Source organism: Protomyctophum parallelum, assembly GCF_964188405.1.
Source record: "Protomyctophum parallelum genome assembly, chromosome: 16".
NCBI classification, from domain to species: Eukaryota; Metazoa; Chordata; class Actinopteri; order Myctophiformes; family Myctophidae; genus Protomyctophum; species Protomyctophum parallelum.
Window position 1 is genome coordinate 46,666,884 of NC_139711.1, and position 72,089 is coordinate 46,738,972.

The 72,089-nt window shown below is 44.3% G+C and overlaps 2 protein-coding genes across 2 annotated transcripts in view; one reads left to right on the top strand and one right to left on the bottom strand.

Moving 5' to 3' along the window:
• Positions 1–11,646: 11,646 nt before the first annotated feature.
• On the bottom strand, positions 11,647–37,378 carry slc26a2 (solute carrier family 26 member 2; the record flags this gene model as incomplete). The annotated part of the gene is made up of 6 exons (XM_083786401.1): positions 11,647–12,329; positions 12,378–12,625; positions 28,411–28,616; positions 30,085–30,327; positions 34,721–35,011; positions 36,698–37,378. The coding sequence occupies 6 exons, from the start codon at positions 37,376–37,378 to the stop codon at positions 11,647–11,649; spliced, it is 2,352 nt and encodes a 783-aa protein (XP_083642527.1).
• An 8,298-nt stretch (positions 37,379–45,676) lies between these two features.
• LOC310873851 (rod cGMP-specific 3',5'-cyclic phosphodiesterase subunit alpha-like) overlaps positions 45,677–72,089 on the top strand; it is a gene marked incomplete at its 3' end in the record, with an annotated part of 36,421 nt that continues 10,008 nt past the window's right edge. Inside the window, exons 1-4 of the mRNA XM_083786402.1 lie at positions 45,677–45,720; positions 55,702–55,873; positions 60,371–60,529; positions 65,579–65,720. Coding sequence (XP_083642528.1) covers positions 55,704–55,873; positions 60,371–60,529; positions 65,579–65,720 — 471 coding nt within the window. The 5' untranslated portion in view covers positions 45,677–45,720; positions 55,702–55,703. The remainder of the gene's footprint in view (positions 45,721–55,701; positions 55,874–60,370; positions 60,530–65,578; positions 65,721–72,089) is intronic.

Genomic DNA, 72,089 nt, shown 5'->3' on the forward strand with positions numbered 1-72,089 from the left:
GTTTCTGTATCTTCAAAACTATGCCATAGAGACAGACTTCTAAACTGTGTTTCTGTATCTTCAGAACTATGCCATAGAGACAGACTTCTAAACTGTGTTTCTGTATCTTCAAAACTATGCCATAGAGACAGACTTCTAAACTGTGTTTCTGTATCTTTAAAACTATGCCTTAGAGACAGACTTCTAAACTGTTTCTGTATCTTCAAAACTATGCCATAGAGACAGACTTCTAAACTGTGTTTCTGTATCTTCAGAACTATGCCATAGAGACAGACTTCTAAACTGTGTTTCTGTATCTTCAAAACTATGCCATAGAGACAGACTTCTAAACTGTGTTTCTGTATCTACAGAACTATGCCATAGAGACAGACTTCTAAACTGTGTTTCTGTATCTTCAAAACTATGCCATAGAGACAGACTTCTAAACTGTGTTTCTGTATCTTCAAAACTATGCCATAGAGACAGACTTCTAAACTGTGTTTCTGTATCTTCAAAACTATGCCATAGAGACATACTTCTAAACTGTGTTTCTGTACCTTAAAAACTATGCCATAGAGACAGACTTCTAAACTGTGTTTCTGTACCTTCAAAACTATGCCATAGAGACAGACTTCTAAACTGTGTTTCTGTATCTTCAGAACTATGCCATAGAGACAGACTTCTAAACTGTGTTTCTGTACCTTCAAAACTATGCCATAGAGACAGACTTCTAAACTGTGTTTCTGTATCTTCAAAACTATGCCATAGAGACAGACTTCTAAACTGTGTTTCTGTATCTTCAGAACTATGCCATAGAGACAGACTTCTAAACTGTGTTTCTGTATCTTCAAAACTATGCCATAGAGACAGACTTCTAAACTGTGTTTCTGTATCTTCAAAACTATGCCATAGAGACAGACTTCTAAACTGTGTTTCTGTATCTTCAAAACTATGCCATAGAGACAGACTTCTAAACTGTGTTTCTGTATCTTCAAAACTATGCCATAGAGACATACTTCTAAACTGTGTTTCTGTACCTTAAAAACTATGCCATAGAGACAGACTTCTAAACTGTGTTTCTGTACCTTAAAAACTATGCCATAGAGACAGACTTCTAAACTGTGTTTCTGTACCTTCAAAACTATGCCATAGAGACAGACTTCTAAACTGTGTTTCTGTATCTTCAAAACTATGCCATAGAGACAGACTTCTAAACTGTGTTTCTGTACCTTCAAAACTATGCCATAGAGACAGACTTCTAAACTGTGTTTCTGTATCTTCAAAACTATGCCATAGAGACATACTTCTAAACTGTGTTTCTGTACCTTAAAAACTATGCCATAGAGACAGACTTCTAAACTGTGTTTCTGTATCTTCAGAACTATGCCATAGAGACAGACTTCTAAACTGTGTTTCTGTATCTTCAAAACTATGCCATAGAGACAGACTTCTAAACTGTGTTTCTGTATCTTCAAAACTATGCCATAGAGACAGACTTCTAAACTGTGTTTCTGTATCTTCAAAACTATGCCATAGAGACATACTTCTAAACTGTGTTTCTGTACCTTAAAAACTATGCCATAGAGACAGACTTCTAAACTGTGTTTCTGTACCTTCAAAACTATGCCATAGAGACAGACTTCTAAACTGTGTTTCTGTACCTTCAAAACTATGCCATAGAGACAGACTTCTAAACTGTGTTTCTGTATCTTCAGAACTATGCCATAGAGACAGACTTCTAAACTGTGTTTCTGTACCTTCAAAACTATGCCATAGAGACAGACTTCTAAACTGTGTTTCTGTATCTTCAAAACTATGCCATAGAGACAGACTTCTAAACTGTGTTTCTGTATCTTCAGAACTATGCCATAGAGACAGACTTCTAAACTGTGTTTCTGTATCTTCAAAACTATGCCATAGAGACAGACTTCTAAACTGTGTTTCTGTATCTTCAAAACTATGCCATAAAGACAGACTTCTAAACTGTGTTTCTGTATCTTCAGAACTATGCCATAGAGACAGACTTCTAAACTGTGTTTCTGTATCTTCAAAACTATGCCATAGAGACAGACTTCTAAACTGTGTTTCTGTATCTTCAAAACTATGCCATAGAGACAGACTTCTAAACTGTGTTTCTGTATCTTCAAAACTATGCCATAGAGACATACTTCTAAACTGTGTTTCTGTACCTTAAAAACTATGCCATAGAGACAGACTTCTAAACTGTGTTTCTGTACCTTCAAAACTATGCCATAGAGACAGACTTCTAAACTGTGTTTCTGTATCTTTAAAACTATGCCATAGAGACAGACTTCTAAACTGTGTTTCTGTATCTTTAAAACTATGCCATAGAGACAGACTTCTAAACTGTGTTTCTGTATCTTTAAAACTATGCCATAAAGACAGACTTCTAAACTGTGTTGGGTGCTCTGCTCAACTAGGCAATCTGAGCGGGGTGCATACTTAGTTTAGACTAGTCATTGGTTAGACATGGGTTAAGGTTAGGTTTGTGCTGCCCCGTGGGAGGTTAGGTTTAGACTAGTCATTGGTTAGACATGGGTTAAGGTTAGGTTTAGGTGTGCTGCCCCGTGGGAGGTTAGGTTTAGACTAGTCATTGGTTAGACATGGGTTAAGGTTAGGTTTAGGTGTGCTGCCCCGTGGGAGGTTAGGTTTAGACTAGTCATTGGTTAGACATGGGTTAAGGTTAGGTTTAGGTGTGCTGCCCCGTGGGAGGTTAGGTTTAGACTAGTCATTGGTTAGACATGGGTTAAGGTTAGGTTTAGGTGTGCTGCCCCGTGGGAGGTTAGGTTTAGACTAGTCATTGGTTAGACATGGGTTAAGGTTAGGTTTAGGTGTGCTGCCCCGTGGGAGGTTAGGTTTAGGGTGAGGGTTTGAGATAGGTTGTAGTTGTAGGACTAATGACTGGTCTAACCAATGACTAGTCTAAACCAAAAACTGTCTAAACTAAGTACTGCACCCGGAGCTTTAACAAAGCTGGTACTGTCATCCTCTTTCAATGATTTCTATTTGATTTTCGGTTATTGACATAGATCACATTGACATACACAAACCAAAAACAAAACGTAACAAAACAAAAGACAGAATCAACAACATGCCAGCAAATAGTACAAAAAAAAAAGAAGTATACTCCATCATACAGTTGAAGTCATACTTCATATATCTATATATATACAGTATGTCATCCTAGTTAAATAAATGTCCTGTGGGAGCAACACACAACAGTGTGCAGACTATATAATTCTCCTTCTATTCTGCGTAGTGTGCCTTTAACTCAGGGAGGGGTGGAAGAACACCTACAGTCCTACACCCACCCACCCACCCAGCAGTCCTACACCCACCCACCCAGCAGTCCTACACCCACCCACCCACCCAGCAGTCCTACACCCACCCACCCAGCAGTCCTACACCCACCCACCCACCCAGCAGTCCTACACCCACCCACCCAGCAGTCCTACACCCACCCACCCACCCACCCACCCACCCAGCAGTCCTACACCCACCCACCCAGCAGTCCTACACCCACCCACCCAGCAGGCTCCTGATTACGTCCCCTAGCTCCCTCCCGCGCCTTTATTTACATTTGTTTTACGAGCAACAGTCGGACAACACTAAAGTTGGATTGTGTACTGTAGTGTACTGTATGTCCCTGCCAAATATGTCTGTGTCCTGGAAATACTTCAAGTTAAGTCATCACTGAATTTAGTTAGAATTTAGTTAACTCTATTTTGGGGCGGGGACCCCTTTTGGTGTTTTAAGCATTATGTTATGCTTTAGCTGTTGAAAAATAGCAGATCTACAAGCTTGTAGGTCTGCTATTTTTGAAGAAAATGGTGAAAATGTGGCGCAAATCTTTATATTCTTTCAGAGCAAACGTTTTAAACTCGTACCTTTACGTCTGGGGTGTCCCTGGAACAACATATTTTCAGATGGGGGGGGGGGGGGACAGCGGCCAATCACATAACATTTCTGGGGTTCTTAATTGACATGAAGTCAAAGTTTGTAGAATTGTATTGAGAATTATAATTTGTAGTAGTTTGAAGACATTTTGTAGAACCGCCCTGCAGTTAAAGCTGGTTGTGACTGGGGCTGCAACTTCAACCACTCCCGCTCCAAATACCTCTTTAAGCCATTCTGACCTGAGATCAGATTCATACGAGGTTTTCCACTGGACACACACTGGTCTGATTAACCCATTCTGACCTGAGATCAGATTCTAAAAATGTCAGTCGTTCTTCGATTTTTCAAAGAATAGCAGACCTACAAGCTCGTATCGCGCCACTCGGTGGCGCGATATGAGCTTGTAGATCTGCTATTTTTCAATAGCTAAAGCATAACATGATGCTGACACCAAAATGGGTGCCCGGTCTTAAAGGACAACTTTAGTTTTTTTCAACCAAGGTTCATGTTCTAGGTTGTTATTAGAGAAACTAAAAGGTGAGTGTTAATTTTCTTTAATTTGCTGCTTTCTTTCGTTTTGGGGATTTTAGCTCTTTTTGACAGGGGGGCGGGGGCATTCGAGCATGGGGCTAAATATGTATTTTTTTACAAAATATTATGGCGATTTATTATTTTATTATTTACTATAGTCCTAATAAACCCCAGGAAATTACATCTGGCCACAAAAGATCACAGGATCTACTGAATGTGACAAACTGACATATTGAGCCTATACACACAGTATAAGCCTTCCCCCAGTAGGCTACCTTCACATTCAGTAGATCCTGTGATCTTCTGTGGCCAGATGTAATTTCCTGGGGTTTATTAGGACTATAGTAAATAATAAATAAATAAATCACCATCAAATTTGGTAAAAAAAAATACATATTTATCCCCATGCTAGAATGCCCCCGCCCCCCTGTCAAAACCAGCTAAAATCCCTAAAACAAAAGAAAGCAGCAAATTAAAAACAAATTTCACTCATCTTTTACTTTCTCTAATAACAACCTAGAACATGAACCTTGGTTGAAAAAAAAACTAAAGTTGTCCTTTAAGCTCTGCCCCTGATTTACCCCACGCTGGCCCTCGGGCGTTGTATCAAATGGAGTATGGTGCTGTGTACATGTAGTCTACAACACACCAGGCTTTATTTAAATGGAGTATGGTGCTGTGTACATGTAGTCTACAACACACCAGGCTTTATTTAAATGGAGTATGGTGCTGTGTACATGTAGTCTACAACACACCAGGCTTTATTTAAATGGAGTATGGTGCTGTGTACATGTAGTCTACAACACACCAGGCTTTATTTAAATGGAGTATGGTGCTGTGTACATGTAGTCTACAACACACCAGGCTTTATTTAAATGGAGTATCGTGCTGTGTACATGTAGTCTACAACACACCAGGCTTTATTTAAATGGAGTATGGTGCTGTGTACATGTAGTCTACAACACACCAGGCTTTATTTAAATGGAGTATGGTGCTGTGTACATGTAGTCTACAACACACCAGGCTTTATTTAAATGGAGTATGGTGCTGTGTACATGTAGTCTACAACACACCAGGCTTTATTTAAATGGAGTATGGTGCTGTGTACATGTAGTCTACAACACACCAGGCTTTATTTAAATGGAGTATGGTGCTGTGTACATGTAGTCTACAACACACCAGGCTTTATTTAAATGGAGTATGGTGCTGTGTACATGTAGTCTACAACACACCAGGCTTTATTTAAATGGAGTATGGTGCTGTGTACATGTAGTCTACAACACACCAGGCTTTATTTAAATGGAGTATCGTGCTGTGTACATGTAGTCTACAACACACCAGGCTTTATTTAAATGGAGTATGGTGCTGTGTACATGTAGTCTACAACACACCAGGCTTTATTTAAATGGAGTATGGTGCTGTGTACATGTAGTCTACAACACACCAGGCTTTATTTAAATGGAGTATCGTGCTGTGTACATGTAGTCTACAACACACCAGGCTTTATTTAAATGGAGCATGGTGCTGTGTACATGTAGTCTACAACACACCAGGCTTTATTTAAATGGAGTATGGTGCTGTGTACATGTAGTCTACAACACACCAGGCTTTATTTAAATGGAGTATGGTGCTGTGTACATGTAGTCTACAACACACCAGGCTTTATTTAAATGGAGTATGGTGCTGTGTACATGTAGTCTACAACACACCAGGCTTTATTTAAATGGAGTATGGTGCTGTGTACATGTAGTCTACAACACACCAGGCTTTATTTAAATGGAGTATGGTGCTGTGTACATGTAGTCTACAACACACCAGGCTTTATTTAAATGGAGTATGGTGCTGTGTACATGTAGTCTACAACACACCAGGCTTTATTTAAATGGAGCATGGTGCTGTGTACATGTAGTCTACAACACACCAGGCTTTATTTAAATGGAGTATGGTGCTGTGTACATGTAGTCTACAACACACCAGGCTTTATTTAAATGGAGTATGGTGCTGTGTACATGTAGTCTACAACACACCAGGCTTTATTTAAATGGAGTATGGTGCTGTGTACATGTAGTCTACAACACACCAGGCTTTATTTAAATGGAGCATGGTGCTGTGTACATGTAGTCTACAACACACCAGGCTTTATTTAAATGGAGTATGGTGCTGTGTACATGTAGTCTACAACACACCAGGCTTTATTTAAATGGAGTATGGTGCTGTGTACATGTAGTCTACAACACACCAGGCTTTATTTAAATGGAGTATGGTGCTGTGTACATGTAGTCTACAACACACCAGGCTTTATTTAAATGGAGTATCGTGCTGTGTACATGTAGTCTACAACACACCAGGCTTTATTTAAATGGAGTATGGTGCTGTGTACATGTAGTCTACAACACACCAGGCTTTATTTGTTCAAACCTCGCATGTCGTTAAGACCGAACATGAGGTTCAGATACCGTTCCAATAGAGGACGAGCACTCTAAAAAAGCACACACTGCAGAGGAGAAAGCATTACATACATTTATTTGGAGAGTATGTAGTCATTTACACACACGCACACACACACACACACACACACACACACACACACACACACACACACACACACACACACACACACAGATACGAGATATTATACAATCACTGGTACACTCTATTCCCAAAGCATTTAGTTCCAAAAGATGTCACATATTTTGGAACTATAACCTCACAGCATTACATTTTGTCCAGTCATGTGATCATGTTCGTCTGCCCTGAACATTAGCATCCGGAGAGACAGATATGGTATGTCATATTTTACTGCAATAAAACAAAAGTAAATAGTTTGGTTGTATAAACGGGAAAAAAAAGTAAAAAAAAAAACACTCACAAAAATGAAAAAAAAAAAACATTCACACATTCATTACCTTACAGAATATTTAAAAAAAATGTGTCTTATGGGTGGACGGTGGACGTCACAAACATATCATGCCCACCCACGTTCATTTACGTATGGGGTTTTTCTGGCTGCTAAGTGGCCTGTTAATGGCCCACCCACGTTCATTTAAGTATGGGGTTTTTCTGGCTGCTAAGTGGCCTGTTAATGGCCCACCCACGTTCATTTACGTATGGGGTTTTTCTGGCTGCTAAGTGGCCTGTTAATCGGGTACAACAGGTATCTGCCTATAGTAACCGGGTGGGGCTTTGCACTGTTCCTCCTGACATGCATGGCCCTCGTCCGAGGACTCGGAGTATAGGCCTCGTTGCAAACAAGTTCCACGACATTCAGGCCCCTTTTCCACCGGTTGGTTCCCAATGGGAACCGGTTCAGTTATTTTTAGTCCATGAGCCAGAGGTCCAAAATTGAAACGTTAATTATGAATTGAGTGGAGCTAAAACCATACCTATATTAGATTGTTATCACCATTAAAACTTCCCCAATTGAGTACTACAATGAAAAAGCTACTACTGTGGAAGGGTCATCATGTATTCATTTACTTGTATTGATCCTATAAACAATTTAACCCATTCTGAACGGGAACCCACCGAGTGGCGCGATACGAGCTTGTAGGTCTGCTATTTTTTGAAAAATCGAAGAGCGACTGACATTTCTAGAATCTGATCTCAGGTCAGAATGGGTTACAGAACGGGTGACTCTACTGTAAAGGCATCCCTGAGCAGCGGTCTAAGGAAGGCAGAACAAGGAGTGATTGTGGAGGCTTTTGATTTGTCGTACAGTGAGTTTTAAGTTGTGTAGATCCGATGTAGCACAGTAATACCAATACTGTACCACCTTTCACTCAGCCGGACGGATATGTTGCCTCTTTCAAATTAAATGTACAATCACAAGGGTGGAACATGTCATGCACTTGAACTAAACAAAGGAATTCATTCACAAATAAAAATGTAACAACAATAAATGTATAACGTTCACATGGATGATAATAAAAAGGGAGCAAAACTTTATACCGTTACCCAACATGAATAATATAATAATGAAGTTATGATTGTCTGGCTAGATTGTCTGGCTAGACTAGTCATTGGTTAGAGTTAGACCAGTCATTAGTCCTACAACTACAACCTATCTCAAACCCTCACCCTAACCCTAACCTCCCACGGGGCAGCACACCTAAACCTAACCTTAACCCATGTCTAACCAATGACTAGTCTAACCCTAACCTCCCACGGGGCAGCACACCTAAACCTAACCTTAACCCATGTCTAACCAATGACTAGTCTAACCCTAACCTCCCACGGGGCAGCACACCTAAACCTAACCTTAACCCATGTCTAACCAATGACTAGTCTAACCCTAACCTCCCACGGGGCAGCACACCTAAACCTAACCTTAACCCATGTCTAACCAATGACTAGTCTAAACCTATAACCTCCCACGGGGCAGCACACCTAAACCTAACCTTAACCCATGTCTAACCAATGACTAGTCTAACCCTAACATCCCACGGGGCAGCACACCTAAACCTAACCTTAACCCATGTCTAACCAATGACTAGTCTAAACCTAACCTCCCACGGGGCAGCACACCTAAACCTAACCTTAACCCATGTCTAACCAATGACTAGTCTAAACCTAACCTCCCACGGGGCAGCACACCTAAACCTAACCTTAACCCATGTCTAACCAATGACTAGTCTAAACCTAACCTTAACCCATGTCTAACCAATGACTAGTCTAAACCTAACCTTAACCCATGTCTAACCAATGACTAGTCTAAACCTAACCTTAACCCATGTCTAACCAATGACTAGTCTAACCCTAACCTTAACCCATGTCTAACCAATGACTAGTCTAAACCTAACCTTAACCCATGTCTAACCAATGACTAGTCTAAACCTAACCTTAACCCATGTCTAACCAATGACTAGTCTAAACCTAACCTTAACCCATGTCTAACCAATGACTAGTCTAAACCTAACCTTAACCCATGTCTAACCAATGACTAGTCTAAACCTATAACCTTAACCCATGTCTAACCAATGACTAGTCTAAACCTAACCTTAACCCATGTCTAACCAATGACTAGTCTAAACCTATAACCTTAACCCATGTCTAACCAATGACTAGTCTAAACCTAACCTTAACCCATGTCTAACCAATGACTAGTCTAAACCTAACCTTAACCCATGTCTAACCAATGACTAGTCTAAACCTAACCTTAACCCATGTCTAACCAATGACTAGTCTAACCCTAACCTTAACCCATGTCTAACCAATGACTAGTCTAAACCTAACCTTAACCCATGTCTAACCAATGACTAGTCTAACCCTAACCTTAACCCATGTCTAACCAATGACTAGTCTAACCCTAACCTTAACCCATGTCTAACCAATGACTAGTCTAAACCTATAACCTTAACCCATGTCTAACCAATGACTAGTCTAACCCTAACCTTAACCCATGTCTAACCAATGACTAGTCTAACCCTAACCTTAACCCATGTCTAACCAATGACTAGTCTAAACCTATAACCTTAACCCATGTCTAACCAATGACTAGTCTAACCCTAACCTTAACCCATGTCTAACCAATGACTAGTCTAACCCTAACCTTAACCCATGTCTAACCAATGACTAGTCTAAACTAAGTATGCACCCTGGCTTTTTGTGCATACTTTGGTTTCAGGAAAAGCTAAAAAAATAAGCTAACATAAGGTTAAATAAAATAGAAAATAGGATAAATATACATAAATATATATAAATATATCTATATCGAGCCCAGGATCACATTAGATGATTGACACAGGGGTGAAAAATGGGTTACAAAATCGTGGGATAAAAAATATTAAAAAAAAATATATATATATACATATCTAGACTGCTTTTGGAAAAAAGGCTACTGTCATTTCCCATGTAAGCCTCTCGAGTGCCGATAGCAAACAGACCTGAGAGCTACATATTGACAAAACAACAAATCCATGACCGGCATCCATCCACCATGGTCATCCATCCATCCGCCATGGTCCATCAGGTCCATCCATCCACCATGGTCAAATTAGCCTCAATTCATGTCAGCATCTCACTCAGCAAGTGGGACGGAACATCACATTTAACTTCACCATCTTATTGTAGAAAAGAGTCAACCTAGTTATCAACACCGCGTTTTTGGTTTAGACTAGTCATTGGTTAGACCAGTCATTAGTCCTACAACTACAACCTATCTCAAACCCTCACCCTAACCCTAACCTCCCACGGGGCAGCACACCTAAACCTAACCTTAACCCATGTCTAACCAATGACTAGTCTAACCCTAACCTTAACCCATGTCTAACCAATGACTAGTCTAAACTAAGTATGCACCCCATCAACACCAACCCTCCCCCTTGGCCTATTCCATGTGGACCCTAACCCACCTCGCTTGCTGTCACTCCCTCTCAATCAGTAATCTCACCTGTTCCCACTCACACCTCAATCAATGGCCAGCTATATAATACTGCCTGAGGGCCTGTCCATGCAGTCAGTGTTTGTCAGCAGCAGCAGCAGCAACAATTCCACCACCTGAGAGCCCTCTGTCCTGGAGCCTCAGGCCTTTGTTATGTCCTTTGTTTGGCTGCATGTATCCAACCTATAAGCTTCAAAAAGGCTTCTTCCTCCACACCAGGAATATAGACCCAGTTGTCAAAGAAATACATACAACTGTGCAACAGCTCCGTCTGATTCACACACTATTGCTGTCAACCCCATTAAGACCTGGAACACACCTGTGTCGCCTTAGCCTTTAACCACTTTTAACCATTATTTTAAAATGTAGCAGTTGGAAAAAATAGCAGATCTATAAGCACAATAGATCTGCTGGCATGCAGTCCCTAGAAATGGGACACATTCAAGCTAATCATAGCAGAATAATACAGTATTTCACCTTTGGCTGAAGGTTTGTCATGTTTAGAAATGCTGAATGCTCTTCTGATAGCTATAGGGCATTCAGAAATTGAGCAACATTAGCCCTTTTTAAGTAACATTCCATATATGGTGGAACCATTTCACACATACCTCCTCCAACTCAACCTCAGAAATAAAGCTGCTCCGAATATTCACGGTCACAACCCGACATAAAGCTAAACAATGACCGTAACAATTAGCCTTTATACAAAATACAACCGAAGAAAGAAAAATAAACGAATGGAGTCCATACTTCGTTTAAACGGGTGAAAAAATGTCCCACCTGGGTCATTATTACATTATAAGGCACTTTATAAACCATCTGTGAGATGCGTCTAAACATCAGCAGCCCGCGTCACAGTCTCCGTTGGCAGACGAAGAAGACGAGGAGGAGAGGCTTTGGGCATAGCGCACGGCGTCCGTGATGGTGAAGAAGAACGCCATTTTTCTTCCTCTACATTCTCCCTTTTCTCCCCCCTCCTCCCCCTCCTCCTCCTCCTCCTCGGCGGCGGGGGGGAAGTACCCGCCCCTCTCCAGCGAGTCCAGCACCGAGGCGTTGCAGCGGGCCAGCAGGACTCGGACCCCGACCTCCTGGTAGTCCTTGCGGACCTCCTTCAGGGCGTTGACACCCGCCGTGTCCAGGAAGAGCACGGGGCCGCAGTCCATCACCACGCTGTGGAAGCCTCCAGGGGTCTCCTTCTCCTTCTCCTCCTCCTCCATCACCACGCTGTGGAAGGAGGTCTCCTTCTCCTGCACCAGGTCTACGGTCCCCCCCGCGGCCTCCCCCCTCCCCTCCCTCCCCCCCGCGGCCTCTCCCAGTTTCTCCCTCTTCCTCCTCCTCTTCTCCTCCTTCCTCCTCCGGGCCTTCTCCTTGGCGGGGTCGAGCCCCAGCCGTCGGTAAAGCGCCGCTTTGAAGAGGCTCTGGTTGGCGTAGTAGATGGGCGCCTCGTAGCGGAAGACGGCCACCCCCGGCTGGCGGCGCAGTCCGCGGTACGCGGCGAGGTCCTCGTACACATCCCTGCCCCCCTCCTCCCCCTCCCCCTCCTCCCCCTCCTCCTCCTCCCCCTCCTCACCGCGGCGGGCGGCGCCGGCCCGGCCCAGCTCCACGGCGCGGGCTCGCTGCGTGCGGGCCAGGACGGCGAACGCCGACACCAAGACGCCCACCAGGAGGCCCAGCTCCGTGTTGACCAGCGCCGAGCACGCCATGGTGGCCAGCCAGACGGCGGCGTCCACGCGGTTGGCGCGCCACATGCGCGGCACGTCCGTGAAGCGCCGCAGGGCGCCGCGGAGGTTGACCACGATGATCACCGCCAGCACGCACCTGGACAGGGAAACACGAGAGAGGATGGTGAGATCCCATTGGTTTATTCAGAGGATGGTGAGATCCCATTGGTTTATTCAGAGGATGGTGAGATCCCATTGGTTTATTCAGAGGATGGTGAGATCCCATTGGTTTATTCAGAGGATGGTGAGATCCCATTGGTTTATTCAGAGGATGGTGAGATCCCATTGGTTTATTCAGAGGATGGTGAGATCCCATTGGTTTATTCAGAGGATGGTGAGATCCCATTGGTTTATTCGATGACATTTAGCCTCTCGCACACAAAACATAGAATATGTTGTTATCATTGGATAAGAGTTTGTCCACAATTCCAGGCTGTAGGCCTACTGATACCTACTGATATGGTACCATAGGAGAGAAAACAGGCAAATGTAATTTTTGCAAGATTTCTGACAACATTCATGCAACTGTGACTAAATTTGACTGAGGGACTGCCATTGGATTTTTTTGAATTTTCGTTTTGTCATGTCATATGAAAGCAGGGAATCATAGCTTCAAATTGACATATTGGTTGTTCAGTTTGACCCACCAGTTTTGGAGATATGGCTTATAGAGTAATGTCTTGCAGAGAAACAGCGAGTTGAGAAAACAGGCTTGAAAGGTTCACTTCTGTGGTCTCTAACATTACACCTAGCTACATGTTTAAGCATTTATTTCATATTTACATGTCGATTTCAGCTCTGACACTTGTTTCAGACATGCTCTAGTATGTGAAGAGTCTGCCTGTGCTATAAACTCATAAAAAAAAGAAAAGGGTTTTCTCCTCTGGTGAAAAGCTGGAATTTGCGCGATGGCAGTCTCTCAGTCAAATCTGGTCACAAACTAATTGTGCTGGACTGTGATGAGTGATCTAAAGTGACTTCCAGTGTTTAGAGGACGATTCTACAAATGTCTTCTGAATCCTGACAGTTTTCAGAAAAACCCCATGTTTCTATCTCAGTTGTTCTCAAACATGTTCGCCACCGAGTGGCGCGCTATGAGCTTGTAGGTCTGCTATTTTTGAAAAATCGAAGAACGACTGACATAGAAACACAGCTTTTTCAGAAAACTGTCAGGATGTAGAAGACATTTTTTTAGAATCTGATCTCAGGTCAGAATGGGTTAATACATCTTTCTATTGAAGGAATACCGTTCTAATGGGTCACATTCTAGAGCAGCTTGTAGTACTAAATATAGGTCACGCGACACACGCACAGGTGAAATGTACTGTGGTAAGAGGTTATATAATTGCGTGTGTTTGGATATGACGACAGAAACAAAGCATAGCAGCCTCTTTAACACTTAACCCATTCTGAACGGGCACCCATTTTGGTGTCGGCATCATGTTATGCTTTAGCTATTTAAAAATAGCAGATCTACAAGCTCGTATCGCGCCACCGAGTGGCGCGATACGAGCTTGTAGGTCTGCTATTTTTTGAAAAATCGAAGAACGACTGACATTTTTTAGAATCTGATCTCAGGTCAGAATGGGTTAATCAGACCCAGTGTGTGTCCGGCGGACACCTCGTATGAATCTGATCTCAGGTCAGAATGGGTTATAAACACTGGAGGGACGCATGACTGTGAAATGTAACCGTGAGCGCATCCTTCACGGTGGCGTGAATACCAGAGGTAGGTGTGTGAATAGTTAGGTATAATTATACCTAACTATAATTATGCACTTTGTGTACACTTCTGCTTGAAGTATTAACCCATTCTGACCTGAGATCAGATTCATACGAAGGTTTCCACTGGACACACACTGGTCTGATGAACCCATTCTGACCTGAGATCAGATTCTAAAAAAATGTCAGTCGCTCTTCGATTTTTCAAAAAATAGCAGACCTACAAGCTCGTATCGCGCCACTCGGTGGCGCGATATGAGCTTGTAGATCTGCTATTTTTCAATAGCTAAAGCATAACATGATGCTAACACCAAAATGGGTGCCCGGTCAGAATGGGTTAAGGGGACCTTAACGATGCCTGCACTTCTGTATGTAATGTTAACTTAGCTGAACCCATTTTGAGCCCCTTTTGGTGTTTTAAGTATTATACTTTAGCTATTGAAAAATAGCAGATCTACAAGCTCATAGCGAACTTGTAGGTCTGCTATTTTTGAAAAATCACGTGGTGCAAATCTTTGAATATATATTCTTTAACGTTTTTAACTCATATCTTTGCTTCACATGAAACATGACGCAAACATTTCTTCACATGAAAATATTTGCGAACGACTGACGTAGAAACATGAGGTTTTTTGTGAAAACTTGTCATGATAGAAGATATTTTGTAGAAGGACAACTTTAGTTTTTCTCTAGAGAAACTAAAAGATGAGTGTTAATTTTTTTCTTTCATTTGCTGCTTTCTTTCGTTTTAGGGATTTTGGCAGTTTTTGACAGGGGGGCGGGGGATTTCGAGCATAGGGCTAAATATGTATTTTCTTTACTAAATGTTATGGCGATTTTTTTAATTATTATTTACTATAGTCCTAATAAACTCCAAGAAATTACATCTGGCCACAAAAGATCACAGGATCTACTGAATGTGACAAACTGACATATTGAGCCTATACACACAGTATAAGCCTTCCCCCAGTAGGCTACCTTCACATTCAGTAGATCCTGTGATCTTCTGTGGCCAGATGTAATTTCCTGGGGTCTAGTAGGACTATAGTAAACCATAAAAAATGAATCACCATAAAATGGTGTAAAAAGATACATATTTAGCCCCATGCTCGAATGCCCCCGCCCCCCTGTCAAAAACTGCTAAAATCCCTAAAACGAAAGAAAGCAGCAAATGAGAACAAATTTACACTAATCTTTTACTTTCTCTAATAACAACCTAAAACATGAACCTTGGTTGAAAAAAACGAAAGTTGTCCTTTAAGTATATAGCATGTTGTACTGACTTCTGCAGTGAGTAGAACAGTATAAAGCATGTTGTACTGACTTCTGCAGTGAGTAGAACAGTATAAAGCATGTTGTACTGACTTCTACAGTGAGTAGAACAGTATAAAGCATGTTGTACTGACTTCTGCAGTGAGTAGAACAGTATAAAGCATGTTGTACTGACTTCTACAGTGAGTAGAACAGTATAAAGCATGTTGTACTGACTTCTGCAGTGAGTAGAACAGTATAAAGCATGTTGTAGTAACTTCTGCAGTGAGTAGAACAGTATAAAGCATGTTGTAGTAACTTCTGCAGTGAGTAGAACAGTATAAAGCATGTTGTAGTAACTTCTGCAGTGAGTAGAACAGTATAAAGCATGTTGTAGTAACTTCTGCAGTGAGTAGAACAGTATAAAGCATGTTGTACTGACTTCTGCAGTGAGTAGAACAGTATAAAGCATGTTGTAGTAACTTCTACAATGAGTAGAACAGTATAAAGCATGTTGTACTGACTTCTGCAGTGAGTAGAACAGTATAAAGCATGTTGTACTGACTTCTGCAGTGAGTAGAACAGTATAAAGCATGTTGTACTGACTTCTGCAATGAGTAGAACAGTATAAAGCATGTTGTAGTAACTTCTGCAGTGAGTAGAACAGTATAAAGCATGTTGTACTGACTTCTGCAATGAGTAGAACAGTATAAAGCATGTTGTAGTAACTTCTGCAGTGAGTAGAACAGTATATAGCATGTTGTACTGACTTCTGCAGTGAGTAGAACAGTATAAAGCATGTTGTACTGACTTCTGCAATGAGTAGAACAGTATAAAGCATGTTGTACTGACTTCTGCAGCGAGTAGAACAGTATAAAGCATGTTGTAGTAACTTCTGCAGTGAGTAGAACAGTATAAAGCATGTTGTAGTAACTTCTGCAGTGAGTAGAACAGTATAAAGCATGTTGTACTGACTTCTGCAGTGAGTAGAACAGTATAAAGCATGTTGTACTGACTTCTGCAGCGAGTAGAACAGTATAAAGCATGTTGTACTGACTTCTGCAGTGAGTAGAACAGTATAAAGCATGTTGTACTGACTTCTGCAATGAGTAGAACAGTATAAAGCATGTTGTAGTAACTTCTGCAGCGAGTAGAACAGTATAAAGCATGTTGTACTGACTTCTGCAGTGAGTAGAACAGTATAAAGCATGTTGTACTGACTTCTGCAGTGAGTAGAACAGTATAAAGCATGTTGTAGTAACTTCTGCAGTGAGTAGAACAGTATAAAGCATGTTGTACTGACTTCTGCAGTGAGTAGAACAGTATAAAGCATGTTGTACTGACTTCTGCAGTGAGTAGAACAGTATAAAGCATGTTGTACTGACTTCTGCAGTGAGTAGAACAGTATAAAGCATGTTGTACTGACTTCTGCAGTGAGTAGAACAGTATAAAGCATGTTGTACTGACTTCTGCAGTGAGTAGAACAGTATAAAGCATGTTGTACTGACTTCTGCAGTGAGTAGAACAGTATAAAGCATGTTGTACTGACTTCTGCAGTGAGTAGAACAGTATAAAGCATGTTGTACTGACTTCTGCAGCGAGTAGAACAGTATAAAGCATGTTGTACTGACTTCTGCAATGAGTAGAACAGTATAAAGCATGTTGTACTGACTTCTGCAGTGAGTAGAACAGTATAAAGCATGTTGTACTGACTTCTGCAGTGAGTAGAACAGTATAAAGCATGTTGTAGTAACTTCTGCAGTGAGTAGAACAGTATAAAGCATGTTGTAGTAACTTCTGCAGTGAGTAGAACAGTATAAAGCATGTTGTACTGACTTCTGCAATGAGTAGAACAGTATAAAGCATGTTGTACTGACTTCTGCAGTGAGTAGAACAGTATAAAGCATGTTGTAGTAACTTCTGCAGTGAGTAGAACAGTATAAAGCATGTTGTACTGACTTCTGCAGTGAGTAGAACAGTATAAAGCATGTTGTAGTAACTTCTGCAGTGAGTAGAACAGTATAAAGCATGTTGTAGTAACTTCTGCAGTGAGTAGAACAGTATAAAGCATGTTGTACTGACTTCTGCAGTGAGTAGAACAGTATAAAGCATGTTGTAGTAACTTCTGCAGTGAGTAGAACAGTATAAAGCATGTTGTAGTAACTTCTACAGTGAGTAGAACAGTATAAAGCATGTTGTAGTAACTTCTGCAGTGAGTAGAACAGTATAAAGCATGTTGTAGTAACTTCTACAGTGAGTAGAACAGTATAAAGCATGTTGTAGTAACTTCTACAGTGAGTAGAACAGTATAAAGCATGTTGTACTGACTTCTGCAGTGAGGTAGAACAGTATAAAGCATGTTGTAGTAACTTCTACAGTGAGTAGAACAGTATAAAGCATGTTGTAGTAACTTCTACAGTGAGTAGAACAGTATAAAGCATGTTGTACTGACTTCTGCAGCGAGTAGAACAGTATAAAGCATGTTGTAGTAACTTCTGCAGTGAGTAGAACAGTATAAAGCATGTTGTACTAACTTCTGCAGTGAGTAGAACAGTATAAAGCATGTTGTACTGACTTCTGCAGTGAGTAGAACAGTATAAAGCATGTTGTAGTAACTTCTGCAGTGAGTAGAACAGTATAAAGCATGTTGTACTGACTTCTGCAGTGAGTAGAACAGTATAAAGCATGTTGTAGTAACTTCTGCAGTGAGTAGAACAGTATAAAGCATGTTGTACTGACTTCTGCAGTGAGTAGAACAGTATAAAGCATGTTGTAGTAACTTCTGCAGTGAGTAGAACAGTATAAAGCATGTTGTACTGACTTCTGCAGTGAGTAGAACAGTATAAAGCATGTTGTACTGACTTCTGCAGTGAGTAGAACAGTATAAAGCATGTTGTACTGACTTCTGCAGTGAGTAGAACAGTATATAGCATGTTGTAGTAACTTCTGCAGTGAGTAGAACAGTATAAAGCATGTTGTACTGACTTCTGCAGTGAGTAGAACAGTATAAAGCATGTTGTAGTAACTTCTGCAGTGAGTAGAACAGTATAAAGCATGTTGTACTGACTTCTGCAGTGAGTAGAACAGTATAAAGCATGTTGTAGTAACTTCTGCAGTGAGTAGAACAGTATAAAGCATGTTGTACTGACTTCTGCAGTGAGTAGAACAGTATAAAGCATGTTGTACTGACTTCTGCAGTGAGTAGAACAGTATAAAGCATGTTGTACTGACTTCTGCAGTGAGTAGAACAGTATAAAGCATGTTGTACTGACTTCTGCAGCGAGTAGAACAGTATAAAGCATGTTGTAGTAACTTCTGCAGTGAGTAGAACAGTATAAAGCATGTTGTAGTAACTTCTGCAGTGAGTAGAACAGTATAAAGCATGTTGTAGTAACTTCTGCAGTGAGTAGAACAGTATAAAGCATGTTGTAGTAACTTCTGCAGTGAGTAGAACAGTATAAAGCATGTTGTAGTAACTTCTGCAGTGAGTAGAACAGTATAAAGCATGTTGTAGTAACTTCTGCAGTGAGTAGAACAGTATAAAGCATGTTGTACTGACTTCTGCAGTGAGTAGAACAGTATAAAGCATGTTGTAGTAACTTCTGCAGTGAGTAGAACAGTATAAAGCATGTTGTAGTAACTTCTGCAGTGAGTAGAACAGTATAAAGCATGTTGTAGTAACTTCTGCAGTGAGTAGAACAGTATAAAGCATGTTGTACTGACTTCTGCAGTGAGTAGAACAGTATAAAGCATGTTGTACTGACTTCTGCAGTGAGTAGAACAGTATAAAGCATGTTGTACTGACTTCTGCAGTGAGTAGAACAGTATAAAGCATGTTGTAGTAACTTCTGCAGTGAGTAGAACAGTATAAAGCATGTTGTACTGACTTCTGCAGTGAGTAGAACAGTATAAAGCATGTTGTACTGACTTCTGCAGTGAGTAGAACAGTATAAAGCATGTTGTAGTAACTTCTGCAGTGAGTAGAACAGTATAAAGCATGTTGTAGTGACTTCTGCAGTGAGTAGAACAGTATAAAGCATGTTGTACTGACTTCTGCAATGAGTAGAACAGTATAAAGCATGTTGTAGTAACTTCTGCAGTGAGTAGAACAGTATAAAGCATGTTGTAGTAACTTCTGCAGTGAGTAGAACAGTATAAAGCATGTTGTACTGACTTCTACAATGAGTAGAACAGTATAAAGCATGTTGTAGTAACTTCTGCAGTGAGTAGAACAGTATAAAGCATGTTGTAGTAACTTCTGCAGCGAGTAGAACAGTATAAAGCATGTTGTAGTAACTTCTGCAGTGAGTAGAACAGTATAAAGCATGTTGTAGTAACTTCTGCAGTGAGTAGAACAGTATAAAGCATGTTGTACTGACTTCTGCAGTGAGTAGAACAGTATAAAGCATGTTGTACTGACTTCTGCAGTGAGTAGAACAGTATAAAGCATGTTGTAGTAACTTCTGCAGTGAGTAGAACAGTATAAAGCATGTTGTACTGACTTCTGCAGTGAGTAGAACAGTATAAAGCATGTTGTAGTAACTTCTGCAGTGAGTAGAACAGTATAAAGCATGTTGTACTGACTTCTGCAGTGAGTAGAACAGTATAAAGCATGTTGTAGTAACTTCTGCAGTGAGTAGAACAGTATAAAGCATGTTGTAGTAACTTCTACAGTGAGTAGAACAGTATAAAGCATGTTGTAGTAACTTCTGCAGTGAGTAGAACAGTATAAAGCATGTTGTAGTAACTTCTACAGTGAGTAGAACAGTATAAAGCATGTTGTAGTAACTTCTACAGTGAGTAGAACAGTATAAAGCATGTTGTACTGACTTCTGCAGTGAGTAGAACAGTATAAAGCATGTTGTAGTAACTTCTACAGTGAGTAGAACAGTATAAAGCATGTTGTAGTAACTTCTACAGTGAGTAGAACAGTATAAAGCATGTTGTACTGACTTCTGCAGCGAGTAGAACAGTATAAAGCATGTTGTAGTAACTTCTGCAGTGAGTAGAACAGTATAAAGCATGTTGTACTAACTTCTGCAGTGAGTAGAACAGTATAAAGCATGTTGTACTGACTTCTGCAGTGAGTAGAACAGTATAAAGCATGTTGTAGTAACTTCTGCAGTGAGTAGAACAGTATAAAGCATGTTGTACTGACTTCTGCAGTGAGTAGAACAGTATAAAGCATGTTGTAGTAACTTCTGCAGTGAGTAGAACAGTATAAAGCATGTTGTACTGACTTCTGCAGTGAGTAGAACAGTATAAAGCATGTTGTAGTAACTTCTGCAGTGAGTAGAACAGTATAAAGCATGTTGTACTGACTTCTGCAGTGAGTAGAACAGTATAAAGCATGTTGTACTGACTTCTGCAGTGAGTAGAACAGTATAAAGCATGTTGTACTGACTTCTGCAGTGAGTAGAACAGTATATAGCATGTTGTAGTAACTTCTGCAGTGAGTAGAACAGTATAAAGCATGTTGTACTGACTTCTGCAGTGAGTAGAACAGTATAAAGCATGTTGTAGTAACTTCTGCAGTGAGTAGAACAGTATAAAGCATGTTGTAGTAACTTCTGCAGTGAGTAGAACAGTATAAAGCATGTTGTACTGACTTCTGCAGTGAGTAGAACAGTATAAAGCATGTTGTAGTAACTTCTGCAGTGAGTAGAACAGTATAAAGCATGTTGTACTGACTTCTGCAGTGAGTAGAACAGTATAAAGCATGTTGTAGTAACTTCTGCAGTGAGTAGAACAGTATAAAGCATGTTGTACTGACTTCTGCAGTGAGTAGAACAGTATTAAAGCATGTTGTACTGACTTCTGCAGTGAGTAGAACAGTATAAAGCATGTTGTACTGACTTCTGCAGTGAGTAGAACAGTATAAAGCATGTTGTACTGACTTCTGCAGCGAGTAGAACAGTATAAAGCATGTTGTAGTAACTTCTGCAGTGAGTAGAACAGTATAAAGCATGTTGTAGTAACTTCTGCAGTGAGTAGAACAGTATAAAGCATGTTGTAGTAACTTCTGCAGTGAGTAGAACAGTATAAAGCATGTTGTAGTAACTTCTGCAGTGAGTAGAACAGTATAAAGCATGTTGTAGTAACTTCTGCAGTGAGTAGAACAGTATAAAGCATGTTGTAGTAACTTCTGCAGTGAGTAGAACAGTATAAAGCATGTTGTACTGACTTCTGCAGTGAGTAGAACAGTATAAAGCATGTTGTAGTAACTTCTGCAGTGAGTAGAACAGTATAAAGCATGTTGTAGTAACTTCTGCAGTGAGTAGAACAGTATAAAGCATGTTGTAGTAACTTCTGCAGTGAGTAGAACAGTATAAAGCATGTTGTACTGACTTCTGCAGTGAGTAGAACAGTATAAAGCATGTTGTACTGACTTCTGCAGTGAGTAGAACAGTATAAAGCATGTTGTACTGACTTCTGCAGTGAGTAGAACAGTATAAAGCATGTTGTAGTAACTTCTGCAGTGAGTAGAACAGTATAAAGCATGTTGTACTGACTTCTGCAGTGAGTAGAACAGTATAAAGCATGTTGTACTGACTTCTGCAGTGAGTAGAACAGTATAAAGCATGTTGTAGTAACTTCTGCAGTGAGTAGAACAGTATAAAGCATGTTGTAGTGACTTCTGCAGTGAGTAGAACAGTATAAAGCATGTTGTACTGACTTCTGCAATGAGTAGAACAGTATAAAGCATGTTGTAGTAACTTCTGCAGTGAGTAGAACAGTATAAAGCATGTTGTAGTAACTTCTGCAGTGAGTAGAACAGTATAAAGCATGTTGTACTGACTTCTACAATGAGTAGAACAGTATAAAGCATGTTGTAGTAACTTCTGCAGTGAGTAGAACAGTATAAAGCATGTTGTAGTAACTTCTGCAGCGAGTAGAACAGTATAAAGCATGTTGTAGTAACTTCTGCAGTGAGTAGAACAGTATAAAGCATGTTGTAGTAACTTCTGCAGTGAGTAGAACAGTATAAAGCATGTTGTACTGACTTCTGCAGTGAGTAGAACAGTATAAAGCATGTTGTAGTAACTTCTGCAGTGAGTAGAACAGTATAAAGCATGTTGTAGTAACTTCTGCAGTGAGTAGAACAGTATAAAGCATGTTGTACTGACTTCTACAATGAGTAGAACAGTATAAAGCATGTTGTAGTAACTTCTGCAGTGAGTAGAACAGTATAAAGCATGTTGTAGTAACTTCTGCAGCGAGTAGAACAGTATAAAGCATGTTGTAGTAACTTCTGCAGTGAGTAGAACAGTATAAAGCATGTTGTACTGACTTCTGCAGTGAGTAGAACAGTATAAAGCATGTTGTACTGACTTCTACAATGAGTAGAACAGTATAAAGCATGTTGTAGTAACTTCTGCAGTGAGTAGAACAGTATAAAGCATGTTGTACTGACTTCTGCAGTGAGTAGAACAGTATAAAGCATGTTGTACTGACTTCTGCAGTGAGTAGAACAGTATAAAGCATGTTGTAGTAACTTCTGCAGTGAGTAGAACAGTATAAAGCATGTTGTACTGACTTCTGCAGTGAGTAGAACAGTATAAAGCATGTTGTACTGACTTCTGCAGTGAGTAGAACAGTATAAAGCATGTTGTACTGACTTCTACAATGAGTAGAACAGTATAAAGCATGTTGTACTGACTTCTGCAGTGAGTAGAACAGTATAAAGCATGTTGTAGTAACTTCTGCAGTGAGTAGAACAGTATAAAGCATGTTGTAGTAACTTCTGCAGTGAGTAGAACAGTATAAAGCATGTTGTAGTAACTTCTGCAGTGAGTAGAACAGTATAAAGCATGTTGTACTGACTTCTGCAGTGAGTAGAACAGTATAAAGCATGTTGTAGTAACTTCTGCAGCGAGTAGAACAGTATAAAGCATGTTGTACTGACTTCTGCAGTGAGTAGAACAGTATAAAGCATGTTGTAGTAACTTCTGCAGTGAGTAGAACAGTATAAAGCATGTTGTAGTAACTTCTGCAGTGAGTAGAACAGTATAAAGCATGTTGTACTGACTTCTGCAGTGAGTAGAACAGTATAAAGCATGTTGTACTGACTTCTACAATGAGTAGAACAGTATAAAGCATGTTGTAGTAACTTCTGCAGTGAGTAGAACAGTATAAAGCATGTTGTAGTAACTTCTGCAGTGAGTAGAACAGTATAAAGCATGTTGTACTGACTTCTGCAGTGAGTAGAACAGTATAAAGCATGTTGTACTGACTTCTGCAGTGAGTAGAACAGTATAAAGCATGTTGTAGTAACTTCTGCAGTGAGTAGAACAGTATAAAGCATGTTGTACTGACTTCTGCAGTGAGTAGAACAGTATAAAGCATGTTGTACTGACTTCTGCAGTGAGTAGAACAGTATAAAGCATGTTGTACTGACTTCTACAATGAGTAGAACAGTATAAAGCATGTTGTACTGACTTCTGCAGTGAGTAGAACAGTATAAAGCATGTTGTAGTAACTTCTGCAGTGAGTAGAACAGTATAAAGCATGTTGTAGTAACTTCTGCAGTGAGTAGAACAGTATAAAGCATGTTGTAGTAACTTCTGCAGTGAGTAGAACAGTATAAAGCATGTTGTACTGACTTCTGCAGTGAGTAGAACAGTATAAAGCATGTTGTAGTGACTTCTGCAGCGAGTAGAACAGTATAAAGCATGTTGTACTGACTTCTGCAGTGAGTAGAACAGTATAAAGCATGTTGTAGTAACTTCTGCAGTGAGTAGAACAGTATAAAGCATGTTGTAGTAACTTCTGCAGTGAGTAGAACAGTATAAAGCATGTTGTACTGACTTCTGCAGTGAGTAGAACAGTATAAAGCATGTTGTAGTAACTTCTGCAGTGAGTAGAACAGTATAAAGCATGTTGTAGTGACTTCTGCAGCGAGTAGAACAGTATAAAGCATGTTGTACTGACTTCTGCAGTGAGTAGAACAGTATAAAGCATGTTGTACTGACTTCTGCAGTGAGTAGAACAGTATAAAGCATGTTGTACTGACTTCTGCAGTGAGTAGAACAGTATAAAGCATGTTGTACTGACTTCTGCAGTGAGTAGAACAGTATAAAGCATGTTGTACTGACTTCTGCAGCGAGTAGAACAGTATAAAGCATGTTGTAGTAACTTCTGCAGTGAGTAGAACAGTATAAAGCATGTTGTAGTGACTTCTGCAGCGAGTAGAACAGTATAAAGCATGTTGTACTGACTTCTGCAGTGAGTAGAACAGTATAAAGCATGTTGTACTGACTTCTGCAGTGAGTAGAACAGTATAAAGCATGTTGTAGTAACTTCTGCAGTGAGTAGAACAGTATAAAGCATGTTGTACTGACTTCTACAGTGAGTAGAACAGTATAAAGCATGTTGTACTGACTTCTGCAGTGAGTAGAACAGTATAAAGCATGTTGTAGTAACTTCTGCAGTGAGTAGAACAGTATAAAGCATGTTGTACTGACTTCTGCAGTGAGTAGAACAGTATAAAGCATGTTGTAGTAACTTCTGCAGTGAGTAGAACAGTATAAAGCATGTTGTAGTAACTTCTGCAGTGAGTAGAACAGTATAAAGCATGTTGTACTGACTTCTGCAGTGAGTAGAACAGTATAAAGCATGTTGTACTGACTTCTGCAGTGAGTAGAACAGTATAAAGCATGTTGTAGTAACTTCTGCAGTGAGTAGAACAGTATAAAGCATGTTGTAGTAACTTCTGCAGTGAGTAGAACAGTATAAAGCATGTTGTAGTAACTTCTGCAGTGAGTAGAACAGTATAAAGCATGTTGTACTGACTTCTGCAGTGAGTAGAACAGTATAAAGCATGTTGTACTGACTTCTGCAGTGAGTAGAACAGTATAAAGCATGTTGTACTGACTTCTGCAGTGAGTAGAACAGTATAAAGCATGTTGTACTGACTTCTGCAGTGAGTAGAACAGTATAAAGCATGTTGTAGTAACTTCTGCAGTGAGTAGAACAGTATAAAGCATGTTGTAGTAACTTCTGCAGTGAGTAGAACAGTATAAAGCATGTTGTACTGACTTCTGCAGTGAGTAGAACAGTATAAAGCATGTTGTACTGACTTCTACAGTGAGTAGAACAGTATAAAGCATGTTGTACTGACTTCTACAGTGAGTAGAACAGTATAAAGCATGTTGTACTGACTTCTGCAGTGAGTAGAACAGTATAAAACATGTTGTAGTAACTTCTACAGTGAGTAGAACAGTATAAAGCATGTTGTAGTAACTTCTGCAGTGAGTAGAACAGTATAAAGCATGTTGTACTGACTTCTGCAATGAGTAGAACAGTATAAAGCATGTTGTAGTAACTTCTGCAGTGAGTAGAACAGTATAAAGCATGTTGTACTGACTTCTGCAGTGAGTAGAACAGTATAAAGCATGTTGTACTGACTTCTGCAGTGAGTAGAACAGTATAAAGCATGTTGTACTGACTTCTGCAGTGAGTAGAACAGTATAAAGCATGTTGTAGTAACTTCTGCAGTGAGTAGAACAGTATAAAGCATGTTGTAGTAACTTCTGCAATGAGTAGAACAGTATAAAGCATGTTGTAGTAACTTCTGCAGTGAGTAGAACAGTATAAAGCATGTTGTACTGACTTCTGCAGTGAGTAGAACAGTATAAAGCATGTTGTACTGACTTCTGCAATGAGTAGAACAGTATAAAGCATGTTGTACTGACTTCTGCAATGAGTAGAACAGTATAAAGCATGTTGTACTGACTTCTGCAGTGAGTAGAACAGTATAAAGCATGTTGTAGTAACTTCTGCAGTGAGTAGAACAGTATAAAGCATGTTGTAGTGACTTCTGCAGTGAGTAGAACAGTATAAAGCATGTTGTACTAACTTCTGCAGTGAGTAGAACAGTATAAAGCATGTTGTACTGACTTCTGCAGTGAGTAGAACAGTATAAAGCATGTTGTACTGACTTCTGCAGTGAGTAGAACAGTATAAAGCATGTTGTACTGACTTCTGCAGTGAGTAGAACAGTATAAAGCATGTTGTACTGACTTCTGCAGTGAGTAGAACAGTATAAAGCATGTTGTAGTAACTTCTGCAGTGAGTAGAACAGTATATAGCATGTTGTAGTGACTTCTGCAGTGAGTAGAACAGTATATAGCATGTTGTAGTGACTTCTGCAGTGAGTAGAACAGTATAAAGCATGTTGTACTGACTTCTGCAGTGAGTAGAACAGTATAAAGCATGTTGTACTGACTTCTGCAGTGAGTAGAACAGTATAAAGCATGTTGTAGTAACTTCTGCAGTGAGTAGAACAGTATAAAGCATGTTGTAGTGACTTCTGCAGTGAGTAGAACAGTATAAAGCATGTTGTACTGACTTCTGCAGTGAGTAGAACAGTATAAAGCATGTTGTACTGACTTCTGCAGTGAGTAGAACAGTATAAAGCATGTTGTAGTAACTTCTACAGTGAGTAGAACAGTATAAAGCATGTTGTAGTAACTTCTGCAATGAGTAGAACAGTATAAAGCATGTTGTAGTAACTTCTACAGTGAGTAGAACAGTATAAAGCATGTTGTAGTAACTTCTACAGTGAGTAGAACAGTATAAAGCATGTTGTAGTAACTTCTGCAATGAGTAGAACAGTATAAAGCATGTTGTAGTAACTTCTGCAGTGAGTAGAACAGTATAAAGCATGTTGTAGTAACTTCTGCAGTGAGTAGAACAGTATAAAGCATGTTGTAGTAACTTCTGCAGTGAGTAGAACAGTATAAAGCATGTTGTAGTAACTTCTGCAGTGAGTAGAACAGTATAAAGCATGTTGTACTGACTTCTACAGTGAGTAGAACAGTATAAAGCATGTTGTAGTAACTTCTGCAGTGAGTAGAACAGTATAAAGCATGTTGTACTGACTTCTGCAGTGAGTAGAACAGTATAAAGCATGTTGTACTGACTTCTGCAGTGAGTAGAACAGTATAAAGCATGTTGTAGTGACTTCTGCAGTGAGTAGAACAGTATAAAGCATGTTGTACTAACTTCTGCAGTGAGTAGAACAGTATAAAGCATGTTGTACTGACTTCTGCAGTGAGTAGAACAGTATAAAGCATGTTGTACTGACTTCTGCAGTGAGTAGAACAGTATAAAGCATGTTGTACTGACTTCTGCAGTGAGTAGAACAGTATATAGCATGTTGTAGTGACTTCTGCAGTGAGTAGAACAGTATATAGCATGTTGTAGTGACTTCTGCAGTGAGTAGAACAGTATAAAGCATGTTGTACTGACTTCTGCAGTGAGTAGAACAGTATAAAGCATGTTGTACTGACTTCTGCAGTGAGTAGAACAGTATAAAGCATGTTGTAGTAACTTCTGCAGTGAGTAGAACAGTATAAAGCATGTTGTAGTGACTTCTGCAGTGAGTAGAACAGTATAAAGCATGTTGTACTGACTTCTGCAGTGAGTAGAACAGTATAAAGCATGTTGTAGTAACTTCTACAGTGAGTAGAACAGTATAAAGCATGTTGTAGTAACTTCTGCAATGAGTAGAACAGTATAAAGCATGTTGTAGTAACTTCTACAGTGAGTAGAACAGTATAAAGCATGTTGTAGTAACTTCTACAGTGAGTAGAACAGTATAAAGCATGTTGTAGTAACTTCTGCAATGAGTAGAACAGTATAAAGCATGTTGTAGTAACTTCTGCAGTGAGTAGAACAGTATAAAGCATGTTGTAGTAACTTCTGCAGTGAGTAGAACAGTATAAAGCATGTTGTAGTAACTTCTGCAGTGAGTAGAACAGTATAAAGCATGTTGTAGTAACTTCTGCAGTGAGTAGAACAGTATAAAGCATGTTGTACTGACTTCTACAGTGAGTAGAACAGTATAAAGCATGTTGTAGTAACTTCTGCAGTGAGTAGAACAGTATAAAGCATGCATGTACTGACTTCTGCAGCGAGTAGAAGAGCGGCGCTATGACCAGCAGCACCAGCAGCAGAACCAGAGAGGTGACCAGACCCGACACCTGGGTCTGGCAGCCCGTGGACTCCTTCACCAGCGTCTTGGTGAGCGCCGCGCTGGTGGCGAAGCAGCGGAAGAAGGACGGCAGGATGTTGCAGAAGCCGATGGCGTACATCTCCTGGTTGGCGTCCACCTGGAAGGAAGAATGGAACGTTCTATTTTTTTTTTTAATTTATATTTTTTGTCCCACGATTTTGTAACCCATTTTTCACCCCATGTGTCAATCATCCTGTGATGTGATCCTGGGCTCTACACACCCTCCACCAACCTAGTCCCCATATATGGGGGACAAGGGGAGACCAACCTAGTCCCCATATATGGGGGACAAGGGGAGACCAACCTAGTCCCCATATATGGGGGACAAGGGGAGACCAACCTAGTCCCCATATATGGGGGACAAGGGGAGAGCAACGGACTTGAACTCATGCTTCCTTCATGCCTGAGTGTCCAAGTTGCTCCTTTACACCTGACAGGGGGGAGTTTCCCTGGTTGGACGTAGCGCGTGGAAGGAACACGTTATTCCAACCAGTTCCTTTCCCCTCCATCAGGCGCCCCGGCTGGCCAGGGGGAGGCAGTTTAGAGACCAGGATTACTGCATGTTTTTGTGAGGGTATCTACCCTAGGGGACACGGGGAGAACATGCAAACTCCACACAGAAAGGCCCTTTCGCCAACCCCGCCTTCGGGTATGGGCACTGATGACGCGGAAGAATGGGACATTCTAGAGAATGTTCTTCTACACATCCTGACAAGTTTTCTGATAAAGCTATGTTTCTTCCATGTCAGTCGTTCATTTTCCTCATAGACATTTCAAAAAGTATTTATTTAAAGACCTTTTAAGCGTCGTACAAAAAGCCAACTCGAGTCGTGACAAATCATGACAACAAACACAACTTTTCGGACCGAACAAATAATTAGAAAGAACACTTTTTGTTGTTGTTTTTCTTCTTGATTTGTTGTACAACTCGAGTTGGGTTTGTTCGCGGCGTAAACGTCTTTAAAATAAATACTTTTTGAAAAGCCCATATGGAGAAGATCAACGGGTAATTCAGAACTCAGAATAGGGAGGCTGGGAGGGAGGTCCGTTCCTTATGATCTGTAATACTGTTACTCTGTCTGAATCCTCATAATACATTCTCAACACTTCACCCTGAACGGACATTCATATCATTTGGTGGACCAGCGTACAATAAGGTCAGACTAAAGAGGTCCTTTTAGTCCAGACCAGTCGACTTTGAGGCTTAATCAGGAGTTGTAGTTAGTTACGTAGCTACGGGATAACCTATAACGGTGGATATTGCTCTTGTCTTCATGTATGTAAATTGTCTTGTTGTTTGTGTTAATGTCAAATGTGTGTGTATATGTGTTCTGCATACTTGACTGCTGGGTCGCAAGACACATTTCAGTGTGACCTGTCAAAGTAGTACTATATCATATATCATTTTCCATATAACACACACACACACACACACACACACACACACACACACACACACACACACACACACACACACACACACACACACACACACACACACACACACACACACACACACACACACACACACACACACACACACACACACACACACACACACACACCGCGTAGCCGTGCTTCTTGGCGAACATCTCCGACAGGGACACGGTGATGGCGAAGCCCACCACGGCGATGGAGAAGGCGTCCAGCGCCACGTTGGGGATGAGGTGCCAGGCGGGCAGCTGGGGCGGCAGGAAGCCCGTGGGGATGGCGCCCGCCACCGCAGAGCCGTACTCGCTGTGGAAGCGCCCGAAGTGAGACGCCAGGGTGGCGCCGATCACCACCACCAGCTCAAAGGGGATGGGGGCCTGGGTGGGAGAGAGAGAGAGGAACATTAATACTATGACCACCAGCTCAAAGGGGATGGGGGCCTCTGGGTGGGAGAGAGAGGAACAGACCACCAGCTCAAAGGGGATGGGGGCCTGGGTGGGAGAGAGAGGATCATTAATACTATGACCACCAGCTCAAAGGGGATGGGGGCCTCTGGGTGGGAGAGAGAGGAACATTAATACTATGATCACCAGCTCAAAGGGGATGGGGGCCTCTGGGTGGGAGAGAGAGGAACATTAATACTATGATCACCACCACCAGCTCAAAGGGGATGGGGGCCTCTGGGTGGGAGAGAGAGGAACATTAATACTATGACCACCAGCTCAAAGGGGATGGGAGCCTCTGGGTGGGAGAGAGAGGAACATTCATACTATGACCACCAGCTCAAAGGGGATGGGAGCCTCTGGGTGGGAGAGAGAGAGAGGGACATTAATACTATGATCACCATCACCAGCTCAAAGGGGATGGGGGCCTGGGTGGGAGAGAGAGGGACATTAATACTATATGACCACCAGCTCAAAGGGGATGGGAGCCTCTGGGTGGGAGAGAGAGGAACATTAATACTATGACCACCAGCTCAAAGGGGATGGGGGCCTGGGTGGGAGAGAGAGGATCATTAATACTATGATCACCAGCTCAAAGGGGATGGGGGCCTGGGTGGGAGAGAGAGAGAGGAACATTAATACTATGATCACCACCACCAGCTCAAAGGGGATGGGGGCCTGGGTGGGAGAGAGGAACATTAATACTATGACCACCAGCTCAAAGGGGATGGGGGCCTGGGTGGGAGAGAGAGGAACAGACCACCAGCTCAAAGGGGATGGGGGCCTGGGTGGGAGAGAGAGGAACATTAATACTATGACCACCAGCTCAAAGGGGATGGGGGCCTGGGTGGGAGAGAGAGGAACATTAATACTATGACCACCAGCTCAAAGGGGATGGGGGCCTGGGTGGGAGAGAGAGGAACAGACCACCAGCTCAAAGGGGATGGGGGCCTGGGTGGGAGAGAGAGGAACATTAATACTATGATCACCAGCTCAAAGGGGATGGGGGCCTGGGTGGGAGAGAGGATCATTAATACTATGACCACCAGCTCAAAGGGGATGGGGGCCTGGGTGGGAGAGAGAGGGACATTATTACTATGACCACCAGCTCAAAGGGGATGGGGGCCTCTGGGTGGGAGAGAGAGGAACATTAATACTATGACCACCAGCTCAAAGGGGATGGGGGCCTGGATGGGAGAGAGGATCATTAATACTATGACCACCAGCTCAAAGGGGATGGGGGCCTGGGTGGGAGAGAGAGAGAGGAACATTAATACTATGACCACCAGCTCAAAGGGGATGGGGGCCTCTGGGTGGGAGAGAGAGGAACAGACCACCAGCTCAAAGGGGATGGGGGCCTGGGTGGGAGAGAGAGGAACAGATCACCAGCTCAAAGGGGATGGGGGCCTGGGTGGGAGAGAGAGGAACATTTGGTCAGAGTTTATTGAAAGGATAGCCCCTTGAGATGCAGCATCTCATTTCAGAGGGGGTCCCGTATACAGGGAAAAACATTACATACAGTAATAATAATAATAAAACTTTATTTGTATAGCACCTTTCATGACATGAAATGCAGCTCAAAGTGCTTTACAGAACAATGGAGAATAAAAGAAAAGCAAGCAGTAATGCAATACAGTGAGGACATGAATAACAACTAAAAGATCAATTAAAAGCAATGTTGTAGAAGTGGGTCTTGAGCTGAGCTTTACAAATGTCTACAGAGGCTGCCTGTCGAAGGTACAGTGGGAGCTTGTTCCATGCCGACGCCCCGTAGAAGCAAAAAGCTGCTTCCCCGTATTTTTTAGTTGCCATTTTTTAGGCAAAGCGAGCAGGCCAGCAGTGGAAGACCTTAGGGGGGGTGGTTTGGGACATATTTAGGCAGGCAGTCATGTAGGTAGGAAGGTGCGAGACCATTGAGAGCTTTATAGACAAGTAAAATAATTTTAAAATCAATCCTAAAAACAACCGGAAGCCAGTGCAGTGATGCCAAAACTGGAGTAATATGTTCTCTCATCTTAGTTCTAGTTAAAACTCTGGCTGCTGCATTTTGCTGCTGCAGTACAGTGCAGTTACACAGATAGACAGCGCACAATAGACAATACAGACATGTACAGATATACAGTTAGCTATCCTCATCCTCTCCCACCCGCTCCCCCATCCCCCCCAACTCTTTCTGGACAGGCATATTGAGACTATAGTACAGTACAGTGATTTGGAACAGGGGTCAGGAGTAAACAGCAGTACGGACACTAGTGTTCGTAGCATGAACAGGTTGAACAGGTTGTTTTGAGGTGTGAATACAGAGACAGAGAAGTCCTGAAGCGGCCCGGGAGAGGTCACAGATCTGAGAGAAAAGGGGAAGGTTGTTCCAGTCAAATGGGGCTTTGTAATGGAATGACCTGCGTCCGGATACAGAGGATATTCTTCGGGGAATAGCAAAGTAGGGATGGTGAGTATTTCTAAGTGGGTATGGGGATGTATATACTATAGTACCAGTGGCTGTTTCAGGTATGGAGGGCAGTTGACTGAGTTGAGGTGAACACATTTGAAGAGGAATTGGTACCAGTGAAGTTGTCTTCTTGCCTTTAGGCTGCAGCCGGTCAAGTGAACTGTATAAGGAACAGTGGTGTGTTTGGTATGGGCATCTCAGTACAAATCGGCACAGTGAGTTATTTAGTACATTTAGAGGTTTGATTAATACTATGATCACCAGCTCAAAGGGGATGGGAGCCTGGGTGGGAGAGAGGAACATTAATACAATGAATGAAGGCGTTTCGAATGACTTTCGCTTGGACTTACACCAAAAGGCTTTGAGGGCTGAGCTACACAGAGTATATAATATATATGCATTTATATAGCGCCTTTATCCAAGGTGCTTTGCATAGGCATTACATTCACCCATTCACACAGCTAGCTTTACATATATTGTGCATTACATTCACCCATTCACACAACTAGCTTTACATAGATTGTGCATTACATTCACCCATTCACACAGCTAGCTTTACATAGATTGTGCATTACATACACCCATTCACACAACTAGCTTTACATATATTGTGCATTACATTCACCCGTTCATACAACTAGCTTTACATATATTGTGCATTACATTCACCCGTTCATACAACTAGCTTTACATATATTGTGCATTACATTCACCCATTCATACAACTAGCTTTACATAGATTGTGCATTACATTCACCCATTCATACAGCTAGCTTTACATATATTGTGCATTACATTCACCCATTCACACACACACATTCACACACACACACACATTCACACACCGATGCCCGGAGGAAACCATGCAAGGCACCAACCTGCACATCGGGAGCATTTAGGGGTTCAGAGTCTTGCTCAAGGACACTTCGACACCAACTCCGTGGGGGATCAACACAGCGACGCGTTGTAATTTGTGAGCTTGTAGATCGGCTATTTTCAGCATGCAAACAAAGCGTAAAATGACTTACACTGGATCTCGTGTCCACTATAGTCCCTTCCTAACATTTCAGTCTAGTATTTATTTGTCGTTTTAGTCCTCATAGCTTAGTTTCCATGTAGTTTCCGTCAGTGGAAAAAGGTAGCTGACGAACAATTTTCGTCTCAGTTTTAGTCGACGAAAACCAACACTGCGCAGGGGGTAACAGTTTCAGCAGACAGAGTACTCCATAAGGTATAACATTATATATCTGCCCTCCTCACCTTCAGTTTGTCCTTAAAGCGGTAGTTTTAATAATAATAATATTGATGTTGAGATGCTTTACACCAGGGGTCCTCAACTAGAAATGATGAAGGTCCACAAATATGTTTTTGAATAAGACCGAGGTCCGGTCCCAGGCGCGGCGTCCATCTGCCCGTTCAGTATGGTCAAGCCAAGCTTGATATACAAATCAGATCCCCTTCCAACCAACCAATAATGGGGTGCAGAGTGCAGGCCCGGAGTGGAACTCCAAATCCAAATCACACTGCGCGCGCGCGCACACAGCGCGCGCCAGATTTTTGGGGGCCCTTGGGGGACATTTTGGGGGCCTTTGCAGCAATTTCACATGAGAAATGTACCATCTGATGTTATTTATATTATTAACTTCTTCCCTCCATTAACACAAGACACACAATGTAGTTGTGCTGCAGCAACACTGCCTGCATTGAATTGAAATTGACTGTGGCTGGCCTGGCCTGAGCTTAGGAGAGATTCTTTTTGCTGTCCTGACCTGATGCAGACCCTAGGTCCGCAGAGAGGTGGACCGCGGTCCGGTCGTGGACCGCGGTCCGCCAGTTGAGTACCCCTGATGTATAACATTATATATCCGCCCTCCTCACCTTCAGTTTGTCCTTAAAGCGGTAGTTGAGCTCCTTGGCCGGCACCAGAACCAGGAGACACAGCAGGCTGGTGACCAGGTCGCACACGTTGGTGCTGCCCAGGTTGGCCAGGAGGCGGTACCAGGTCTTCACCAGCGTGAACCAGCCCTGCGGCCGCGGGATGCTGAGGCCCAGGAGGTGCTTGAGCTGAGAGGTGAGGATGGTCAGGGAGGCGCCCGTGGCGAAGCCACTCAGGAGGGAGTCTGAGAGGTAGACGGAGACGAAGCCCACCTGGAAGAGACCCATCAGAACCTGGAGAGACAGGGGAGAGGAGAGGAGAGACCCATTAGAACCTGGAGAGACAGGGGAGAGTAGAGGAGAGACCCATTAGAACCTGGAGAGACAGGGGAGAGGAGAGGAGAGACCCATTAGAACCTGGAGAGACAGGGGAGAGGAGAGGAGAGGAGAGGAGAGGAGAGGAGAGGAGAGGAGAGGAGAGACCCATTAGAACCTGGAGAGACAGGGGAGAGGAGAGGAGAGGAGAGGAGAGGAGAGGAGAGGAGAGGAGAGGAGAGGAGAGGAGAGGAGAGGAGAGGAGAGGAGAGGAGAGGAGAGGAGAGGAGAGGAGAGGAGAGGAGAGGAGGAGAGGAGAGGAGAGGAGGAGAGGAGAGGAGAGACCCATTAGAACCTGGAGAGACAGGGAGAGGAGAGGAGAGGAGAGGAGAGGAGAGGAGAGGAGAGGAGAGGAGAGGAGAGGAGAGGAGAGGAGAGGAGAGGAGAGGAGAGGAGAGGAGAGGAGAGGAGAGGAGAGGAGAGGAGAGGAGAGGAGAGGAGAGGAGAGGAGAGGAGAGGAGAGGCCCATTAGAACCTGGAGAGACAGGGAGAGGAGAGGAGAGGAGAGGAGAGGAGAGGAGAGGAGAGGAGAGGAGAGGAGAGGAGAGGAGAGGAGAGGAGAGGAGAGGAGAGGAGAGGAGAGGAGAGGAGAGGAGAGGAGAGGAGAGGAGAGGAGAGGAGAGGAGAGGAGAGGAGAGGACCATCAGAACCTGGAGAGTCAGGGGAGAGGAGAGACCCAGCCTTTGTTTTTTCTCGGCTTGACTACTGCAATGCACTCTTTTCAGGACTGCCTAAGAAAACAACTGACAGACTACAACTTGTCCAAAATGCAGCAGCCAGAGTTTTAACTAGAACTAAGATGAGAGAACATATTACTCCAGTTTTGGCATCACTGCACTGGCTTCCTGTTGTTTTTAGGATTGATTTTAAAATTATTTTACTTGTCTATAAAGCTCTCAATGGTCTCACACCTTCCTACCTACATGACTGCCTGCCTAAATATGTCCCAAACCGCCCCCTAAGGTCTTCCACTGCTGGCCTGCTCGCTTTGCCTAAAAAAATGGCAACAACAAAATACGTCGGCATGGAACAAGCTCCCTCTGTACCTTCGACAGGCAGCCTCTGTAGACATTTTTAAAGCTCAGCTCAAGACCCACTTCTACAACATTGCTTTTAAATGATCTTTTATTTTTTGTTATTCACGTCCTCACTGTATTGTATTACTGCTTGTTTTTTTTGTTTTTTTTAATGTCGTTGCCTTATTTTATCTGTTCTTATCTTTGTACCACTGCCTTCTCCTGATTTGACACTGCGTTATTGTCCTATTGTTTTAACTGCATGCCTGTTTTAATGCTGTTTTGTTTTGCTTTTGTTTTTATTATCTTTTTTTCTCTGTAAAGCACTTTGAGCTACATTTATTTATGAAAGGTGCTATATAAATAAAGTTTATTATTTATTATTATTATTAGAACCTGGAGAGTCAGGGAGAGGAGAGGAGAGGAGAGGAGAGGAGAGGAGAGGAGAGGAGAGGGGAGGGGAGGGGAGGGGAGGGGAGGGGAGGGGAGGGGAGGGGAGGGGAGGGGAGGGGAGAGGAGAGGAGACAACCCATCAGAAGCTGGAGAGACAGGGAGAGGTCCCAAACCTCCAGTGAACTGACATCCTCACCTGGTAGACCCCAGCAGTGAAGGTCACCGTAGACCCCACCATGATGGCATAGCAGCTCCGGTCGCACACCGCCACACCGCCGACACCGACACTGCCATTCCCCTGGCCCGCCAGCAGGGCGGCGCTACCGTTGCCACCGCCGCCGCCCACCTCCTCCACCAGGAGGTACCCCGCCGCGGCCAGCTCCCGGTCCACCACCTGCCCCACCAGCAGGCACAGCACCCCGAAGATGCCCACGGAGATGTGCCGCGAGGTGCCCAGCAGGGTGTAGATGATGGAGGAGAAGAAGGAGGTGTAGAGGCCGTAGACGGGGTCCTGGCCCGCCAGCAGGGAGTAGGCGATGGACTGGGGCACCAGCAGGACGCCCACGATCAGGCCCGACATCACATCGCCCAGGAGCCACTCGCGGAGCCGGTAGCGCGGCAGCCACCGCAGCACGGGGAGGAAGCCCAGCACCGCGGCGCGGGTCTTCTCCGGGGTGCACGCGGCGCCGCAGTGGCGTTTGAGTCTGCGGACGGCGACGGCGAGCGTTCTCCAGTTCTTCTCTTCATCCTCCTCCTCTCGCCGCCGCTGCGTCTGCAGCCTTTCCAGCACGAGAGGGGCAGCGGCGTGGCTCCGCCGGTCTCTGTTGGCTCTTCTGTGGTCTGCAGCTAGGGGGCGGCAGAGCTCTGCTGAAGACATGACCAAGCCCTGATCTGTGGAGTAGACGGAGTATAGGATGGGTGATTATTAACCCATTCTGACCTGAGATCAGATTCATACGAGGTTTTCCACTGGACACACACTGGGTCTGATTAACCCCATTCTGACCTGAGATCAGATTCATACGAGGTTTTCCACTGGACACACACTGGGTCTGATTAACCCCATTCTGACCTGAGATCAGATTCATACGAGGTTTCCACTGGACACACACTGGTCTGATTAACCCCATTCTGACCTGAGATCAGATTCTAAAAATGTCAGTCGTTCTTCGATTTTTCAAAAATAGCAGACCTACAAGCTCGTAGCGCGCCACTCGGTGGCGCGCTACGAGCTTTTTAGAATTTTTTGAATTTTTTGAATCTGATCTCAGGTCAGAATGGGTTAATCAGACCAGTGTGTGTCCAGTGGAAACCTCGTATGAATCTGATCTCAGGTCAGAATGGGCTAAGCTGTTTCTGTAACATTTCAATAACGCTGTGTCCCTATAGTTTTGGAATAAAGTTTTAAGCCTTTTTTTCAGATTGGAAAACATTATTTCAGATTTTATAATTGTTGAATATAGATAACGAGATCAGATTGACATTGGTTATTGGCCGTAACAGCAATTAATTATATCGGATATCGATATCGGCAAAAATGTCTCATCTGTACATCCCTGTTGTTTTTGGCACATTTTAGTCACCTGGAATGTGTTAGTGTTATAGTCTTGTTTTAGTCGACTAAATACCATAAGATTTTAGTCGACTAAATCTACAGTTGATTTAGTCGAACAGAATCTATTTTGGCGGGCCTTGATGCCGTCGTAAATTTCACTTGCTGACACGTTGTGAGCTTGTAGATCTGCTATTTTCAGCATTTGCAACCAAAATGTCAGTCGTTCTTCGATTTTTCAAAAAATAGCAGACCTACAAGCTCATATCGCGCCACTCGGTGGCGCGATATGAGCTTGTAGATCTGCTATTTTTCAATAGCTAAAGCATAACATGATGCTAACACCAAAATGGGTGCCCGTTCAGAATGGGTTAAAGGACAACTTTAGTTTTTTTCAACCAAGCTTCATGTTTTAGGTTGTTATTAGACAAAGTAAAAGATGAGTGTTAATTTTCTTTCATTTGCTGCTTTCTTTCGTTTTAGGGATTTTAGCTGTTTTTGACAGGGGGACGGGGGCATTCGAGCATGGGGCTAAATATGTATTTTTTTACAAAATGTTATGGTGATTTATCTTTGTATTAATTACTATAGTCCTAATAAACCCCAGGAAATTACATCTGGCCACAGCAGATCACAGGATCTATTGAATGTGAAGGTAGCCTATACTGGGGGAAGGCTTATACTGTGTGTGTATAGGCTCAATATGTCAGTTTGTCACATTCAGTAGATCCTGTGATCTTTTGTGGTCAGATGTAATTTCTTGGGGTTTATTAGGACTATATTAAATAATAAAAAAATTAATCGCCATAATATTTTGTAAAAGAAATACGTATTTAGCCCCATGCTCGAATGACCCCGCCCCCCTGTCAAAAACTGCTAAAATCCCCAAAACAAAAGAAAGCAGCAAATGAAAGAAAATTAACACTCACCTTTTAGTTTCTCTAATAAGAACCTAAAACATGAACCTTGGTTGAAAAAAACTAAAGTTGTCCTAACGATGTGAGACATTACAGACTAGTACACACACACACACACACACACACACACACACAGTCACACACACACACACGCACACACACAGTCTCTCACACACACACACACACACACACACACACACACACACACACACACACACACACACACACACACACACACACACACACACACAGTCTCACACACACACACACACACACCCTCACACACACACACACAGTAGCACACACAGACACACACACACACACACACACACACACACACACACAGACACACACACACACACACACACACACACACAGTCACACACACACACACACACACACACACACACACACACACACACACACACACACAGTAGCACACACAGACACACACACACACACACACACACACACACAAAAAGATCCCTGCGCCACTGGTCGAAAACCAGCTCGCCCAGTCATCACAGATACTTCCTCTATCCAGAACAAGAGTTTACAAGAAGTACACAAGCCTGTTAAAGTTTATATGTGTTTGTGAATTACATACATAAATAATTCTATAGCCTATACACACGCCTGTTTAGTAGTATATAAAACGGACAGTTATAAACAACAAAATAATAATAAAATAAATCAATCAATCAATTTAAATAACATCATAAATAAGCAATCGATCGTTTCTTTACATGGCTGGATAACGTCTTGACTTTTTTGACTGACACGTTTTATACGTTTAAAACTTAAACCAGACCATCAAACCAACCAAACACCTGGGACGTATATAGAGCAATGAATGAAGACCATTGTAAACAAGTTGTCAACGTGGACATATACATACATACTGACTGTGTAGTAGTTGAACTAGGAAGACTGTGGTGTCAACGCGTCCAGTCAGAGAGATCTTTACCGCTGCAGTACTGTACTGTACTGTACTGTACGGTACAGTTAATTAAATACAACTCACCACAGCTCGTTTCAATTCCGATTCATATGATGAGGGTTTTAATGCAGTTCTTCTGTTACTTTGTATCATTTCTTTAACAGCTACAACTGTCTCCAGTTCAAATCATTTCTCTCTCTCTCTCTCTCTCTCTCCGTCCGTCCTCCTCCTGTTGAATGACGACGCGCAGGCGCACTGCAGCCAGCCACTGCGTGGTGTTACACCGCGACTGCTGACCTATCGAAATGAGGGACTCCCTCTCTAGAGGTCGCTGTTTCACAGCAATTTCGTGTGTTTCGTCCACACGTCCACACCAAAGGTTTACCAGAGCAAACATTGCTATGCTGATGGTGATGTGTGGCACGCCGTTTTAAAGCAGAGTGTAGGCCTATACTGTATACTATTACTGTCTGCTGCTACTTGTGTTTATTTGTGTTTCTTTCATAAGATACTCCTGATACTGCGTCTGGGTGAGTGTGTGTGAGACAGACAATGAGTGGAGAAACAAACGGCCTAAGTGTTTTACTGTAGGCCGCCTACAAAATAAATATCATTTAATATTGGACCCCACAGGGGGCTGAAAGTCCTGCTGCAACAACGTTGTGCTTCTTGTTGTACCGCCCGGAGGCACGTTGGTTTTCTATAGCCCATGGTTTCTAACAACATTGTCATACATGTTTTGTGAGTATTGGTTCAGTGTGTGTGTTAGCCCCTCTCGGGACCCAACATAAAGCTTTTCTGAAATTTAAGAGTTTTATGTTGGGTCCCTGGTCACTACTATATTTTCGTATGGAAATTCCAGTACACGGATGTAGAAATTCTCTCTAAAATAGGATCTGCGCCAAGTGACGGCATTATTTTCCTTGAGTTATTCTGAATTCGGTAACTTTAGGTAGCTATACATCCCGCTGCGAATATCTCCTGTGGCGCGGAAGCCGTTAAGTATTTTTAATCTTTGTTTGACCGATTTGGTCGCTTTATTTCTTCTTGTTTGTTTACCGTTTATTGTACCGCCTCCCGGTGTGTGGTTGGCTTGTGAGGCTACGTCCCTGCCTCTGATCTGCTCTGTCATAGCTATAGCGCCACTAGCTAGCCAGATAGGCGGTACAATGAGGTGTCAATAAACAAGGAAGGAAGAGAAGAATCAAAGCGACCAAATCGGTCAAACAAAGATTAAAAATACTTAACGGCTTCCACGCCACAGGAGATATTCGCAGCGGCATGTATGGGTACTTATACTTTACATATTCAGTAAGCCTCACACGGAAACATTTCGTCATAGAGCGCGGGGAGCCGCTAAACATGGAGTAAATGTTTTAAAATGGGTGCGTCCCAGGTGGCATGGTAGTAGTGTAACAGGACCCAATGCACTGGGTCGAACAAATGTCAGAAACTTCAGTAGCATTTGGGTTCTGCTTGGAGGGTAGCCCCTTTCGGGACCCTACGTAAAACTTTTTTGATATTTTGTTTAGTTTTACGTTGGGTCCCTGCTCGCTAGTGTATTTTCGTATGGAAATTCCTAAATGCGGATGTGGAGATTCTCTCTAAAATAGGACCCGCGGCATGTGACGCCATTATTTTCCTTGAGTTATTCTGAATTCGGTAACTTTAAGTAGCTATACATCCCGGTGCGAATATCTCCTGTGGCGCGGAAGCCGTTAAGTATTTTTAATCTTTGTTTGACCGATTTGGTCGCTTTATTTCTTCTTGTTTGTTTACCGTTTATTGTACCGCCTCCCGGTGTGCGGTTGGCTTGTGAGGCTACGTCCCTGCCTCTGATCTGCTGTGTCATAGCTATAGCGCCACTAGCTAGCCAGATAGGCGGTACAATGAGGTGTCAATAAACAAGAAGAATCCAAGCTTCCAAATCGGGCAAACATATATTAAAAATACTTAACGGCTTCCGCGCCACAGGAGATATTCGCACCGGGATGTATAGCTACTTAAAGTTACCGAATTCAGAATAACTCAAGGAAAATAATGGCGTCACATGCCGCGGGGAGGCGTTTTAACATGTAAACATGAGCCAGTAAATGTTTTAATCAGGTGGCATGGACGACGTGGAACAGGACCCAATGCACTGGGTCGAACAAATGTCAGAAACTTCAGTAGCATTTGGGTTCTGCTTGGAGGGCTACTTGGAGGGCTGTGTGTGTGTGTGTGTGTGTGTGTGTGTGTGTGTGTGTGTGTGCGCGTGTGAGAGTGTGATGCGATTGATTGATTGATTCGATTGATTGATTGAACATGCATTTTTAAAGGTTGCTTAAAACAAAACATATTAAATGGTTAAAGCCATAAATCACTATAGCCTACATTCCTATAGTAACCAAATAACTGCTATAGACAATGTTGTCTGCTCATTTGAATCATTTCTTTAAATAACTGCTATAGACCATGTTGTCTGCTCATTTGAATCATTTCTTTAAATAACTACTATAGACAATGTTGTCTGCTCATTTGAATAATTTCTTTAAATAACTGCTATATAGACCATGTTGTCTGCTCATTTGAATCATTTCTTTAAATAACTGCTATATAGACCATGTTGTCTGCTCATTTGAATCATTTCTTTAAATAACTGCTATAGACCCATGTTGTCTGCTCATTTGAATCATTTCTTTAAATAACTGCTATATAGACAATGTTGTCTGCTCATTTGAATCATGTCTTTAAATAACTGCTATATAGACCATGTTGTCTGCTCATTTGAATCATTTCTTTAAATAACTGCTATATAGACCATGTTGTCTGCTCATTTGAATCATTTCTTTAAATAACTGCTATAGACCAATGTTGTCTGCTCATTTGAATCATTTCTTTAAATAACTGCTATATAGACAATGTTGTCTGCTCATTTGAATCATTTCTTTAAATAACTGCTATATAGACCATGTTGTCTGCTCATTTGAATCATTTCTTTAAATAACTGCTATAGACCATGTTGTCTGCTCATTTGAATCATTTCTTTAAATAACTGCTATATAGACCAATGTTGTCTGCTCATTTGAATCATTTCTTTAAATAACTGCTATATAGACAATGTTGTCTGCTCATTTGAATCATTTCTTTAAATAACTGCTATAGACCATGTTGTCTGCTCATTTGAATCATTTCTTTAAATAACTGCTATAGACCATGTTGTCTGCTCATTTGAATCATTTCTTTAAATAACTGCTATAGACCATGTTGTCTGCTCATTTGAATCATTTCTTTGCAGGATCTTACATCACAAACGGCAGGAAAAATCAGAGCACCTGTTTGAGCCAGAAAACCACCAGACCACAGAAAATCTACTGAATGTTAAAAGTTCATATTCTTTGGGTGCAATTGAGATTAGAAAACCTAAAAAAAAATAAGAACAATTCCAAAACCTTTTTTTTAATGTCACAATCCCGTTTTGTGTGCAGGCTGTAGCAGGCCTGCTGGCTGATGCACGCTCTCTGTCTGAGGCTGGCAGAGAAGAAGACCAGCTCTGGATACCACATCCCTCTGGAGGTGAATATTATCTATTGGTCTGAGAGAGTGTGTGTGTGTGTGTGTGTGTGTGAACACACACACACACACACACACACACACACACACACACACACACACACACACACACACACACACACACACACACTACTGCAGTCGTAGTGTCCTGGTTGGATAATATCCCAACCTCAAAATGTATTTTCTGTAAATTAAAGCGCTGCAGGGGATCGAGACCTTGTTACTGAACAAGCACTCTAGCAATGCACGAGTAGGTTTACTATTATCAGAATATAGAGCTATTAACACTTATTTTGACCAAAGAAAATAACCAACCCTACCTGTAATGGTTTTAACCTGTTATGGTTCAATTAGCTTGCTTTTTGTAACTGTCATTATTTTGTTAGGCAGTCGTTAGAGTAGAGAGTTCACATAGTTTAACCCTTCTTTTCCTTTTGTTGGTTAGGTTTAGGTCAGGGGTGTCAAACTGGTGATCCGCGGGCCGCATGCGCGCGACGTCGTCTTATGCGGCCCGCCTGCCTCAAGCAAAAATGAACCCTCTATCTAAACTTTAGATAGAGGGTTCATTTGGTTTCTAGAGTAGGTATAGTCTTTTTTGCTTGTTTCTCTGTGTTGCCCCATACAGCCGGAAAAAGGTAGTCGACGAACATCTTTCGTCTTAGTTTTAGTCGACGAAAACAACACTGATGAAATGGAATAAGGAACCTGGATTTCCGGTGGTGAGGTGACCACCGCTCCGGTGGTGAGTTGACCACCGCTCCGGTGGTGAGGTGACCACCGCTCCGGTGGTGAGTTGACCACCGCTCCGGTGGTGAGCTGACCACCGCTCCGGTGGTGAGCTGACCACCGCTCCGGTGGTGAGCTGACCACCGCTCCGGTGGTGAGGTGACCACCGCTCCGGTGGTGAGCTGACCACCGCTCCGGTGGTGAGCTGACCACCGCTCCGGTGGTGAGGTGACCACCGCTCCGGTGGTGAAGGTGACCACCGCTCCGGTGGTGAGTTGACCACCGCTCCGGTGGTGAGGTGACCACCGCTCCGGTGGTGAGTTGACCACCGCTCCGGTGGTGAGCTGACCACCGCTCCGGTGGTGAGTTGACCACCGCTCCGGTGGTGAGCTGACCACCGCTCCGGTGGTGAGCTGACCACCGCTCCGGTGGTGAGCTGACCACCGCTCCGGTGGTGAGCTGACCACCGCTCCGGTGGTGAGCTGACCACCGCTCCGGTGGTGAGGTGACCACCGCTCCGGTGGTGAGTTGACCACCGCTCCGGTGGTGAGGTGACCACCGCTCCGGTGGTGAGTTGACCACCGCTCCGGTGGTGAGTTGACCACCGTTGTTGTTGTATCATGTTGTAGTTCGGTGTTCACCTCAGTGACGTCATGTTGTAGTTCGGTGGTCACCTCAGTGACGTCATGTTGTAGTTCAGTGGTCACCGCAGTGACGTCATGTTGTATAGTTCGGTGGTCACCTCAGTGACGTCATGTTGTAGTTCGGTGGTCACCGCAGTGACGTCATGTTGTATAGTTCAGTGGTCACCTCAGTGACGTCATGTTGTAGTTCGGTGGTCACCTCAGTGACGTCATGTTGTAGTTCGGTGGTCACCTCAGTGACGTCATGTTGTAGTTTGGTGGTCACCTCAGTGACGTCATGTTGTAGTTCGGTGGTCACCTCAGTGACGTCATGTTGTAGTTCGGTGGTCACCTCAGTGACGTCATGTTGTAGTTCGGTGGTCACCTCAGTGACGTCATGTTGTAGTTTGGTGGTCACCTCAGTGACGTCATGTTGTAGTTCGGTGTTCACCTCAGTGACGTCATGTTGTAGTTCGGTGGTCACCTCAGTGACGTCATGTTGTAGTTCGGTGGTCACCTCAGTGACGTAATGTTGTAGTTCGGTGGTCACCTCAGTGACGTCATGTTGTAGTTCGGTGGTCACCTCAGTGACGTCATGTTGTAGTTCGGCGGTCACCTCAGTGACGTCATGTTGTAGTTCGGTGGTCACCTCAGTGACGTCATGTTGTAGTTCGGTGGTCACCCCACCACCGAAAATCCAGACACTATGTAGGAGCCTTAATGCAACAGCAACAACACACACTTGGGAGACCTGTGTGATTATCCTGTGTTGTAATTGGATGCAGGCTTATGTCCACACATGACCATTTGAATTAAAACCATCCCTCTAATCCCTCCTCTCTCTCTCTCTCAGCAGACACAGAGATATTAAACACACTTGGCCTGGAGATAACGCAAGCTCTTTATCAGGTATGTCTGCTCCTCATTTATTGACTTGTTGCTTATATAATAATAATAATATTATAATAAGATGTTTTGCAAGACAAACAAAAGGGAAGGAAAGAAAGAATTTTGAGAGCACTCACTATGTGTGAGTGTGAGTTTAAATAGAGCAACACACAACACACACACACACACACACACACACACACACACACACACACACACACACACACACACACAAAGGTAACAATTATGTCTAGTATTTTTTTGTCTTTCTTTTTTAATTATATGTCTTGTATATCCTGTCCACCCTGTCCAATTGCATTTTCTCTGTACATTTGTTTGGTATTTAATGCCATATTATGACATTTAAAAAAAAACGGATAGGTATAGTTTGCGTGTGAAGGGCAGACTAGCAGGCTCTACAGGCTATTAGGACTTGACCTCGCGTAGCCTGCCTTTGCATTGCGTATCGCCCCAGGCAGGCAGAAGATACAGTGGCGTGCACAGATGGACACTAGGGGGTGCTAGAGCACCCCCTGCCCTTTTGGCAATGTGCCCTTTTGAGAAAGAAAAAAAGGGTGGGAACCCCTTTTGGTGTTAGCATCATGTTATGCTTTATAGCTATTGAAAAATAGCAGATCTACAAGCTCGTAGCGCGCCACCGAGTGGCGCGCTACGAGCTTGTAGATCTGCTATTTTTGAAAAATCGAAGAACTGTGCACGCCACTGAGCACCTGCCCCTCTAAATGTCTGTCTGTGCACGCCACTGAGCACCTGCCCCTCTAAATGTCTGTGCACGCCACTGAGCACCTGCCCCTCTAAATGTCTGTGCACGCCACTGAGAACCTGCCCCTCTAAATGTCTGTGCACGCCACTGAGCACCTGCCCCTCTAAATGTCTGTGCACGCCACTGAGCACCTGCCCCTCTAAATGTCTGCACGCCACTGAGCACCTGCCCCTCTAAATGTCTGTGCACGCCACTGAGAACCTGCCCCTCTAAATGTCTGTGCACGCCACTGAGCACCTGCCCCTCTAAATGTCTGTGCACGCCACTGAGCACCTGCCCCTCTAAATGTCTGCACGCCACTGAGCACCTGCCCCTCTAAATGTCTGTGCACGCCACTGAGCACCTGCCCCTCTAAATGTCTGTGCACGCCACTGAGCACCTGCCCCTCTAAATGTCTGTGCACGCCACTGAGCACCTGCCCCTCTAAATGTCTGTGCACGCCACTGAGCACCTGCCCCTCTAAATGTCTGTGCACGCCACTGAGCACCTGCCCCTCTAAATGTCTGTGCACGCCACTGAGAACCTGCCCCTCTAAATGTCTGTGCACGCCACTGAGCACCTGCCCCTCTAAATGTCTGTGCACGCCACTGAGCACCTGCCCCTCTAAATGTCTGTGCACGCCACTGAGCACCTGCCCCTCTAAATGTCTGTGCACGCCACTGAGCACCTGCCCCTCTAAATGTCTGTGCACGCCACTGAGCACCTGCCCCTCTAAATGTCTGTGCACGCCACTGAGCACCTGCCCCTCTAAATGTCTGTGCACGCCACTGAGCACCTGCCCCTCTAAATGTCTGTGCACGCCACTGAGAACCTGCCCCTCTAAATGTCTGCACGCCACTGAGCACCTGCCCCTCTAAATGTCTGTGCACGCCACTGAGAACCTGCCCCTCTAAATGTCTGTGCACGCCACTGAGCACCTGCCCCTCTAAATGTCTGTGCACGCCACTGAGCACCTGCCCCTCTAAATGTCTGTGCACGCCACTGAGCACCTGCCCCTCTAAATGTCTGTGCACGCCACTGAGCACCTGCCCCTCTAAATGTCTGTGCACACCACTGAGCACCTGCCCCTCTAAATGTCTGTGCACGCCACTGAGCACCTGCCCCTCTAAATGTCTGTGCACGCCACTGAGCACCTGCCCCTCTAAATGTCTGTGCACGCCACTGAGCACCTGCCCCTCTAAATGTCTGTGCACGCCACTGAGCACCTGCCCCTCTAAATGTCTGTGCACGCCACTGAGCACCTGCCCCTCTAAATGTCTGTGCACGCCACTGAGCACCTGCCCCTCTAAATGTCTGCACGCCACTGAGCACCTGCCCCTCTAAATGTCTGTGCACGCCACTGAGCACCTGCCCCTCTAAATGTCTGTGCACGCCACTGAGCACCTGCCCCTCTAAATGTCTGTGCACGCCACTGAGCACCTGCCCCTCTAAATGTCTGTGCACGCCACTGAGCACCTGCCCCTCTAAATGTCTGTGCACGCCACTGAGCACCTGCCCCTCTAAATGTCTGTGCACGCCACTGAGCACCTGCCCCTCTAAATGTCTGTGCACGCCACTGAGCACCTGCCCCTCTAAATGTCTGTGCACGCCACTGAGCACCTGCCCCTCTAAATGTCTGCACGCCACTGAGCACCTGCCCCTCTAAATGTCTGTGCACGCCACTGAGCACCTGCCCCTCTAAATGTCTGTGCACGCCACTGAGCACCTGCCCCTCTAAATGTCTGCACGCCACTGAGCACCTGCCCCTCTAAATGTCTGCACGCCACTGAGCACCTGCCCCTCTAAATGTCTGTGCACGCCACTGAGCACCTGCCCCTCTAAATGTCTGTGCACGCCACTGAGCACCTGCCCCTCTAAATGTCTGTGCACGCCACTGAACACCTGCCCCTCTAAATGTCTGCACGCCACTGAGCACCTGCCCCTCTAAATGTCTGTGCACGCCACTGAGCACCTGCCCCTCTAAATGTCTGCACGCCACTGAGCACCTGCCCCTCTAAATGTCTGCACGCCACTGAGCACCTGCCCCTCTAAATGTCTGTGCACGCCACTGAGCACCTGCCCCTCTAAATGTCTGCACGCCACTGTCCTGCCCCTCTAAATGTCTGTGCACGCCACTGAGCACCTGCCCCTCTAAATGTCTGTGCACGCCACTGAACACCTGCCCCTCTAAATGTCTGTGCACGCCACTGAGCACCTGCCCCTCTAAATGTCTGTGCACGCCACTGAGCACCTGCCCCTCTAAATGTCTGTGCACGCCACTGAGCACCTGCCCCTCTAAATGTCTGTGCACGCCACTGAGCACCTGCCCCTCTAAATGTCTGTGCACGCCACTGAGCACCTGCCCCTCTAAATGTCTGTGCACGCCACTGAGCACCTGCCCCTCTAAATGTCTGCACGCCACTGAGCACCTGCCCCTCTAAATGTCTGTGCACGCCACTGAGCACCTGCCCCTCTAAATGTCTGTGCACGCCACTGAGCACCTGCCCCTCTAAATGTCTGTGCACGCCACTGAGCACCTGCCCCTCTAAATGTCTGCACGCCACTGAGAACCTGCCCCTCTAAATGTCTGTGCACGCCACTGAGCACCTGCCCCTCTAAATGTCTGCACGCCACTGAGCACCTGCCCCTCTAAATGTCTGTGCACGCCACTGAGCACCTGCCCCTCTAAATGTCTGTGCACGCCACTGAACACCTGCCCCTCTAAATGTCTGTGCACGCCACTGAACACCTGCCCCTCTAAATGTCTGTGCACGCCACTGAGCACCTGCCCCTCTAAATGTCTGCACGCCACTGAGCACCTGCCCCTCTAAATGTCTGTGCACGCCACTGAGCACCTGCCCCTCTAAATGTCTGCACGCCACTGAGCACCTGCCCCTCTAAATGTCTGCACGCCACTGAGAAGATAAGTGTGCTATTGTCTGGCTACGAGTACGCGAGTATAAGTTCGTTTTAATCTACTTAGTGCAGTGGTCCTGTCCTCCTGGGGCCCCAGGAGGCAGCCTCCTGGGCCCCCAGGAGGCAGCCTCCTGGGCCCCGGGAGGCAGCCTCCTGGGGCCCCGGGAGGCAGCCTCCTGGGCCCCGGGAGGCAGCCTCCTGGGCCCCGGGAGGCAGCCTCCTGGGCCCCGGGAGGCAGCCTCCTGGGCCCCGGGAGGCAGCCTCCTGGGCCCCGGGAGGCAGCCTCCTGGGCCCCGGGAGGCAGCCCGAACCTTGTCAGGGCCTCAAACCCAGTACCGTGCGGTCCAGTTGCCTCCGAAGGGCCCCTGAGAGCCATATGGGCCCCGGGCCCACTGACCCCATGGCTAATCTGGCCCTGTTAGTTGAGATAAAGATACTATAGAGCATCGAAGTCTGACGTCACTTTCAGTAGAGGGCGTCAGTCCCCAGGTTCATGTATTTTTTTAGTTGCATTGAAATCGCCATAGGAGGATTTTTAGATTGCTTCATATAAGAACTGTGTTTGAAAAATAAACATGTCATCCCGGCCGCTTCACTCATATGGATATGAAGAATCAACTGACTGAGAGAAAACGCTAATGTTACTGCTGCTGAATTAGTTAGATTTTCGCTAGAAGCAGACTGTATCATATATGAGTGACTGACTGTTGCAAACGATACAGAGACACCTCCCTGACAATAACGCCGAGACAGCTTGTTTATTTTTGATACCCTCACATGTTCTCCCCGTGTCCCCTAGGGTAGATACCCTCACATGTTCTCCCCGTGTCCCCTAGGGTAGGTACCCTCACATGTTCTCCCCGTGTCCCCTAGGGTAGATACCCTCACATGTTCTCCCCGTGTCCCCTAGGGTAGGTACCCTCACATGTTCTCCCCGTGTCCCCTAGGGTAGGTACCCTCACATGTTCTCCCCGTGTCCCCTAGGGTAGGTACCCTCACATGTTCTCCCCGTGTCCCCTAGGGTAGGTACCCTCACATGTTCTCCCCGTGTCCCCTAGGGTAGGTACCCTCACATGTTCTCTCCGTGTCCCCTAGGGTAGGTACCCTCACATGTTCTCCCCGTGTCCCCTAGGGTAGGTACCCTCACATGTTCTCCCCGTGTCCCCTAGGGTAGGTACCCTCACATGTTCTCCCCGTGTCCCCTAGGGTAGGTACCCTCACAAAAACATGCAGTAATCCTGGTCTCTAAAGTGCCTCCCCCTGGCCAGCCGGGACAACTGATGGAGGGGAAAGGAACTGGTTGGAATAACGTGTTCCTTCCACGCGCTACGTCCAACCAGGGAAACTCCCCCCTGTCAGGTGTAAAGGAGCAACTTGGACACTCAGGCATGAAGGAAGCATGAGTTCAAGTCCGTTGCTCTCCCCTTGTCCCCCATATATGGGGACTAGGTTGGTCTCCCCTTGTCCCCCATATATGGGGACTAGGTTGGTCTCCCCTTGTCCCCCATATATGGGGACTAGGTTGGTCTCCCCTTGTCCCCCATATATGGGGACTAGGTTGCTCTCCCCTTGTCCCCCATATATGGGGACTAGGTTGGTCTCCCCTTGTCCCCCATATATGGGGACTAGGTTGGTCTCCCCTTGGCCCCCATATATGGGGACTAGGTTGGTCTCCCCTTGTCCCCCATATATGGGGACTAGGTTGGTCTCCCCATGTCCCCCATATATGGGGACTAGGTTGGTCTCCCCTTGTCCCCCATATATGGGGACTAGGTTGCTCTCCCCTTGTCCCCCATATATGGGGACTAGGTTGGTCTCCCCATGTCCCCCATATATGGGGACTAGGTTGGTCTCCCCTTGTCCCCCATATATGGGGACTAGGTTGGTCTCCCCATGTCCCCCATATATGGGGACTAGGTTGGTCTCCCCTTGTCCCCCATATATGGGGACTAGGTTGCTCTCCCCTTGTCCCCCATATATGGGGACTAGGTTGGTCTCCCCATGTCCCCCATATATGGGGACTAGGTTGCTCTCCCCTTGTCCCCCATATATGGGGACTAGGTTGCTCTCCCCTTGTCCCCCATATATGGGGACTAGGTTGGTCTCCCCTTGTCCCCCATATATGGGGACTAGGTTGGTCTCCCCTTGTCCCCCATATATGGGGACTAGGTTGGTGGAGGGTGTGTAGAGCCCAGGATCACATTAGATGATTGACACAGGGGTGAAAAATGGGTTACAAAATCGTGGGACAAAAACAAATATACATGAAAGGGGGCGGGACTGCGACGCTCTATAGGAGCCTATAGGCTTGTGTCCATTGTGGTCCCTCTGTATAGCCCATTCTGACCTGAGATCAGATTCATACCAGGTTTCCACTGGACACACACTGGTCTGATTAACCCCATTCTGACCTGAGATCAGAATGGTTCTTTGATTTTTCAAAAACAGCAGACCTACAAGCTCGTAGCGCGCCACTCGGTGGCGTGCTATGAGCTTGTAGATCTGCTATTTTTTCAATAGCTAAGGTATAACATAATGCTTAAAACACCAACATGGGTTTCCGCCCCAAAATGGGTTTATAATGTTTGTGTTTACATTAGCCTGGCCATAGGAAGGGCTATAGCGCCTCTCAAAAACTACTTTTAATAATGTAACAGTTGAGACGAATAACCATCCAAGTCCATACTAATTATCTATAACATTATGGGGTCAGACTAAATTATGGTTCTCAAACTTTTTCTAGTCAAGGACCCCCAAATGAATACTTATTTGCCCACAGACCTCCATTTCAAAATATATATATATGCCAAGGACCCCTATACGAGAAGATGTCCATGGTTCTAGCAGGACCCTTCCGTTAGGGATGGGTCCGATTAATCGATTAATCGATTACCGTTGATAGGACCCAAAATCGATTATGAAAATTAATAATCGATAATCGTTTTTTTTTTTTTTAATGAAAATCTGTTGGAAAGGCAATATTGTCATCCAAACAGGACAGGGCTATAGGCCTACCAAAGTGTGCCTGGGATGTGTCTGTGTAGCTGCATGACTGAGTGGAAATTGATTCCAATCAAGATACAGGTTTGGAGGATTTAGCAGGTGTTGGGAATTTACCTAATCAGGCCTAGGCTGGGGTTGCTATGGTGATCAATTGGATCAACAGTGGTCCAGGGACCACCAGTGGTCCTCATTTAAAAGATGGAGTTAGTAACCAAATGGACCCTTATTAACTCTCAAGAGTTACAATTATTGTTAATCAACTACATCAGGGGTTCCCAAACATTTTTGACTTAGGTACCCCTTGGGGGGAAGATTTCTTTTATTTGTAGGGTTCAAAAAAGAAAAAAAAAAGAAAAAAAGAAATATAAAAATAATAATAAACCCCCCCTCATTTTGGACACATTTACACATCGTTTGACATGCATTAGGCTACGAACTGTCCTACATGGCATTTATATCTCTGGGACCCAATTTATTATTGTAAAATCAATGTTAAAGGTTTTATGACATTCATTTTCATTTATTTTAGTTTTTTCTTTTAGGTTGTATGACCTCAATTACACCCAAAAAACCTGAACTTTGAACATTCAGTGGATTTTCTGTGGTCTGGAGTTTTCTTTGGGGTTTGGAAGCCTTTTGAGCTACAATGAAAAACAGGCAAAACAGTGAAAACAGTGACATCTGCTGGCAAATCCCATTGACATATATGGGATGTGCAGGATCTTACATCACAAACAGCAGGAAAATCAGAGCACCTGTTTGAGCCAGAAAACCCCCAGATCACAGAAAATCTACTGAATGTTAAAAGTTCATGTTTTTTTTGGGTGCAATTGAGATTAGAAAACCTAAAAAAAAAATAAGAACAATTCCAAAACCTTTTTTTTAATGTCACAATCCCTTTAAAGGTATATTCAGTGATTTCACTCAAAAATCGTTTTTGGCCTGGGACCCAGCCTTTCGTCCAATCAGGATAGAGAGTCAAAAACGAAACCTAAGGTTTTTTTTTACCCCCAGGGGTTAACTGGGGACAGGGAGGAACTCCTTATATTGTCAGCACACTCTATAGTAGGGAGGATTATCACAACAAAACAAAAAAATAAGTGATATTTGAATGAAGTGAAATCACTGAATATACCTTTAATTTGTAACTCTTGAGAGTGTACAAAATGGAACCAAATGCACCCGTTTGTACAGACCCATAAGGGTCCATTTGGATCCTTTTTTTATGACTATCATTTGGCTTGGGAGTGGGACCCCCTGAAACTCCGTCAGGGACCCCTATAAGGTCCCCCCGGACGGACCCCACTTTGGGAACCACTGACTGTTTGTAGGTCTGCTATTTCTTTTTTAAATCGAAGAACGACTGACATTTTTAGAATCTGATCTCAGGTCAGAATGGGTTCATCAGACCAGTGTGTGTCCAGTGGAAACCTCGTATGAATCTGATCTCAGGTCAGAAAGGGTTAAATGTTTTACACAACCTCCTAACGACGATCATCCCGTTGCGTTGGACGGACGCGTCCATCTTGATTTGACTATATAGTTGTGTATATTCGTACGTCTCTAAATGTTTCGATGAATTGAAAATGGCGGGCCCCAGTGTAAACAAGTGTAATGCTTAGTGTATGGTAAGGTTGGGCGATATGCCAATTTTTTTCAACCGCCAATCGTCTGACCAATATTCGCCGATTGACGATGTATTCGTGTCATAAAAGTAAAGTGAGAACAGCTCACTGCAGGTCGCAAAAAAGCCAGATCTACAAGCTCTCAAGGCGCTGCGTCCTGCCTGTTTTCGCAGCTCCGTTTGCTAGGCGTTGAGAGCTTGTAGATCAGTCTGTTTCTGCAGCAGTCAGGGTAACTAGCTCCCTTCCCTCCCCGCACCGGTCGTCGGAGGCTCGGAGCGGAGCCCACAAGCTGCTGCGGCCGCCCCGGGCTGATCCACACAGGCTCTCAAGGCATCGCGTCCTGCCTGTTTTTGCAGTGCCGTTCGCTACGCGTTGAGAGCTTGTAGATCTGTCTATTTTTTGCAGCGCTGGTGTCGGGGGTTTGTTCACGTTGTCAATAAAAATAACTTGGATTACAGGCGGAGATGAAGTTCAATCAGTGGGTTGCAGCAGTATTGGCTACACGCTAAGCTAACGCTAAAGCTAATGAATGATCCCCGTGCCTATACACTAACACTAGTAGACAGTTTTTTTTATTTCCCCCCCCGCCACTCACGGGTGGCGCATTGGGATTGTGATGAGACACGAGACAGCAGTGTGCATTCTGTTGTGACTGTATATTATTAAACTGCATGGGTCTGGACTCCGGAGCTTAAACAACATGTAGGCTACAGGCTCCCAGCCAGGCTGCCGTAAGTGCCGTGCCGCGGTGCCCGATGCTGGGCTGGCTGCTGACAGTGCTGAGTGCGGGGACTGTGGGAGGCTGGGAGCATACCATTATAACGGGGGGGGATTTCCACCCGGCCGCTGTTACTACTTTGCTGATTCACATGTTGCTCATACACTTTACGTTGTTAATTGGGCTGAATCGTCCCGAGAAATCGCCTAATAAAAATATTCGGCGATTGGATTCGTATATTCGCGATTGACGATGTATTCGTATCGTCACCCAACCCTAGTGTATGGTGGCGTCCACTCACATTTAACAGTCTTTGTATTGAGTTGTACTTGAAATGTACTGTAATTCTGAAAAAAATGTTTTGGTGTTTTAACCCATTCTGACCTGAGATCAGATTCTAAAAATGTCTATTACATCCTGACAGTTTCATTATTAACCCATTCTGACCTGAGATCAGATTCTAAAAGTGTCTTCGATTTTTCAAAAATAGCAGACCTACAAGCTTATATCGCGCCACTCGGTGGCGCGATATAAGCTTGTAGATCTGCTATTTTTCAATAGCTAAAGCATAACATGATGCCAACACCAAAATGGGTGCCCGGTCAGAATGGGTTAAGCATCATGTTATGCTTTAGCTATTGAAAAATAGCAGATCTGCAAGCTCTTAGCGCGACACCGAGTGGCGCGCTGCGAGCTTGTAGGTCTGCTATTTTTGAAAAATCGTGAAAATGTGGCGCAAAATTTGGAACATATATTCTTTCAGAGCGAACGTTTTCAACTCAAATCTTTGCTTCTGGGAAACATGAGGTTTTTCAGAAAACCGTCATGATTTAGAAGACATTTGTAGAATTTGTACAAGATCAGGTCTAAATGGGTTAATGAATCAATCGATAAAATCAATCAATCAATCAATCAATCAATCAATCAATCAATCAATCAATCAATCAATCAATCAATCAATCAATCGATCTTCACAGCCATGGTGGACGAGACCGCGGCCGAGCAGTTCCTGGACGCGAACCCGCAGTTCGCCAAGCAGTACTACGACGTCAACTTCAGGCCCAAGGTCATCTATGACCTGCTGGCCGACAACCGCAAGATCGTCCTGGACGTCTCCGCGCACCACGACCTGACCTCCGTGGAACACAGGTAGATAAACTCACCTTCACCTTCACCTTCACAGGTAGATTAATTCACCTTCACCTTCACAGGTAGATAAACTCACCTTCACAGGTAGATAAACTCACCTTCACCTTCACCTTCACAGGTAGATAAACTCACCTTCACCTTCACAGGTAGATAAACTCACCTTCACCTTCACAGGTAGATAAACTCACCTTCACCTTCACAGGTAGATAAACTCACCTTCACCTTCACCTTCACAGGTAGATAAACTCACCTTCACCTTCACAGGTAGATAAACTCACCTTCACCTTCACAGGTAGATAAACTCACCTTCACCTTCACCTTCACAGGTAGATTAATTCACCTTCACCTTCACAGGTAGATAAACTCACCTTCACCTTCACAGGTAGATTAATTCACCTTCACCTTCACAGGTAGATAAACTCACCTTCACCTTCACAGGTAGATAAACTCACCTTCACCTTCACAGGTAGATAAACTCACCTTCACCAACACTGGAACACAGGTAGATAAACTCACCTTCACCAACACAGGAACACAGGTAGATAAACTCACCTTCACCAACACTGGAACACAGGTAGATAAACTCACCTTCACCAACACTGGAACACAGGTAGATAAACTCACCTTCACCAACACTGGAACACAGGTAGATAAACTCACCTTCACCTTCACAGGTAGATTAATTCACCTTCACCTTCACAGGTAGATAAACTCACCTTCACCAACACTGGAACACAGGTAGATAAACTCACCTTCACCTTCACAGGTAGATAAACTCACCTTCACCAACACTGGAACACAGGTAGATAAACTCACCTTCACCAACACTGGAACACAGGTAGATAAACTCACCTTCACCAACACAGGAACACAGGTAGATAAACTCACCTTCACCAACACTGGAACACAGGTAGATAAATAGGGGATTCACACTATGGTCCCGGGTGCGCACTCACCCACTACCCACTTGGCAGATGTTGTGGTTTAGTGTGAATGATGCGTACCGTTCCCGGGAGCGGATCGCCCAACCGTCCCCGGGACCGCATGGGGGGGGGTTCTCTGGACCGTTGAAGTGTATTCAGATACGGATCGTTCCAATGTGAATGAATGCGTACCTAAAGAAGGAAGTGGACTGTTTTTTTTTTAAAGAACGTGACATAATCTCTAGTCGACGAGCCAAGCGTCCATAACAAAAAAAACACAGCCTCTGCACGATGCGTAACACCAGCGCATTTCTCAACGCCGCCCGTCTCCTGTTGAATCTGCGTATACGCGCAGCACCGCGCGCTGATCTTATTCTGCGGACTACACGTGGCTCTTGGGCTTTGCTTGGCACAGTTTCCAAAGTAAAACAAAATAATAATAATGCTAAAGTAGAATCCATAGCAAACTAATACACTGGAGCACAGAACTGACTGACACAGTGAATAGCAGGCAGGCTGACAGTGAAGTAGTATAACGGCAAAAAGCCAAAGAGGCAATGCAATGCAGTGTGTCTGGATTTATTTGAGACAATGTCGCACAGTTGATGGTCAGTGTCCGTGCGCGCCAGCCATCAAGCACACCGTCATCAGGAGGATTAAAGGATTAAAGTACCCGGGTGCGCTGTTGAATCTCGGGCAGTGTGAATCATGGCCATCGGGGACCAGGCAACCGTATTCGGAAACGGTTCCAATGAAACGGATTCAGTCCGTCTCAGTGTGAATCCCCTATGATTCACCTTCCACAACACTGGAACACGGGTAGATTCATTCACCTTCACCTTCACCTTCACCTTCACCTTCACCTTCACCTTCACCTTCACCTTCACAGGTAAATCCACCTTCCACAACACTGGCCACTCAGGTGTGGAATGCCCCGCCCCCTTCCCTCGAAAAACCAGCAAATGAAGAAAGGACTGAGAATTCACCTGTCACTGTCGTCCGCTCAACAGAAGCCATACCTCTATGGAGCCACTGTCGTCCGCTCAACAGAAGCCATACCTCTATGGAGCCACTGTCGTCCGCTCAACAGAAGCCATACCTCTATGGAGCCACTGTCGTCCGCTCAACAGAAGCCATACCTCTATAGAGCCACTGTCGTCCGCTCAACAGAAGCCATACCTCTATGGAGCCACTGTCGTCCGCTCAACAGAAGCCATACCTCTATGGAGCCACTGTCGTCCGCTCAACAGAAGCCATAGCTCTATGGAGCCACTGTCGTCCGCTCAACAGAAGCCATACCTCTATGGAGCCAGAGCGTCGCAGTCCCTCCCCCTTTCAGAAAGTATTTATTACAAGACGTTTACGCCACGGCGGACAAAGACGACTCTTGTCGTGACAAATCATGACAACACACACAATATTTCGGGCCAAACAAAGAATTAGAAAGTAGAAGAAAACGGCAGGTTACACAACACTTTTTTTGTTGTTTTTCTTCTTTGTCATTATTTGTTTGGTCCAAAATATTGTGTGTGTTTGTCATGATTTGCCACGACAAGAGTTGGCTTCGTACGACCGCTTAAAAAGGTCTTTAAATAAATTAAATAAGAACTGCCTATGGGGAAAATGCACTGGGATTCATTTCCTGGGCCACTCGTTGTTCTGAAAGGGGGCGGGACTGCGACGCTCTATTCCCCCGCTCTCCAATTGATTTCTGTGAGCCGCAGCCGAGCCACGCTCGGGAATCATTTGATTAGTAGATTTGACCCCCCCCAATCCAACCCTTTGATGCTGAGTGCCAAGCAGAGCAGGGAGGGCATAGAGCACCGAAGTCCTGACGTAACTCGCTCATCCCGACGATTCCCCTGGTTCGCGGAAGTAATTTCTCTATGGAGAATAACATGGGGTGATCTTAATATCGTCTACTATAAGCGTTGTGGTCCAAAAATAAACAAGCTGTCTCGGCGTTATTGTCAGGGAGGTGTCTCTGTATCGTTATATTGTCAGGGAGGTGTCTCTGTATCGTTATATTGTCAGGGAGGTGTCTCTGTATCGTTTGCAACAGTCAGTCACTCATATATGATACAGTCTGCTTCTAGCGAAAATCTAACTAATTCAGCAGCAGTAACATTAGCGTTTTCTCTCAGTCAGTTGATTCTTCATATCCATATGAGTGAAGCGGCCGGGGTGACATGTTTATTTTTCAAACACAGTTGTTATATGAGGCGATCTAAAATCGCCTCAATGGGGATTTCAATGCAACTAAACAAATACATGAACCTGGGGACTGGCGCCCTCTACTGAAAGTGACGTCAGACTTCGGTGCTCTATTGGGTCCCATTTTTACAGCCTTTGGTATGCTGGGGGATCGAACCCCTGACCTCCCTGCAGTTTCAGGGCGGACACTCTCTAACCACAAGGCCAGTGAGTGGTGGTCTTCGGTGATGTGTGCGTAACGTTACTGTATTATGCCCTGTACTGTATATACAATACGAGACAGTCAAATCATTTACATCTCCCAAAGTTCCGTACTGGTCTGTGTCAGTTCTCCATCAGATACAGGGGGGGGGGGGCAGCTATGGAATCTCATCAAATTCTACTTCATTAAAACATTCCAAACATAAGTCTAGGACCCGCTTAATTGACCAGATCACCTGATTATATTTCTTTGTATCATCTATTCTTTTCTCTAATCATGTAAATAACCTTTTCTTGTTGTGTTTTTGTTTTGTTTATGTTTTATAATACGGCATTCATGTTTTCTGGATATTCTATATCTCATGTACAATGTCAATCGATTAAAATATTTAACTCGATTAATCGCATGATTGTCCATAGTTAACTGTGACTAATCGCAAATTAATCGCATATTTTGTATACGTTCTAAATATACCTTAAATCAGTGGTTTTCAAGATTTTTCATATCAAGGCCCATTATTTATTCTGCATTTGAGCCACGGAACCACCATTTGATGACATTTAGCCTTCCAGACCCAAACTAAAGAACTGTATTGATGTTGGCCAATGGTACCATTACGAGAGATAACAGGCCATGTTGATCAAAATAACATTGTTTTCTAAGTTTTCTAATTGTGTAGACTCACTGGGAGAGAGAGAGAGGGGGAGAGAGGCGGGGCTCACTGACTGCCTGCATTCACATGCATGCGTCTCTCAACCATTCTGTCAAACTTCACAGTGCGTTAATAGCGCATTAAAAAAAAATTGTGCCATTAAAAGGATTGTGAGTTAACTAGTTAATAGTGCGTTAACTTTGACAGCCCTAATTTATATGTTCACTGTGTTGTTTTTATACTGTGCTGAATAAATAAATACAAAATACAAATACAATACTGTCTCATCAACCCAGTAACGTTACTGTACTATACCCTGTACTGTTTTATCAACCCAGTAACGTTACTGTACTATACCCTGTACTGTCTCATCAAGCCAGTAACGTTACTGTACTATACCCTGTACTGTCTCATCAAGCCAGTAACGTTACTGTACTATACCCTGTACTGTCTCATCAACCCAGTAACGTTACTGTACTATACCCTGTACTGTTTTATCAACCCAGCGAGGTGATGTTTGACCTGATCCGGGACGTCCAGGAAGAGAAGGAGATGGAGCTGGAGCTCTACAACCTGCTGAAGCACCTCTGCTCCGTCCTCCAGGCCGACCGCATGAGCCTCTGGCTCCACCGCTCCCGCAACGGCATCTCCGAGATCTACACCAGGTCTGTTATTGTTCATTAAATCGGGCCTGAATATCCACCTTTCAGCAGGCCCGAGGGAGAGGAAATGATCTCTCTCTACTCATGGATTTTGTTTTTCATTATACTTTTTGAGCAGTGGTCCTTGATGGGATTCCAGGTGGTCCCACAGCTAAATGATGGAACGTTGGTATAACCAAATGGACCCTTATACCCATTTAGGCCTGAAATTAACCCATTTTGACCTGAGATCAGATTCATACGAGGTTTCCACTGGACACACACTGGTCGGATCAACCCATTCTGACCTGAGATCAGATTCTAAAAATGTCAGTCGCTCTTCGATTTTTCAAAAAATAGCAGACCTACAAGCTCGTAGCTGTAGCTGTACTGACCGGTACAACCACAGTCTGATACTGTTGTACTGACCGGTACAACCTCAGTCTGATACTGTTGTACTGACCGGTACAACCTCAGTCTGATACTGTTGTACTGACCGGTACAACCTCAGTCTGATACTGTTGTACTGACCGGTACAACCACAGTCTGATACTGTTGTACTGACCACTACAACCTCAGTCTGATACTGTTGTACTGACCGGTACAACCACAGTCTGATACTGTTGTACTGACCGGTACAACCTCAGTCTGATACTGTTGTACTGACCGGTACAACCACAGTCTGATACTGTTGTACTGACCGGTACAACCACAGTCTGATACTGTTGTACTGACCGGTACAACCACAGTCTGATACTGTTGTACTGACCACTACAACCACAGTCTGATACTGTTGTACTGACCGGTACAACCACAGTCTGATACTGTTGTACTGACCAGTACAACCACAGTCTGATACTGTTGTACTGACCGGTACAACCACAGTCTGATACTGTTGTACTGACCACTACAACCACAGTCTGATACTGTTGTACTGACCAGTACAACCTCAGTCTGATACTGTTGTACTGACCAGTACAACCTCAGTCTGATACTGTTGTACTGACCACTACAACCACAGTCTGATACTGTTGTACTGACCGGTACAACCTCAGTCTGATACTGTTGTACTGACCGGTACGACCTCAGTCTGATACTGTTGTACTGACCAGTACAACCACAGTCTGATACTGTTGTACTGACCGGTACAACCACAGTCTGATACTGTTGTACTGACCGGTACAACCTCAGTCTGATACTGTTGTACTGACCGGTACGACCTCAGTCTGATACTGTTGTACTGACCAGTACGACCACAGTCTGATACTGTTGTACTGACCAGTACGACCACAGTCTGATACTGTTGTACTGACCACTACAACCACAGTCTGATACTGTTGTACTGACCAGTACAACCTCAGTCTGATACTGTTGTACTGACCACTACAACCACAGTCTGATACTGTTGTACTGACCAGTACGACCTCAGTCTGATACTGTTGTACTGACCGGTACAACCACAGTCTGATACTGTTGTACTGACCGGTACAACCACAGTCTGATACTGTTGTACTGACCACTACAACCACAGTCTGATACTGTTGTACTGACCGGTACAACCACAGTCTGATACTGTTGTACTGACCAGTACAACCTCAGTCTGATACTGTTGTACTGACCAGTACAACCACAGTCTGATACTGTTGTACTGACCAGTACAACCTCAGTCTGATACTGTTGTACTGACCGGTACAACCACAGTCTGATACTGTTGTACTGACCGGTACAACCTCAGTCTGATACTGTTGTACTGACCGGTACAACCTCAGTCTGATACTGTTGTACTGACCAGTACAACCTCAGTCTGATACTGTTGTACTGACCGGTACAACCTCAGTCTGATACTGTTGTACTGACCGGTACAACCACAGTCTGATACTGTTGTACTGACCAGTACAACCACAGTCTGATACTTTTGTACTGACCGGTACAACCACAGTCTGATACTGTTGTACTGACCACTACAACCACAGTCTGATACTGTTGTACTGACCGGTACAACCACAGTCTGATACTGTTGTACTGACCAGTAAAACCACAGTCTGATACTGTTCTACTGACCAGTACAACCACAGTCTGATACTGTTCTACTGACCAGTACAACCACAGTCTGATACTGTTGTACTGACCGGTACAACCACAGTCTGATACTGTTGTACTGACCGGTACGACCACAGTCTGATACTGTTGTACTGACCACTACAACCTCAGTCTGATACTGTTGTACTGACCACTACAACCACAGTCTGATACTGTTGTACTGACCGGTACAACCTCAGTCTGATACTGTTGTACTGACCGGTACAACCTCAGTCTGATACTGTTGTACTGACCGGTACAACCACAGTCTGATACTGTTGTACTGACCAGTACAACCACAGTCTGATACTGTTGTACTGACCGGTACAACCACAGTCTGATACTGTTGTACTGACCGGTACAACCACAGTCTGATACTGTTGTACTGACCGGTACAACCACAGTCTGATACTGTTGTACTGACCGGTACAACCACAGTCTGATACTGTTGTACTGACCACTACAACCACAGTCTGATACTGTTGTACTGACCGGTACAACCTCAGTCTGATACTGTTGTACTGACCGGTACAACCTCAGTCTGATACTGTTGTACTGACCAGTACGACCACAGTCTGATACTGTTGTACTGACCGGTACAACCACAGTCTGATACTGTTGTACTGACCGGTACAACCTCAGTCTGATACTGTTGTACTGACCGGTACAACCACAGTCTGATACTGTTGTACTGACCGGTACAACCTCAGTCTGATACTGTTGTACTGACCGGTACAACCACAGTCTGATACTGTTGTACTGACCAGTACAACCACAGTCTGATACTGTTGTACTGACCAGTACAACCTCAGTCTGATACTGTTGTACTGACCGGTACAACCTCAGTCTGATACTGTTGTACTGACCAGTACAACCACAGTCTGATACTGTTGTACTGACCGGTACGACCACAGTCTGATACTGTTGTACTGACCGGTACAACCACAGTCTGATACTGTTGTACTGACCGGTACAACCACAGTCTGATACTGTTGTACTGACCGGTACAACCTCAGTCTGATACTGTTGTACTGACCAGTACAACCACAGTCTGATACTGTTGTACTGACCGGTACAACCACAGTCTGATACTGTTGTACTGACCGGTACAACCACAGTCTGATACTGTTGTACTGACCGGTACAACCACAGTCTGATACTGTTGTACTGACCGGTACAACCTCAGTCTGATACTGTTGTACTGACCGGTACAACCACAGTCTGATACTGTTGTACTGACCGGTACAACCACAGTCTGATACTGTTGTACTGACCGGTACGACCACAGTCTGATACTGTTGTACTGACCACTACAACCACAGTCTGATACTGTTGTACTGACCGGTACAACCGCAGTCTGTTACTGTTGTACTGACCGGTACAACCACAGTCTGATACTGTTGTACTGACCGGTACAACCACAGTCTGATACTGTTGTACTGACCGGTACAACCACAGTCTGATACTGTTGTACTGACCGGTACAACCTCAGTCTGATACTGTTGTACTGACCGGTACAACCACAGTCTGATACTGTTGTACTGACCGGTACAACCTCAGTCTGATACTGTTGTACTGACCGGTACAACCACAGTCTGATACTGTTGTACTGACCGGTACAACCACAGTCTGATACTGTTGTACTGACCGGTACAACCACAGTCTGATACTGTTGTACTGACCGGTACAACCACAGTCTGATACTGTTGTACTGACCGGTACAACCACAGTCTGATACTGTTGTACTGACCGGTACAACCACAGTCTGATACTGTTGTACTGACCGGTACAACCACAGTCTGATACTGTTGTACTGACCAGTAAAACCACAGTCTGATACTGTTCTACTGACCAGTACAACCACAGTCTGATACTGTTCTACTGACCAGTACAACCACAGTCTGATACTGTTGTACTGACCACTACAACCACAGTCTGATACTGTTGTACTGACCACTACAACCACAGTCTGATACTGTTGTACTGACCAGTACGACCACAGTCTGATACTGTTGTACTGACCAGTACAACCACAGTCTGATACTGTTGTACTGACCGGTACAACCACAGTCTGATACTGTTGTACTGACCAGTACAACCACAGTCTGATACTGTTGTACTGACCAGTACAACCACAGTCTGATACTGTTGTACTGACCAGTACAACCACAGTCTGGGGGTTCAGTGCCTTGCTCAAGGGCACTTGAGCGGTGTTGTGTGAGTGATGACCAATCACTTCCCCCCCCAGATCACTCCCACAATAACCAAACCCCCCACATAGCCTCAAGACGTTCAACAAATGGGACAGTGACATCGTAACACAAACAGCACCACAGGGTTGTGACAGATAGAGATAATATCAGACTGTAACTTTAGATGAAGCACTCTTTATAACGGAGTATTATTAAAATGTTTATAATCTTAATTGCCATGACAAAAGCTGGACATATAGGAGGGGCTAGCGGCCATCCTAAAAAAAAAGACTTTTGTTTAACAGTTTGACTGTTTTACACGCTTAACCCGCATTTTAATCAACCCCCCTTCACTGCCGAGATTGTTGTATTACCTTTAGAGCATACGCTGAATTATTTGGGCTTTTAATCCGCGAAAATCGAGCGAAAAAAGCTTCCCCCGTTTGTTATGAACGATCGCACCACCCGCCATCTTGGTACACCCGGAAGACGCAGCACAGGACCCTCCTCCATGAGGCGTTGAACCCCATTCGTTTGCATTGGCCTCAATTTCCCAGAAGCCCTAGCAGCCCACAGCATGTGACGATTTCCGGTTTCGTCATCAAAACAAATGCATCTACTCTCTATTTCCGCGGCGAAGACGGATTTTCTTTTTATTTATTACATTACGGCGGATTAAACACATAAAACAAAAGGCGGTATTAGCGGGGTTGGCAGCGACAGTAACCTGGAGTAATCCATTCCCGGCACGGAAACTGTTTTAACGGACATCACCATGTATAATTATTTCCTCATCCCGCAGGTTGTTCAACGTTCACAAAGATGCCGTGTTCGAGCGGTGTATCGTGAACCCGGGCGTGGAGATCGTCTATCCCGTGGATCTGGGAATTGTGGGCTTTGTGGCGACCAACAAGAAGTTCCTCAACATCCATGACGTGTCCAAGGTATGGGGGGAAAAAAAGTCACATCCATTCTGACCTGAGATCAGATTCTAAAATTGTCTTCTACATCCTGACAGTTTTCCGTTCTGACCTGAGATCAGATTCTAAAATTGTCTTCTACATCCTGACAGTTTTCCATTCTGACCTGAGATCAGATTCTAAAATTGTCTTCTACATCCTGACAGTTTTCCGTTCTGACCTGAGATCAGATTCTAAAATTGTCTTCTACATCCTGACAGTTTTCCATTCTGACCTGAGATCAGATTCTAAAATTGTCTTCTACATCCTGACAGTTTTCCGTTCTGACCTGAGATCAGATTCTAAAATTGTCTTCTACATCCTGACAGTTTTCCGTTCTGACCTGAGATCAGATTCTAAAATTGTCTTCTACATCCTGACAGTTTTCCATTCTGACCTGCAGATCAGATTCTAAAATTGTCTTCTACATCCTGACAGTTTTCCATTCTGACCTGAGATCAGATCGATTCATACTCCTATTTTACCGCTGGACAACAGGTCGTTTCGAGGAAGCAATCTGTGATTGGTTGAAACTGCCTCCTAGCCGTGGATCAAACCAGCACCGTTCACCACCTAATCAAAACAAAGGATTCAGCTGCTCTGTTCTCCCAGAGCGCTTCCAAACTAGTTTCTTGGGACATTTGTGGTCGTAGTGACTACATCTGTCATTAAGAAAAGGACACTGCCAAAGCATCTCCAGGGGTCCCCGGGCAAGAATAGAAAAAGAATCACCTGCAAGGACACAAAGTATAGCTGATAAGATTTCTGATGGGCACTTATATGGTAGAAAAATCGTGAAAATATTTATTTCAGAAAACTTAGAATATATAGAATATATATATATATATATATATATATATATATATATATATATATATATATATTTTTTTTTTTTTTTTGAGGTCGGGCCTAAATGGGCTAGTTAGTTTCCTAGCTTATACTTATTACTTATTAGCTTATTACTTATGATTCTTAATGACTGTTCCATCATCTGTGTGAGGAAGTACCAAGGCAGGAACCACCAGAGGGCAGTAGAATACCACGTGACTGTGTGACTAATCCACCCCCAAAGCCAGCTCAATGTCATTACAACCAATATACCTTCGTTTGACATTTCCAAAAGGCATCCCAGACATGCCAGGTTTGTCAGGGCAGTCTTGGGCCTCTGGCCTCAGCTATACTGCCTCTGGCCTCAGCTATACTGCCTCTGGCCTCAGCTATACTGCCTCTGGCCTCAGCTATACTGCCTCTGGCCTCAGCTATACTGCCTCTGGCCTCAGCTATACTGCCTCTGGCCTCAGCTATACTGCCTCTGGCCCTCAGCTATACTGCCTCTGGCCCTCAGCTATACTGCCTCTGGCCTCAGCTATACTGCCTCTGGCCTCAGCTATACTGCCTCTGGCCTCAGCTATACTGCCTCTGGCCTCAGCTATACTGCCTCTGGCCTCAGCTATACTGCCTCTGGCCTCAGCTATACTGCCTCTGGCCTCAGCTATACTGCCTCTGGCCTCAGCTATACTGCCTCTGGCCTCAGCTATACTGCCTCTGGCCTCAGCTATACTGCCTCTGGCCTCAGCTATACTGCCTCTGGCCCTCAGCTATACTGCCTCTGGCCTCAGCTATACTGCCTCTGGCCTCAGCTATACTGCCTCTGGCCTCCGCTATACTGCCTCTGATGGCCTCAGCTATACTGTGTTGTTTTTGACGGCAACATTTTTGTTTTTAGTCATAGTCTCTTGAATGGGTTTAATTTAGTTTTAGTCACATTAAAGTAATCTGGAATGTATTAGTCTATATAGTTTTACTAAAGTCTTATGATATTTAGTCGACTAAATCTACAGTTGATTTAGTCGACTAAAATGTATTTTGCCTGGGCCTTGATGCCTGATTTTACACTTTGAACGAAATTGTCAATATTATGTAGTCTCTGTTTTAGTCAGTTTTCATTTAGTTTCCATTTAGTTTTCATCAGTGGAAAAAGGTAGTCGATGTACGATGATAAGAGCGCCCCTCACTTCACACGGGTGTGATTTTTTAGGGCCTTTAGCCCCTTCGTCTCAATATTTGCCATTGACGATGAAAGGAGAAATTAGGGTCAAATGTCTGCCAAATATGACGTAAATGTGTGCCAACACAAACATTACATGCAGTTGACAATGAAGAGAACATGTATGTCACATCAAATCAGCTAACCAATCACATAAATTCAGTTCAATGAAAGGAAAAAAATAGGTCATAATGTGCCTCAAATATGATGCAAATGTTTTCCCCACACGTCTCAATATTTGCCTTTTATTTTTATTTTTTATCCCACGATTTTGTAACCCAGTTTTCTTTTCACCCAGTGCCAATTATCTAATGTAATCCTGGGCGCTACACTTCCTCTGCCAACCTGGGGGGGCAGCGGACTGACCTCATGCCTCCTTCTATGCATGAGGAGTCCAAGTTGCTCCTTTACACCTGACAGAGGGGAATTTCCCCGGCCGGACGTAGCGCGTGGAAGGGACACGTTATTCCGACCAGTTCCTTTCCCCTCCATCAGGGGGGAGGTAGTTTTAGAGACCAGGATTATACTGCATGTTTTTGTGAGGGTATCTACCCTAGGGGACACGGGGAGAACATGTGAGGGTACCTACCCTAGGGGACACGGGGAGAACATGTGAGGGTACCTACCCTAGGGGACACGGGGAGAACATGTGAGGGTATCTACCCTAGGGGACACGGGGAGAACATGTGAGGGTATACCTACCCTAGGGGACACGGGGAGAACATGTGAGGGTATACCTACCCTAGGGGACACGGGGAGAACATGTGAGGGTATACCTACCCTAGGGGACACGGGGAGAACATGTGAGGGTATACCTACCCTAGGGGACACGGGGAGAACATGTGAGGGTATACCTACCCTAGGGGACACGGGGAGAACATGTGAGGGTATACCTACCCTAGGGGACACGGGGAGAACATGTGAGGGTATCTACCCTAGGGGACACGGGGAGAACATGTGAGGGTATACCTACCCTAGGGGACACGGGGAGAACATGTGAGGGTATACCTACCCTAGGGGACACGGGGAGAACATGTGAGGGTATACCTACCCTAGGGGACACGGGGAGAACATGTGAGGGTATACCTACCCTAGGGGACACGGGGAGAACATGTGAGGGTATACCTACCCTAGGGGACACGGGGAGAACATGTGAGGGTACCTACCCTAGGGGACACGGGGAGAACATGTGAGGGTATCTACCCTAGGGGACACGGGGAGAACATGTGAGGGTATACCTACCCTAGGGGACACGGGGAGAACATGTGAGGGTATACCTACCCTAGGGGACACGGGGAGAACATGTGAGGGTATACCTACCCTAGGGGACACGGGGAGAACATGTGAGGGTATACCTACCCTAGGGGACACGGGGAGAACATGTGAGGGTATACCTACCCTAGGGGACACGGGGAGAACATGCAAACTCCACACAGAAAGTCCCTTTCGCCAACCCCCGCCTCGGGTATGGGCACTGATGACGCGGAGGAGGGAACCACCCACCTCGGGCATCAACCAGTGTTGTTTTTGGCAGCAAATTTCTATTTTAGTTTCGTCATAGTCTTTGGACTGAAACTTCATTTAGTTTTAGTCACCTGGAAATGTCTTAGTGTTAGTCTAGTTTTATGTCATAAGATTTTAGTCGACTAAATCTACAGGTGATTTAGTCGACTAAAATGTGTTTTGGTGGGCCTTGATGCCGTCGTAATGAGTGTTTTTACACTTGCTGAAAATAGCCGATCGGCTTGTAGATCGGCTATTTTCAGAAAGCAACCAAGTGTAAAATTACTTATACTGGATCTCTCGTCCACTAGGTCCCTACCTAGCATTTTAGTCTAGTTTTTATCTGTTGACGAAATTGTCAATATATTTAGTCTAGTTTTAGTCATCATGGCTTAGTTTTCATTTAGTTTCCATTTAGTTTTTGTCAGTGAAAAAAAGGTAGTCGACGAACATTTTTCGTCTTAGTTTTAGTCGACGAAAACAACACTGGCATCAACACCATTATGAAAATTACAAAAGATATAATTGTCCCGGGGGGGGAAATCCCCCATGTTTAGTGTTCTTGGGGTTACTTTCCTGTTACTGGCAAGAAATGGCTAATATTCCACCATAATTGGCTGTCTTCATGATACATTGACATAACAACGCGTCATCAGAGCGGAGGGAGGGGCGTCAGCTGCGACTCCGCGGCTCCGCCCACCCCCCGGGGTAAGATTTGTGATTTGTTATTTGCTCTCGTTCACTGCAATGCAATTTGCGGCATTTTCAAAACAATATTGCGCAGAGTAGCGATTATCAAACGTATTTGCAATGCCATACGTTGAAAGATCTGTTGCCCGCGGACAAGGCACGTTACCTCCGCAAGTTAGATATTATCGGCATGGATGTTTGTCCGTATGTGATTAAGGATTGGAAAAAGTTGCATTGGCAGCCATAGAAAATTCTGCCCAGGGTAAAAAACCGGATGTGATGTTTTTGGGCGTTCCTGTCTTGTTAAAAAACCGGCTGTGACGTTTTTGGGCGTTCCTGTCTTGTTTCGTGTCAATGTATGCTAATGCTGTGGGTGTCGCCCTATAGTAATTCAGGCTAACACAGGAAAAGACTAGCAGTAACATTATTATTATTATTATTATTGTTACTGGTCATTAGGGCTGCACGATATGGACAAAATGTCATATCTGCGTTTTATATTGATACGATATAGGCCTACAATATTACCATTACAATTTAATATCCTATATCCTAAGTGAGGAGCAGTGTTGTTTTCGTCGACTAAAACTAAGACGAAAAATGTTCGTCGACTACCTTTTTCCACTGAAGAAAACTAAATGGAAACTAAATTAAAACTAAGCTATGGTGACTAAAACTAAGACTAAATATACTGACAATTTCGTCAACAAATAAAAACTAGACTAAAATGTTAGGAAGGGACTAGTGGACAACAGATTACTTTTACACTTGGTTGCATGCTGAAAATAGCAGATCTACAAGCTCACAACGCGTCGCGCTGCGACACGTTGTGAGCTTGTAGATCGGCTATTTTCAGCAAGTGTAAAAACACTCGTTACGACGGCATCAAGACCCGCCAAAATACATTTTAGTCGACTAAATCAACTGTAGATTTAGTCGACTAAAATCTCATGACATTTGGTCGACTAAAACTAGACTAACACTATCACATTCCAGGTGACTAAAATGTGACTAAAACTAAATTAAAACTATTCAGGAGACTATGACTAAAACTAAAATCAAAATTTGCTGCCAAAAACAACACTGGTGAGGAGAGTCTTATCGTTATACGTCATCTCATGAACAACCACATTCATGTGATTGGTTAGCCTTCATTGTCAATGGCATTTCATGTTTACAGTGTTGCCGCAAGTTTACCTCATATTTGGCGGACATTTCCACCTAATTTCTACTTTCATTGTCAATGGCAAATATTGAGACGTGTGGCAACAGAAGCTGTATATGGGAGGGGCTAGCACCCCTCAAAAAGGATTCACCCAGTCAATCCATCAAGGAGTCAGACCGCTGTTCACACAGGCCCATAGGCCCTCATTTATCACTGGCTGAGTGGAACTATGCAGCTTATGGTCTCTCTCTCTCTCTCTCTCTCTCTCTCTCTCTCTCTCACATTATCTGGCATTGTACCGACGTACCGTGCATTATTACAGAGAAGTTGCAGACAGACACACACACACACACACACACACACACACACACACACACACACACACACACACACACACACACACACACACACACACACACACACACACACACACACACACAGACAGATGAAGACATGTTAATCTTTCCCCGAATTAGCTCTCCCCAGGATTACTCTGAGGTCACCGGGAGGCGTAGCCTACTATAATCCGACGGAGCATTAGTTCCACATGCGTCCGTCCGACGTCTCGGAGTAGCGCCTGCTAGCTAGCGCCTGCTCCCATGCTCGCGGTAGTCCGAGGTCACCGGCCCAAGCCACTTTCACAGACTCAGCGGAATTGTGTGTGTGTGTCTGTGTGTGTGTGTGTGTGTGTGTGTGTGTGTGTGTGTGTGTGTGTGTGTGTGTGCAAAAGTCAACATGTCTACTGTTTCTCTCCTCACTCTATAGCAGGGTTCCCCAATAGGCGGCCCGCAAGCCATTTGCGGCCCACAGAGTGACCCATGTGGCCCATGAAAGAATTTAAAAAAAAAAAAAAAAGGGGGGGGGTTTTTTCGTTTTTTTTTTTTAAGGGTCCCAGATATAAATGGCATTAAATGGGGGTCAGTAGCCTCTGCATGTCAAACTGGGCATC